The sequence below is a fragment of the Oryzias latipes genome, chromosome 17, assembly GCF_053564925.1.
Source record: "Oryzias latipes strain Hd-rR chromosome 17, Olatipes_Hd-rR_3.1".
Taxonomy (NCBI): domain Eukaryota; kingdom Metazoa; phylum Chordata; class Actinopteri; order Beloniformes; family Adrianichthyidae; genus Oryzias; species Oryzias latipes.
Genome location: NC_136253.1, coordinates 31,566,083 through 31,623,963, shown reverse-complemented (window position 1 = coordinate 31,623,963; position 57,881 = coordinate 31,566,083). Strand labels below are relative to the sequence as shown.

The window sequence follows — 57,881 nt, the reverse complement described above, 5'->3', positions numbered from 1 at the left end:
GTAAATAACAATAAAACGAGAACAAAAATTGGTAGAATGTGTGTTTGGTGGAGTAACTAAAGCTTCTTAACAATAAGTCCTATACATTTGGAAACCTAATTGCCTGAAGTGACCTCATTTAACCTGTTGCACAAACAACAGTAGCAACATTATTTTCTTATAAAACTTTTGATAACATTTGAAAAAACAAGATAACATTTACTAAAGTAATTTAAGTGTTTAGACAAAAACAGAATGGAGATTATGAACAGCATTAAAAACAAACCCATTGGTAAAGATGTTTAAAAAGTAGGATAAAAATACACTTAAAGCTACTCTAGAGCATTTCCTCAGCACACATAAATAAAAACAAGAAAAGGTTCATTATAACTGGTTTATTTCAAGCAATCAAAACTAACAAACAACAAAAAAAGACCAAGAAATATACACAGGCCAACATATATCAAACTCATGATAACTATCATAAATTGGAAAAATGGGAAAGTGTACATTAAAAAAAGTAATATGTAGAAATAAATGTACCCTTAGCAAAAAGTAGACTATTTAAGTGTAGCCTACTACAAGTTTAAGTCTATTCATTTAAAGTATTCATTTAGTGAACTTCTAATACTACATGGTCCATAGTAGGTTCACTGTACTTATACTCAGGTTTACTTGATAATACTTTTTGCTAATGTTATACATAAGCAAATACACCTCCATGTATAAATTCACTAACAAAAACTTAGTGCCTGTAAATGTTTTTATGAGTGTCCTTCTGTCTTTTTTTATTGTAAACAGTAACTTAGTGTCTCCTGTAAACTTTTTATTGTAAATACTGATGTGTGAAGATGTCAGGTGTCTAGGTAACCTATATTGCTCCGTCATTCTGTTTTTGTACTGTTGCTGTTAACTCAGGTCGTCATTGTAAATGAGAAAAATGAAAATAAAGATTTAACATTTCCACTTAAACATACATTGAATCCATAACATGTTAATAAGCTTGTTAAATGGAGTTTAATGTGTGACTTTTACTAAATAAACTTTTTATTGGGAAAAAAAGTTTGAGTTCTGTTACATTGTGTGAATTGTCAATGTTACCAAAAACAAAAGAGATATGACAGAAAAGCTGTTTTTTATTTTTATTTTTTTATTTCAGAACGCCATCACCTTGCAGTTTGCAGATGGAAGTTTGGTTGGACGCATGCGCACATTCGACGGGATTTACCCAACATGGCGGCGCAGTTCTTCTGATACGTTTCGTTGTAGTCGGTGGCTAACTCCTAACCAGCCTTAGTAGCTAAAACAGACCCCTTTAATGACGAGCGACTCCATATTTCTCGCATATATATTTCGCAGGTTACGATATTATTGCTTCATCGACGGTTTTTGTTGTGAAAATGAGTTACACAACGAAGGTGGTTCAAGTGACCAATGTGTCGCCGAGCACCACGTCGGAGCAGATGAGGACGCTGTTTGGGTTTTTGGGAACCATCGAAGAATTAAAATTATTTCCACCAGAGTGAGTTTGACCAAGTGTTTTCTAAATCTTAGCGTTCATCTCAATGCTGGGACGGACCTGTGGTTTAGTAAACAGTCCGCTTCTTTGCTGAAGGTTAGGCCATGCTAGCTAGCTAGCTAGCTAGCTAGACATGCTGTTAGCACTAGTAGCTCACGTAGCTAACCTGCTCAGAATTTTTTAAGAGTACACTTCCTGAGTAACTAGACGTGAAGAAAATGTAAAAATAATTGTATTTATTGAAAAAGAACCAACACACCCCACATTTAGAAAAATAATGTTGTTTTAACACTTAATTCATTGAGGAATCTCCAGACTTTTCTATTAAATAAAGAATATTTATTAATGTTTTCAATAGTTTTGGAATTGTATTGCATATTTTTCATGATCAAGTCCCAGATTTACCCCCCAGTTTTAGGCAAAGGGATTGTGCTTTTTGCCATATGTTTGTATGTGATTGATGTTGAATTTTTAATATGTGGGGAAAGTAAACATTTACGGTTATAATAGTTCTGGTGGTAGTTGTTCTTCATTTAAAGTGAGTAAAGTTGCAATGTTTCTCTGTCTCCACAGTGATTCTCCGATGCCGGTGACCTCCCGGGTGTGTTTTGTGAAGTTCCAGGAGCCGGAGTCGGTGGGGGTGTCTCAACATCTGACTAACACTGTGTTTGTGGACCGAGCCTTGATAGTGGTCCCGTTTGCAGAAGGTTTGTTTCATATTCTTATGCATTGTTCTTTTCATGATTGAATGGCACATGTTCCATGTTAACCACATAGTAATGTCTCATGAAACTGTTAGTTATCCTAAAAAATGCAAAGCATACTTTAAAAAAAAACAAACTGTGGTAGATAACCGTTATTTTGTTTTTTAGTAATTTGCTTCACCATAACAATGCTTTTTTTATGCCAATATGGAGGCTAACAATGGGTGAAATGCACAGTTTACCAAAAGGCACTTAATGCATGAGAAGCGTAACGTTCCAACAGCGGATGCTGCAGACACTTCAGTGTTCAGAGGAAAAAAGGAGAGAGAAAAAAAACACATCAATGTTGCATATTATTTTCTCCCCCCTCATTGGACTACCCACTGTTAAACCTTTCTCTGTTATTTGTGTGTATGTGTGTACGTGTGTGTGTGATTTTTGTAGTGAAGAAGGGAAAAGCAGCCCCCTCGTTGATGGGTGAAAGTGGTCCTCTGCCCGCCAACAGGGAATTGTATACATTTTCATGAGCCAACAAGCATTCAAGCCCCCCACTCTTCTCTTTTGTCCAATATTCTCTCTCTGCCTGATCTTTTCTCTTTCTCTCGTCAATTTTCACGTGGATAGTATATTCTAAAAAAAAAAAGAAAAAGGTTAAATATAAAAGAATATTTCCTGAACTTTAAGTCAAAATGTGAGCAATGCTCGGGCATCTTTTATTTAAGGACCCACTCCGATCATCTCTTGATCAATTTTCAAAGCGTTCCCACTGGTCTCATGCCGATATCAAACGTGTCGTTTTCTAGGACATCGTTTCTGCAGAGCGGCAGGAGTTCATTAAAGATTTGCCTTTGAGTTGTGGATGGGATCGTTGCCTTGTGTCTCGCCCAGTGTACATCACAAATGTTTTTTTTTTTACATTTATATTTTTTTTATCTGCTCCTGATTCACAATTTGATAGAGAAATACGATTTTGGGCTGACGTTTCTTAATGAATGCCATAAGAAAAACACAATTTCCATCAGAGTGGGTCTTTAAACTTTAAGGATTGTTGCTTTTGAAGTTTATTCTTTTTTTGTCATGTTCATAAAAACAACTAGATATTCCAGTTTTTTTCTTTTTAAATGACAATTTAAAAATGATTATAATTCAGTTTCTTTTTTGTCCACTGTATAATCTTCATACAACTAGATGTGTAACCTACAACTGCAAACAGGACCGTTCAGGTGTGCTGTTTCTTTATTCTGATCAAACCGAGGCATTTCAGGAAGCTACCGATGCTTTTCAGATAAAATGTGTAACACGATTTTCTATTTTCACTCTCTTTTAAGGATACGGATTAAATTTTAAAACGCAATTTCAGTGTTGTGATCAAATGCTGTTCTTCATTCTATTTTCATTTTGGTTTGAACCTGACGTTTTGTCTATTGGATGGGTAATATCATAAATACACAGATTATACCTCATCTTGTCATACATTGTTTAAAGTAGCCAGCCGACATGACGATGTTGGTAACTATTCTCTTTAACAGTGGTCTTCTTTTGTTGTTGTGTTTTACAGTTCTTTTTCCTGGCTCAGCCAGTCCTGTATACCAGGCCCTGCTGAAAATACCATCCATCAGTTTTGTGTCCTGCAGCAATTTCTCTCTCCAGTGGGCTCTTGTTTTTAAATGTTTTCCCTGTTGTGTCCCTTCTTTTTTTTGTAGGTCTTCTTATTTTGTGTTTTTGTTGCACTGGGTATTAAATGAGAGTGAGATAATTATGAGGTGCCATAAAAAAAAAACTAAAAAAAACAGAGGTATTTGTGTTTTAGTCACAGATTTGTATGTTTTTATAATTGTTCATTTAAACTGGTTGCAAAACTAAAAGAACACGCCATTCTCTGGCCAGTCTTACTGGTGCAGTGTGAGGTAAGGATGTAAAGATGTTGCTATGCAGCAGGCACACTTCCTGCCCTGCCTTTTTATGACTGTGTTCACACGATCCACTTGAACCCTTTTGAAATGTGTTTTTGGTAAGTAGACACTGATGGCTTGTTTGGTTTTCCTGCCAAATCCCTAAAATTCTCTGTGTTGTTTGTATCTCGATTTTTCTCTGTGTGCTTTTAGTAGCGAAGCCGCCAGCGTGAGTCGCTTGTTTCAGTAAGCATCTAAATGAAAATTGAGGGCTCACCCAACTGGAGAAGCAGCTGTGCTTGCTAACGTTTGGTTCATGACTTTAAAAACACATTCAGGTGATACATTTTTGGCAGTGTTCATTGGAGTAGTGTGATTTATTCCAACTTTAGCTGTTATCACTGCAGAGATTATTTTGAATTAAGGGAACTCATCTGTAAGGTGATGAACCTAATTTGAAGAATTACAGTGAGAAGATTTTTTTTTTTATTTTTTTGTCTTTTCCAGAGCATCTTGTATGTATGTCGCGTCTAGACATTGGCTCCTAACGCTTCCTTTGTATTTTCCTGTAGGATCAATCCCAGATGAGGCTAAAGCTTTGTCCTTGTTGGCTCCAGCAAATGCTGTTGCAGGAATTCTGCCAGGAGGTGGCCTCCTTCCAACGCCAAACCCCCTGACTAATCCAGCTGTAAGACCAAAACTCACCGCTGCTTTATTACTCTGACACAGAAATAGGACATTCCCAGGAGCAGAAGTTTAAAACTCCCAGGAGTTGATCATTTCTTCATTCCACTGATCTAGACTTTCATGAAATATTTCAGTGATTTGAGGGTTTCTAAACGTTTGCAGGGCAGTTTTAAAGGGTATAAACATTGGTTATATTGTCCAACTTGAATGGACTTAGCTAAAAATAAAACTAGTAAAATAATTTTACATTAAATTTGACTTAATGGATCCAATTTTGTCTTACATAACGCTAATTACTTTCCAAGTTTGTTACGACAGTTTTCTTAACTTCAGAAGAGACGGTTTCTAACCAAATGTATGTCTTCACTTCAGCTCGGAGCAAACCCCTTTGGTGGTCCAAACATAGATCCACTGGCAGCTTTTGGATTCCCGGGACCCAACATGAATCCTCAGGTGTGACGAAAAAACTCTTTTATTTATTGACTGCATAGCAGTCTGCAGGCTTTTATTTAGCTGAATTCCTTCCTTTCAGGCTGCTGATCAGCTGTTAAAGATGATGACTGATCCAAAGTAAGTCCATGCAGAGACGAATTACCATCCAGAGGTTATGAGGTGTTATGACAATAAAATAATTATATATGTTTTTCAGACTGAACCCCTTGGCTGCTGGTTTGAACCTGAGCGCCAGCCTGAAGGCTGACGCCTCCAATAAAGAGATCGAGGAGGCCATGAAGAGAGTCCGAGAGGCCCAGTCACTCATTTCTGCTGCCATTGAACCTGGGCGTAAGTGCATCTATAGAGATGTAGTCCAGTTCTTTAGTTACAATGCAAAGCAAAGTTTTATTTAAAAAAATGTTTTTTATTTTGTTAATCAACTTAAATATAACGTTTAAGCTTTGAATCCTGTAAAAAAGAAGTCATACACCAAAAGAGATTTAATTTTCTGCTTGTATTTGAACTTCCTACTCAGAATGGATTAATACTTTCTAAAAGTTGTATTTTTTTACACACTTAAAAGAACATTTAGGTCTGAAAACATGTTACAAATGTACTGAATTAGGGCTGCAGCATATGAGGAAATCTCTCGATTTGAGATATTAGAGATCAATATTGCTATGACGATATAACTTGCAATGCATGAACAAATAGCAAAAAAACATGCAATGGTTTAATTAAAAATATAGTCAACATAACTTATATTATATTCCAAATGACCCTAGTCTACATAGAGCATCTAAAACAAAAAGGCTCCATCTGATTGGTCAACAACATAAAGGGGTCTATCTGATTGGTCAAATGCATAAAGGTATTTATTTGATTCGTTAAATCATTCAAGCTGCCATAAGATTGTTTTAGCAAATTTAAGGTTACCATTTATCGCAATTTTTGCCGTCTTTTGCGATCTGCGTTTTGCCCAGATTGATGTCGTTGTAACGATACATTTGCGATTTATTGTGCAGGCTTATGCTGAACCTTTATTAAGCTCTGTCTTTTCCTTTCAGACAAAGAGAGCAAAAAGAAGCATTCTCGCTCCAGGTCCAGATCCAGGCGAAGAAGGTCAAGATCGCGTTCAAGACACAGGTAAACAGAACCGCCTGGACCACATTTCCATTCGGCATGTTCCGTTTCCCAATGGGTTTTCAATGTGAACCCAGTCGCAGGCGAACCCGGAGCAGGTCCAGGCGCAGATCCAACTCCAGAAGCAGGAGGCGCTCCAAAAGCCCACGCAAGAGGGGCACCCACTCCAGGGACAGAGGCAGGAGATCTCGAAGCAGAACCAGGTGGGTCGTTTGTGCGGCAGCTTTTCTCTTTGTTTTGTTTTCAATCTGATTCCTTACGTTCACATTTTTCAGCAGAGATAGAAAGAAAGAAGAGGTGGTGAGGAGAAGATCCAAGACTCCACCAAAAAGCTACAGCACAGCTCGGAGGTCACGCAGTGCGAGCCGGTGAGTGCAGCTTATGTCACGTCAACAAAAGGTTTGATGATGTGAGTGTGGACTCTGAGGATGGATGTTTTTTCCCCTCATTGTTGTCTGGATGCATTTTTACTTAATTTATCTGTAATTCTAAGTTTCCAAAGAGATCTATATATTCAAAAAGAATCCTGAAAGTGTTATTTCAAAATGTAGAGGTGTTTTAACAATCGCTCATAAATTGAAGACCCACTCCAATGGAAATTGGTGTTTTTTTGTGTTTTTAACGTGTTCTTGTGGCATTTTTCTGGTAGGGTAGGACATATGTAAAGAAAATTGAGCTCAAAATTGCATTTCTGAGTGTTTCCTTATTCAAATTGTTATTTATTCAAAATTCACTTTGAAGTTACGTCGTAGAGAATACTTTGGGTCCACGTACGTCTTTGTTTTCCTCGTCTGAGCTGGAATCTGGATCAAAACTGTATGGCTGGATGTCTCCAATATTGCTCGCTGATTTTATTGCACCAGTAATGTTAGGTTGGTTTTGAGGGGCTGTAAGCAAGCAGGATTACATTTAAACTGAGAGGCTCTCCGTAACAGGAAGGAGAACTGGGGGAGAGGGTTGCTTCGGGGCAATAGTCTCACCCACAATCCAGAGGGGAATTTCTAATGAACTAATGCCGCACTGCAGAACTATGTCCTAGAAAACGACAGGATTTTTGATTTTGGCTAAAAACAGCATAATCATAACAAAAAGACCACTGGGAACGCTTTGAAAATGAATAAAATGATGATTGGAGTGGGTCTGTAACTGTGACAAATGTCTACGGCGGAGCTAAAATTCCAGTGGTAGCGGATTCAAATCCCGGCATGTTTTACTTTTGGTGCTGAGTAAACAAACTTGACTCCGCATCCACTTCAGAGAAACCTAATTGTATGCTAAACAGGAGACACAGGAAAAGCCGCAGCATCAGCCGATCTCCTAAGAAATCCCCAAAACGCAGAGTCTCTCCGTCTCCATCTCCTCGAAGGTCAGTGTATCATTTCTAACACCTGCGATCAGAAACAACCAACTTTCTGTCTGGAGTCACGTTTGTCTCCTTTTCCCCGCAGACATAAAAAGGAAAAGAAAAGGGACAAAGAGAGAGACCGCAGGAGTGATAAAGAGCGCGTCCGTGAAGAACGAGAGCGCTCCACCAGCAAGAAGAAGAAGAGTAAAGACAAAGAGCGCGAGCGTGAGCGGAAATCAGACGGAGAGAAAGATGTCAAGGTTGGTTGTCTTCAGGCTGCAAAGCTGGTAACAGGGTTCGTACACTATTTGGTAGCAATGGGTTTCCAAAAACAAAGACATTTCAGTCAGACTGTTGTAGTCGGTGCCGCTAAATCAAACAAAGACGTCTGCCGTTAAAGTTGCAGCCGCCGTATCGACGGCCGTTTCTGTTGGTGTGGAGGAAACTGCAGTAACGTGTGGAAAGCGAACTGCATTCCATTAAAATCAAACAAGCACAGGTGATCTTTGTTCTAATTGTTTACAGGATTTTCATTTTAATATTTAAGAACTCTGATTCTTGAGTCGGGACAAAAGACCCAATCAAAAAAATGTTTAGATTTTTCATGAAATTTATAGTTTTATACATTTTTAACCCTCAATATGAAATAAATGTTAAAGACTTGTTTTTCAATGCTGGTGACTATTGTGACCTTATGTCGAGGGAAAAATGAGAGGGCGCCTAACCTCTAGTCATACATTTGAGCAAATGTATCTTATTATCTCGGCTAAAATGTAACACCAGTTTTCACAATTCCTTTAGATGTAACTTAGTGGGTTACATGAATGATTTGTGTCCATATGTTGATGTGATCGTCACCATGTCTGTTCTGCCTGCTGACTTCATCCACAAACGTTACAGAGAAAAACGTTGGACGTAGTTCTGTTCACCACCACCACGAACTCTTTGTTTTTGTCTGAGGCGATGCAGGAAACGATGTTTCTCAGTACCTCGCCATAAATAATCTCAGAAGCATTGCAAGAACTCATTACAGTAATGTTTAAACAAACTCCACATAAATCGCTAACTTCATTTCTCTTTCTCTTAGGGTGACCAAGCATGTTCACTGTTGTAGTCCTAAAAACTATTAAAGCGAATTCTGAAATAAATTAAAGCACAAATCTGAAGGAATTATAGTAAAGTTGACCACGTCCACAACGTGAGCGTCCAGCAGGTCAACCACAACTGCTGCGTTGTGCCCGATATTGTCGTCAGGATTTAATCACAAACAAAATAAACAAACAGTTCTTACCGATTAATAAACGTTTTGCTCTGTAATGTAGATAAAGTGAGAAGAACAAAACGAGCACATAGACTAAAGTGATCTCGTCTTTGACACGGACACTTTGAGGCTTTTCAACTTTAAATTGCAGCTCATCTTGTAGTTTTCACAAGCAAATTAGCTTACAGACTGTTTGGCATTTTTAAAAACATCAAAAAGATTTGAATAAAGATCACCCGTCCTTTTATTTTTTCATTGAATGCAATATACTTCCACAAAACCGCCATCTTTACCTGTTTTCAGAAGTTCTCTGACCGACTGACTTCTGCAGCGTTCGGCAGCTGCGGCTGTTTCTCAGCAGCTCCGCTTCTCTCATGCTGCTGATGTCAAGAACTTAGAGCAAAGTCTGCAAATATTCGTTTTAGGGCCACTTGAAAAGCCGCTCGTTAAAGCTAGTTCCCGGCATTTCACGATGGCATTTGAGAGCGCCATGCGCTGAACTGACGACTCAAACTGCTTTACGGCAGGGTGAGGTTCAACTTCTGCCACAATTTTAATTCTAATGTCACGCTAAACTATTGTATTTTTTGCAGCCGAAATATTCAAACGTTTTCCCAAAACGTTCCTTTTTCACAAACCTCGCTCAAGAAATTGCATTTTCAGTTTCCAAACCTTTCCCAGGTATTTCATGACCGTACGAACCCTGTGGTTAGGTGGTCCAGACTGTGGTTCCCGGATGTCACATGGCTGCTTGTTTCCACAGATCACCAGAGATTATGACGAGGAAGAACAAGGGTATGACAGTGAGAAGGAGAGGGCGGACAGAAAAGGCTCAGATGACTCTGGTTTGTCTCCTCATTCAGCAGATGGTAACAGCACAGGGCGTCACGTGAAGCAGGCCAAAGTTAACGGCGCCGACGACCACCACGAAGAAGACATGGATGTCAGTGACTGACGTGCTGCATCCCACACGCTCCCTCCATTTTGACTGTACATACGCTACGTTGTTTTTTTTGTGGGGATGAACCTAAAATGTGAAGTGTTTCAAAAGTATTGTATCGTACTCTTTTGCGAACATAAAATGCAGAAACGTTCATCTAAAAACTTTTCGGTTATAGAATTTAGTTGTCCGACCAACAGATTAGCAAAGACTGGAACTAGCATTGCTTTGTACGATTGAAATGATCCCAATTTAGTCACTTCCTGTATTGTATCTTCATTTTTGTTAAGTGCTGTAACACTCAAGCCTTGTTCCCCTCCCTGAAGGAACCGTTACATCTTGCAGTGTTTTATCATAACTTTCTTTTATATAATAAAGCCTGTTTGAAGAGGTAAGACCTATTCGTCTTTTTTAATTTTAACCCTTGTGCTATCTTAGATGACCCCACCCTTTCTTTGAAGTGTTCTCCCTACCATGATAAAGGTGGAAAAAGGTGGAAAGATTTCATGTAATCCATGGATACCAGTGAAGATCACAAATCATTGAAGAAAAAAGGTTCAGAGCACTGTCTAGTGGGTCTAGATGACCCAACTCCCAATGTTAAAGTGCCTAGGATAGCACAAGGGTTACGAGTGTTTTAAAGTCCCTCAAGGTCAAAAAATAAAAAAGGAGCTTCAAGTCGATCTAATGTGAGCAATTGATGCAAAAAAGCGGAAAACTGCTTGGATTTTTGCAGTCAGTTGGAACATGATGCTGGTGCTTTATTTAAAGTAGATCAAGACGTTTTAGATATGAAAGTTAAAGGCAGAAATGAGGCGTCAATCATTGTTGACCAAGAGGCTGCAGTGTAAATGCAATAACTTAAGTTTACTTTGATTTTTTTTTTGTGTGTGTGTTGAAAAAATAAAATAAAACGCAAGAGTCTACATCACAAGCACAGAAAAGCTGGATCAAAGTTATAGTGTTACATTTTTTCTCCGTAAATATCTCACTCTGCAAATGTCAAAGGTTCAAGGTAAACAAGCGTGTGATCCGACAAAGCCACAGCATGCCACAGCTATCAGGAAAGTATTCAACCACAAACGATTCGACCTGATATCCCTTCTGACAAACATCCAGAGAACTACCACAGCACAGAAACCCACTCGCACAGAAAACACGACTCGTACCGTCACAGCACGTGGAGGAAGCCGAGAGGTAACGTGAGCGGACCTGAAAACACGGGAGGCCGCCCTAAGCGCTCGCATCAGAACGGAGGGCTTTGGATGCTAAACCCTCCCTGCTGGTTAGAAACATTCTTTAGGTTCTGGAAATATATTGCTACACAGTGTTACTCCTTCTTAGTTCATATACATCTGCAGTCTAAGGTTACAGCTAAATCTGGGATGTCAAATAAAGATGCAACATCAATTATTTACATGAGTGTGTCAGTGCAGATTCAGGAACAGGGATTCAGTCCTTGCAATTCAGGAGGAGGGTGGGCGTGGCTATGAGGTGGATGAGGTCTGTCATTTGACAACTTTCACAGTAGAGAAGAGCATCGCTCAGCAGAAAATCCCCTGCTGACGCTCATTTATTCATCCAGAAACGGCGGTCTTTCATGTTTTCTTTCATCGACTGGCTTCAGATACATCAGCAGAATAAATGATCAATGAAAGACGGGTTTTTTTCCCCCTTCTTAAACGGGTAAAGGATAAGAATATTAAGATCATTCAAGGGTGTTCAGTTTTCCCTCAATCCTTCTGAGCTTCTTGAGGGTTCACTTCAGTTCCCCGGACAGGTCAGAGGTCAGGGAAGTGGGTGGGATCTTCCTTGTACTCTGCTGGGATGATGAAAATGGAGTCTTCGAACTCATCGTAGCGGAATTCCTGAAAGGTGACCGTCGCCGTGATGGTGGGGAAGACGGGGATGTCTGAAAAGAAAGACATTAAAAAAAAAAAAGGACGATTTAGTGAAGATTTTTTCACGCGACGCTCTCAGGAACTCGACACGTACCGAGTTTGACGGGAAACCCCGGAGGAAGCTTCATCTGAACGAACTCTCTGAGTTTGTTGAAGTGCTTGAAAGGGGCGACGACTTCCAACACATTTAGTAACCTGGAGACAAACGGGGAAAGGAATCTGCTGCTGGATTTACGCGGTAATAAACAGGATCTCACTATGGTTAACCCTGCTTTACCGACACCGAACCCCAGAAAGCCGTCTAAGGTTCAGACTTTCTTTGTTTTTGACACCTATCTGGAAATAAAGCTTCACAAAACGCTCCACATCTTTCATCTTCAAGCATTGCTTCGATAAACAGACAACTTTTCTGTCATTTATTTATGACTTTTATCTTGTAAAGTTTGTTTGGAAACTGGCCATAAAACTCAGTCATACTTTAGAAACCCAAGAGAAAGTCAAATAAATGAAGGAATTGTTAAAACAGTTTTCTCACATGAAACTGGAATTCTGAGTCAGAGAGAATTTCAAACCGGCAGAACTGGTCAGACATCATCAGAATGATTCCTCTAACTCCAGCATCGGCTGGCTTTTTGCACAATTTAGACTTTCAGCCGAACAAAATGCATTTAACAAAATGCAAAAACGGAATCATGACATTAAAAAGCCATTAGCTATAGTAAAGAATGGAGTTTTAATGTGCTCTCCATTAAGATTCACTTAGTAAGAAAATGAAAGAATTCACTGGAAAAACCTGTTTTTGCATCATCTGCTCATTTTAAGATGCATATATCTTTAAAAAAAAAGCCTTATTTGTTTATCTCCTATAAACTCTCAAGAGGATTTGAAAACAAACTTTTTTACTGAAATAAAATCACCAGATTCTTTCTGATGCTGCATTTTGCTGAACTGTAGGGAGCAGAGTTTGGTCTGCTGTGGATCTCACACTTTGAATAGCAGGAAAACGGAGAATAACTCAACTTTTTCCATAGGAACCAGATCCAAAACATGCACTGGTTTTTCTTTTTTTTGTCATTGTTGTTGTTGTTATGTGTGTTTGTGTGTGTGTGTGTGTGTGTGTGTGTGTGGGGGGGGGGGGGGGGGTTGCTGGGGCATTCCTTTGGAAGCACCCCGTTTCTCTCGGAAAAAGAGGAGCTTAATCTCAATGGGATAAACTGAAATATTGAGGATTTAATGCAAAGATAATTTGACTAATAATAAAGAAATAATAAAGCTTCCTTTCTATAATACACATTTGACAATATTTCATCTTTGGGATAAAATTGTTGGAAATTAACATTTTTTTAACAGTTTTCAACTGTAGGGAAAAGTTTAATTTAAAAACATCCTGTGCTTTTAAAGTTCATTTACTGTTAAACGGATATATTTTTTAAATCATTAATAGGCTCATTTCATCTTCATATTTTGTATTTTTGTAGTTGTCCTGCAGCTTTACGGAGACATTTGTAATGTTTCTCAAAGTTACAGTGACCATCGCAATATCTCGGTTCATCTTCCGTCGTCTCTGTGATTTATTTGAGGCAAATTTGTGAGCTTTTTAATTCAAATCCTTTACGGTGGATTTTTTCTGCATCCTGATTGGCTGCAGACGTGGCCACTCAATCTCTGCATGGCGTCTCCCTGGAGAGAATGTGTTCAGTTTGCCAAATAGACGTAAATATTAGATCGCGAGTTTTTTCTTAAAACTAAGTGTAAAAACTGTAAATAAAGAGGAATAGTCAGATTTCACCTATTTATTGCAGGTTCCTATTAAAACGTCATTCCTGCAGTAAACGAGGTTCCACTAACTGTGAGAGATAAAATGTAAAAAAGAATCCAGGTCAGCAAAACGTGTAATAATCTGTCTCAGAGACACTTAAAGAAATAAGTCCGTATTTTTAACATACCAGGCATAATCTATAATAACTCCCATATATTATTAAGTGATTTTTTTTTTATTAAAAGTGTATGTGTGCAGGATCAAACACACACTACCTTTGCAGTGATTTAAGGCGGAAGGAAGTGCTTACGATTCAATGCCTAAAGGAAAATCCTGACTCATGGCTACGGTGGCTTTGAAGTTCTTCTTGCTCTCCTTACACACAAGTTCCCGACCCAGATGAGGAGGCCTTCAGATGGGAGAACACATGCACACACGCGCACACACACACACACGACATAAAGAGGGAGATTACACCCAAAGCACTTACAGAAATTACCTTGTAGATCTCATGAAAAAACAGGTCAATTATGTGGAGCTAATGCAATCACAGAAAAACACAAGCGCCTCACTTTCCGTGCTCTGCCGTTATGTACTCTTCCCAAGAAATGGTGTTGGGGGTTGGAGCTGTGAGGGACTTCCTCCTCACAGGCTGACGATAGAAGCAAAACAAGATTCAGCGCCATGAGCAACAACATGGTCTGTCGCAGGGAAACAGAAGAAGCACCTCAAAGTTCTGTTCACTGATGCCGCCTCCTTTACTCAAACTCTCCATGATGGCTTTGTTCCTCAATATGTCCTCCTCGCTTAAATGTTCTCGTCGCTTTCTGGACTCCAGCACCAGGCCGTTCACTGAATAGAAGTCAGCCAGGAAGTTTCCCACCCTCTCCTGCGAAAACAGACGGTAAAAGCTGGCGTCTAAAATAACACTTGAGGATGAAACTCTAAAATGGTGGTTAAATGAGGAGGGTTTGTTCTCAGAAAAAGAGGATTTCTTTTTATCTTTGCATTTGTGCGTTTTAAAGATGCTAAATCTGCTCAGGGGGGTGTCAGCACCAGCTTTACCGTTTTGTCCTCTCTGAACAGCCAGCCAATCTGACTGCGAGAGAAAGTGATGGACTTGGTTGACAGGGTTGCAGAGTAGACGTCACTGCTCATCAAAATGTCCACCTCCTCCTCAGTTTCCATCTCCGACTCCTTGTGGGAAACAAAAATGTTGGAATCACTCGTGAAAGCCACAGAATGTGCTCTGGTGGGGTTGTGCCATCCACTGACCTCATGGTGTACTCTTTGGTAAACGTTTGCTTTGTTGTCCAAAACCACAAAGGACTGAGAAGGTACAGCATCGCCGTTGAAAATGAAGCTCAGATCTCCACGCTGGCACTTCATGTCATTAAAATCTACGAGGGTGGTGTCAAGTCTAAATCAGGAAAGAGGAGAACCAACTCAGAATGTAAAGTTTGTTACGTCCTACTTTTTAGATCTAAAAGAAGTTCTTGGCCTGGATATCAACTCTTTTCTGAAGTGTCCCACAGGTACGCTGGTCTTTATCTGGTTGGCGTCTAACCTGATATTAATGCCCTGCTTGTAGATTTTACAGGCATCTGATGGCAGCATCCGGGACAGCAGAGGGACTACAACAGACAAGAATTGGATACATTAGTTTGTGGAAGAAAAATAGGACAAAAAACATTGCTAATTACAAGAGAACTTACAATCTTTATTGCTAGTTTTGTTCATCTTGTTAACTGATCAAACTGAGTCTTAAAAATGTATATGCAGTATAGTATGAGAACTTAATACTAATGAAATAAAATAAAATATAAACTCACCCCAACTCTGAAAGTCCCAATGAAGCTCCAGATAAAAGTCACCAAGCTGGAAAAAAAGTGATAAAAATGCTAAATGTATTTTGTTTAATGTCAGCAGTCAGATTTCTGTGATGCAGGTTAATACATGAAGCTCCAGCCAGAACAGAAACACTCACCTCTCTGAGAGCTTTCAGTAATTTTGGCCGCTTATCTTCCACACTCTCCCTGGACTGCTGCTTTAACTTCCTCAGCACTGCAGTAACTGGAAATGGCAACAAAAATGACTTAGCGCAGAATCAAACTTTCAGCCCCATCATGAGTGTTTAAAATAAACGGGAACGACTGATTGACAAAGATCCTACTGAAAGAACAATACAAACAAAATCAAGGTCATGGAAATTCATACAGAAATTCTCTTGTTAAATTTAGGTTTTAGTGTAGAATTTTTACCAAATTAAAACTTCACTGTTCACAATTTTTCTGTGGTCTAAACACAAACAAATTATTTACCACTATGTCATCATAGGTAATCACCTAAGAAAAGATGAAATCATTTGTAACCCTTGTGCTATCCTAGGCACTTTAATGTTGGGAGTTGGGTCATCTAGACCCACTACAGTGCGCTGAACCTTTTTTCTTCAATGATTTGTGATCTTCACTGGTGTCCATGGATTACATGAAATCTTCCACCTTTATCCACCTTTGTCATGGTAGGGAGAACACGTCAATGGAAGGGTGGGGTCATCTAAGATAGCACAAGGGTTAATCAAATCAAATGTAATATATTGGCACAAAGTCCGGCAATGACTGAATCAGCAGATGGGAATAACTGGTTCAAAAGTCCCATCTCTCTATATATAAATAAGAAAGAGCTAACCAGTGACCCTTCAATGATAGACCAGATGAACCAAGTCAGCACTTCTGAGTATATCCCAGTAATCTCAGAAATGCTGCAATGAGGATGGATGTGGCTAAGAGGGGCAGTGCTGACAAGGCTCCAGGATGTAATAGTTTCACACACATACAAACAGCAACTGAGCTGCTGACACAAGGCGCCCAGGCGATGACAGATGACAAGATTGCAGAGTTTTGAGAACTGCTAGGAGAAGAAAACAAAGGTGTGCTTTCTAGAGCAAACCTTGCTTTAACTGAACGGTACCTGCTGTTGATGCTATTTAGGTTAAAGTCCAAACACCCTGCTGTGTCAGTGGAGTTTGACTTTCAGTGTCCTTGCTGAACATTTGAATGTAGTCAGCTCCTTTTCCACCTGCTTCTCTAAGCTGTGACCTCCTCAAAGCTCCCGAGTCCCTCTCCCTGACCAGTCTGTCATGACATGCAAAGATAACCGAAGCGCAGGGTACCAGAGGTCACGCTCATTGATTTACTACACTAGAGACCCTGAGAAATGAAAAAAGAGGGAGCTTTTTCTTTAAAAACTGACTTTTTTTATTAAGTTGGTTCAAAAATGGGGCTGCACTGAATTTAAAGAAGTCCTATTCTGATGTGGAGCAGTAAAGATCTTATAAGCTAAGCTCTTTTTAATATCATAAGCTGTGGCAGATGCTGATATCCAGATCATCTGGATGGCGAGTTCGTGGAAAATCCCGACCTTCAGCTTTCGAGTTGAACCCACACGGCAGCTGCTAGTTGATCAGTCATAGAAATGTCCTCTGAACACTAATAGTTTTACCTTTGACTCAAGCAGTAGGTTCAACATTTACAGGCTGTTTCCTTCTAAAAGAGTTTGTCAGCAAAATAGAACATTTTAGAACATATGATTTAACTTTCAACAACTAAAATGCTAAAAAATGTAGAAAAATGTAACATTTTCCAAACAAAACATAACAGAAAAAACAAATCGGGCTGAATCTGTTAAATAATTATACAGATAGAATAGAAGGAGGACTTGGTTTGTTCTGATTGCTTACTCATCTGCCTGTCACCATAGCTGATAGCTTCCGCCAGAGGACTCCATCCCTGTGCGTTCTTTACTTTCACAGGTGCATTATGGGCCAGGAGAAGGAGAGCACACTCTGAAAGATTACAAATAAAGGAAACCAGTGAGTAAAGTTGAACTGACACAGTAGGGGGAGGTGTTTTTAAAGAACCATATTTTTACTTGGGACATTTACAAGGTTTTTTAGGCAATACAAAGCCATTTTTAGGGTGCTATAAATGCATTTTTACTATGGAAGAAGTTATTTTCCTATTGTCAGAATATGCGTTTGATTCAAAAAATCAAATTGATGCATACCATTATATAATCGTTTCAAATTAAATGTAGTCAATTAAAATCCATGTTGGATGGAGGCACTGTAGGTTTGTTTTACTAGAACGTAAAAATGACCAAGTGCATCACAGCACATGTGATGGCAGCAAAAAATGATCAAGCCATCATTCCAGTCCAATGTGTGGAAACACTTTGAACTTTGCAAAGACATGTGACCACAACATTATGCCACATTTTTGGTTATAGATGTTCTCGGTCGATTTGGTGTCAATGAATCGGATCAAACTGGATCCTTCAAACTGAAACAATATCAATAAATTGTAACCCCAGCCACAAATTATGAAATCAATCAAATCATTGTTAAAATGAGTTGTTACACCACTATAAATAATTAACTAGATTTTTTTTTATAACATAATCCTCTGGAATTAGATTGACAGATTACCAGGGTAAAGGGAAAAGGCTCCAAATAATTTCTGCTATTGTTATTCAAGCTTACCTTTATGTCCCATCATCACAGCCAGGTGAAGAGGTGTGTTTCCTGAAAAGACAGACAATTTTCCCTTTTTTAATAGACACAAAAGATTGCATTTAAAAACAAAACTAAGGATAAACATGAATAGGAATTAAGTATATTAAAACCTACCATGCACATCCTTCTGAATGATGCTGTGTGTCCTAATGAGGGAGGAGAGTCGACGCACGTCTCCTTTGAACACGCACTCGTGCACAGGAAACTGCAATTCCTCGTTGGTCAGGATAATAGGATTCTTGTTTTTATCAACGCATGCGTTGTCGTTGATGTTGTTTGCATTGAGATGCTGATGCTGCTTCAGCAACGAGCTTTCGATGGATTTCTGGAGAGCCTTATTTATCTTGAAATTGTTGCTGGTACCTTTAGGGTTGGTTTCGTTAGAGGTTTCGTCATAAATGTCCCTTATCTCTTCATTTTTGTTAAGCTTGCTGTTGTGGTCTTTCCGCACTGACCGTAGTTTTTCACCTGTCATGATGATGATGAAGAACGGGGGATTGCTAGCCTTGAACTCGACGGTGTATCGGTGACGTTAATTTGTCCGCAAAGCAGCATTAGCGAATTAAATAAAAAGTGAAATCAAATAAACCGCCAATACTTTCAAGTTAACTATATATTTTTGTCATTTAAAATTATTTCTAAACGTTAGACGGTGGCTTTCCGGTTAGCTTGCTAAGTCACAATAAAAAAAATACTGTATGATTATGATGGGTGCGGCTATGATACTGAAATTGATGCTGAACATAAAAGAACACTGTAAATAAACAAAAACAACGCAGAAAGCTACATCGTTTTTCCTTGTATCATCTTTTGTACTTACTTTTGAAAAATTACGGCGGCTGCGAATTATGAGCGTTTGCAGGAATAAACGGACGGCTACAGCTCATGCTAGGTTCTCTCGTATCGCGAGATTTCACGGTAGTTCAAACGAACGACGGTGCTACGTCATTTTAATGAGACGGGCTGTTGCTGATTAGCTAGTAGCTCGCTGGCTAACAACAAACTCTTATGATGGCGACTTCAAAAAAGGGGAAAAAGGTGGTAAATCAAGAAGAACTCCGGCGGTTGATGAGGGAGAAACAAAGACAAACCGCTGACAAGAAGCGCGTGGAGTCTCCGTTCGCCAAATACAACAGTCTGGGACATCTGAGCTGCACGCTCTGTAGTGTGCAGGTGAAGTCCGATCTACTGTGGCCGGCTCATGTCCTCGGTAAACAACACAAGGATAACGTTGCAGAGCTAAAAGGAGCAAAAACGACACCAGCGCCGAGTCAAACACCGAAGAGAAAAGCCCCTGACACCGAAGCAGTTACCGCAAAAAAGGCGAAGCCCGCGTCGGTTGCAAGTCAGTCTACATCCGATGCTTCTGAGAAACCTCTCACCACCCAACAGTCTGCGGGTCTGAGTCTGCTAGCCGGTGTTTATGACGACGAGGATGCCAACGCTGAGTCTGAGGCACCTGCTCAGGGAGCGGACGGAGGCCTTCCAGCCGACTTCTTTGACAGTTCCATCCCATCCACACCCGCCATCTCTCACTCCGGATCCGTCCTGAAAGCCGAAACGAAGGAAAAGCCCCCCGAGAAGAAAGAAAACACATCGGAGGTGCTGCCCGAGGGCTTCTTCGACGACCCAGTAAGGGATGCCAAAGTGCGCAATGTGGATGCTCCCAAGGATCATATGGACAAAGAGTGGGAAGAATTCCAGAAAGAAATTCGCCAAGTGAACACAAAATCCGAGGCCATCGTTGCGGAGGACGATGAAGAGGGGCGTCTGGAGCGCCAGATAGACGAGATCGACGAGCAAATCGAGTGTTACAAAAGGGTGGAACTGCTGCGGGACAAGAGAGATGCTGTGAAAAGCAAAGCTCTGCCCAAAAAAGACAAACCAAAAGAAATACAGGAAGACGTAGACGATGAGGATGATGAAGAGGAATTGTTGGGACTTTTGACCCAGGACTGGAGGGCCAAAGGGGCTCTTGCTTGAGTTTCATAAATGCATCACTTCTTGTGTCCAACTCAACTCAAAACAATTATTTTGTACAAAAAATGCTGTCAACTCAAGAGATTTATAACTAACTTTCCTTTTTGTCCGGTCTAGAATGGGTTTTGAAAACTGCAAATCACAAGTAAAATGGATTATTCAAAGGAGAACAGCGTTTTCTCTGTCTTTTGTCAAAACTATTGCGACCAAAAACAAACCTTAAACATTCTTTTATTGGTGCTCAAACACAAAACATTCATAAAATCTCCCATGTACAGTAGCAGCATGAACTCGTCAGTTATCACGGAAAAAACATTACACACTTTAAAATTTCCAAATGTTTCATGTCACACAAGAAGCAACATGCAAAGTAAAATACAAATGATTAAACTTTCAATTTAACTCATTTTACAAGGGAATATACATTTTTACAAAGCTCAAAAGGAACCAGGATAGTTTTGTATTCAAACGCCTAACAGGTGATGGTCAGTGCTTCTTATACTACCTGTTACTGCAAGTTAGGTGTGCTTTCTGCCTAAACTACATTTTTATTGCTTAATCTGCCTCACACGGATGCACCTCAAAGATTCAAAGCGAGTATAGCCCTTCAAATATGAAACAGGAAAAAGTACAAAGAGAAGGACGCAGACTAAATACTTGATCCCAGTTGTAACTTAGGAAAATATGCATGTCACATCTTAAGAAAGAGCATAAAAGTTCATATTTAAGATCAACAAGGAAAAGGTATAAAAACACCAGAGGTCTGACAAAAACTGTGTTTCTAGTAGTCATTTGTAAACATTCAAAATACAGATCTAAAGATTCAGGTTAGCAGGACCGCATAGTTGTGTGAATAGGTGAGGAGCATCTCCATAAACTGGCAGTTATGTTCTATCCTACTATAGAAAAACACTAAATCATTACATCCAGATGACAAAAACAGGAGTACATGGATAAAAGTCGGACACTGAAGGTGGAAAAATGGACTCCAGGCATCTCTAAAAATAAGCAGAATTCGATTAAACAAGAAGCAGACATGACTTCCTAACACTACAGTTAAATATTTGGTAATGTTTTGTGGTGGATGAAAAGATAAAATGGAACTTAGGATAGAAGGATTGAGCAGATCAGCACTGCCCCCCCCCCATTCAGCATGACAAAAATCCAATTCACAAAATAAAATGCAGCAACTTCAGAAAAAAAAACTTGCAGCCCTCCAGACCTGTCTGGGTTTCAATACTGTTCACTGCTGATAGAATGTGTGCTTAAAAACCCACGGCCACTCTCAGCTCTGTCAGGGAATACATCTTGTCCCCGTTGCTGTCGAAGCACTCCATGGTGCGTTCGCTGGGAGCCGACGTCTGCAACACTTCCTTCAGGTCGTTGTAGGTAAGACCGGGAGAATGAGGCTCTGCAGCGGCTCGCTCAAACAGGTCTTCTAAATCTATGAACAAAACAACAAAACTTTATGTGAAATGCAACACTTATTGGATTACCACCTTAGGGCTGAGGTGGTCTAGGAAGTACTTTATTTAAACCTGTAAGATGGGGTAGTTTTACCTTTCAGAGAACTGACACCTCGCAGGGACACCCTCCTTGAACATTTTACCCCCGCATTCCTCTTGTGCCGGGGTACAGTTAAAAAGCGAGGCCGTCTGCTCGTCGTCAGCAGTGGTGAAGCGGACTCTATTGAATGAAAAAAGAAAAAACATTACAGTGAATCAGTGAAAATACAGTTTACGGTTAGTAGAAACTGATCAGTATTACTGTACCAGGAGATGCTGTGGTTGTAGGAGCATCCTTTAGCATCCTGTTGTCTGAAGGTTGGCTAAATTCTGGTGAAGTTTCTGTTCCATTATTCTGCACCTAAGAAAAAAAAAACAGTAAAATTTTAGGTATTTGGAATAAACAAAATAAAAATAGACAAGCATTACACACAATAGCTTAACTCTAACTGTTGGACTTTAGCATAAAGGTGTTTTACACCCAGAATGATATTGAGTTTGTGGGAGAACCTGATGGCAGTTTGTGCCAATTGAGCAGCAAAAGCTTTAAAAACAACCCGTATTTTGGTTTTAATAAACAGAAAACCCTGTAAATGAATTAATATGATATAGAACAATCAATTTATCAAGGTGAAAACAAAATATCGGTACGAAATAGGGCTGCACGATATGAGGAAAACTTGCAATTTACTATATTAATGATCAATATTACAATGACGATGTAACTTGGGATACATAAACAAATCGCAAAACTACCAAAAACATCATTTCCATTTTACTGCAACAGTTTAATTTAAATAAGAGTCAACATAAATTAAATTATAATCCACATGACCCTCGTCTACATAGGAGGCAAACATCTAACATAAAATGGCTCCATCTGATTGGTCAAATGCATAAAGGCATTTATTTGATTAGTTAAATACTTCAAGCAACCATAAGATTGTTTTAGAACATTTAAGATAACCATTTATCGCAATTTTCACTGACTTTTACAAAATGCTTATTGCACAGCTTGATATTGCGATAACGATAAGTTTACGATTTATGGTGCAGGCCTAGTACAAAAGTAAAACGAGGCCATCTTTAGGTACAGATGTCCTGATCCGATCATGTGATCAAAAATCTGGCCTGAATTTGATCACATATTTTCAGACTCAATTGGAATCAGATGTTGTATCTCGATCAGGTCGGCGCATAACGGCAGCCCACAAACAAGCTACAATCCAAACTCTACAAAAGTTTAGTGGCTCATTTAAAAAAACAAAACAAATGAAACTCTTGGTAACCCATTGGAACCTGTCTAATATATCAAAACAAGCACTACAAAAAATTCCTAGGAAGTTCCTAGTTCAAAGCTAAAACTTAACAAATAGCTCAACAAATCTTCATGCCAAAACATGATAAAAACGTTTTTATGGAGTGCAGTAACAACATGCACATTTTTCTTTGTTTATTAGTCTTCTGTCAAAGAAACCATGTTCGGGGTAACAAGAGTATCAAACGTTGACATACTGAATGCGATCCATAAGCTAAGCAGCACATTTGCATCCCTTGAGAAGGAAATCTGTAAAAGCTCTGTGGATATTGTAATCCTCGTGGAAACTATGGTAGACTTAGATCATCAGGCTAAAAATGTTGTCAATATGTTATAATGTGCTTCATCTTTCACAGATTTATTTCAGTTCAATGTACATGCTTTTTTTTTTTTAACTGCATCCTGTTCGGTCCTAATTGGCTGTAGACAAGTGTCAGTCAATCTCACTCATGCTGTACAGAATGCGTTCAGTTTCCAAATTTACATAAATCTGCACATCTTTAGTTTATTCTATAATACTAGACTTCGTTTGAACTTTGAGAGTTTACGCAAGCAAGAGAGAAGAGTCCCAAAATATCAGACACAAGTGTATAAAGTGTGTAGTGAGGAGTTTTACAGCCTTAAATTTTGATTATGATCATTGTTAAAAAAAATCAAGTTGACTACTTCACGAATTTGACCCGTCGCAGGTTATTTTTAGAATGCAACTCCTGCGATAAAAGAGGGATCACTGTACATTCTGATCTAAGCACAGGAGACACAGCCAGGAGATTCTTCGCTCCCACAGATCTGCCTCCCCAGAAAGTGAAGGGATCTCTTTGAGGAGAGTCTCCTACATTTGCTAAAGCTTATCTTTGGTCGTCCTGCTTTAGGGCTTGGATTTAACCTCAGGTCTGTTTAGTTTGGTAACTGGGGACTGTTTAAAAATAATATTAACAGAGAATTGATTAGATTGTTAAAGATGTGATATCTGATGTTTTTACTTGTTTCCTTTCTCTTTAAAGATCCTTAAAAAACTGGTCGCAATAAATTAACTCAATAAAAACTTTGCATTGTGGATTTTGGTCCCATCCTTTCAGGCACAGAGATTTAACCAAAAAGGGCTTCCAGCTTCTTGAAGCTACATTTTGCTAAAATGTGTCCAAACTAATGGATAAAGACCACCTTTTTGACTTTTAATGTTGAAGCCCTGAAACATTTAACGTGATCCCGTGACTGGGTCAAGTCTTTGCCTATTTAAGTGCTTTTAGTCAGTCGCCTCCATCTCTATCATCACTTAAAATGTACGTATTCCTCTGAAACCAATCATTTTACAACGGACTCACGCTGCGTTCGGACCCGTTCTCCAGAAAGGCCACTCTCTGATGAAGTTCTGCCACAGTAGACAGGAGGAGGTGGATCTGCTCATCGGTCCAAGTGTGGCGCTTCTCCTCTGTCTTATTAACTTCAGTCATGACTTTTCTAAGATCCGTTATGTCCTATGCAAACACAGAAAAACATCGACTTGCAGTACAGCTTTAGGCACAGGTGCAAACAAACTACATTCATTTTAATACTTGGGTTGTGAACAGAAAATAGTGTTTAGAGCTATCAAGTATTCCAAAATGTCAGAAGACACATTTAAAATTCCTAAATTGACTACAAAAAATGTTACATAAAGTGTAAATTACATGGCAACCTCCTTTCACTTTCTTTTTTACTTCAGCAATTTGATTTAAAAAACAAAAACAAAGGACTTGCAAATATAGGTTAACACACTATCCTTGCCTCTGTAATAACCACAAACACTGCCTTTTGGTATGATCCATGCCACAGATCAACTAGCCGTCAGAATTCTCATGTATGTAATTACATTAACTTCAGGTTTTAATGAAACAAATGCATAAACGCCCCGCTACAGAAAAAGCAACAATCATCTTGATTGCTTTAAAGAAGTAAATGCACTCCTCTATGTTTTCTGTAGACAGTCATCCATGTATGCAGGCATCAATAATAAATAAGCAAAGCAGCATCTGGCGCTTTTTTTCCATGAGCCTCATTTTTATGCATAAAGAACGCCGCATGTGATTTTTCAGATTTGCTCGGTAACATTAACAGCTTAACAGGTTTGTTTTAAACATTTTGAACCATATTGTCAATTGACAACAGAAATGGAATAGTAAAATAGACATAAAAAAGCTTGTAGTACCAGAAACATTGTGTTAAAACCAGCCTGCATTTTGAATTTCTATTGGAATGTCGGCTAATTGTGTCTCCCAGCAGTCCTGGACTGTAACCACCAGGGAGTTCTAGATTTTCTTCTTTCTTAGTGCGCCTTTGAGCAAAATGTCGGCGCTGCCTCGACCTCGAAACTTCACCAAAATCTGCTTACACCTAGTACCCAGTAAAAGTGAATTTGCACAGAGAACGAGCTCATCCCTCGAATGATGACATCACAGCCACCAAAGCCAATAAAAAAAATGTAAAAAAAACAATGAACAGGGTCAAAATTTCTCATGGGGCTCAAAAATTTCTTTTTTCTTTTTCAAAATCCATACATGTCAGGGATATCCAAAGGAAATTATTATGGGCAGGTCCCAGGATCCACGGCTCGAGCCATTTAGTGGCAAAATGTTAAATTTCACAATTTGCTAATTTTTTCCCCCAATATGAAAAAAAAAAAAAAAGTTTTGTTTAAGCAAACTTCATGAAATTTCACACACATGCTTCCAGGTTAAATCAACGATAATAACCAAAGTTCTGTTAACCTTTAGCCTCAGGAAGAGGCTGCCAACACCTTTAGTATCAGCCAAAACTGACTGAAAACTCCTCCTGGGGTTTTGAAGCTATCGCCTCCTAACTCCTCCAGCATTATTGGCAAGCTGCTTGTGAAAAAAGATTTTGAACAGCGTAAGTGGCGAGCTTGAAAAAGGTGCCGTTCATTTCTTGCTCGCACACCATGATATTGTAAATAAACTGAACGAAACAATAGAAAACATGATAGGACTATATTAAGAATCTCTGCAAAAACCTTTCTCCAAGGAAAATCCATAAGTTCACTTTTGCCAAATCTTCTAAAAATTGCACAGATCCCCCCCCCCCCCCTCAGGCAGCCGAAACGTAAAATGGTTGCTATGGAGATAAAACCATCAGCTAGTGTGTGTGTCCCATACAATGCCTCTCGTGGTTTTGACTGACATTACTTCTTGAACTGCTGCATTAAGCTTCATTATCAATGTAACAAAATCCAACAAAGAGGCAAAAAAACCCAAAAAATTGGAACGGTATAAAATGCTTTCATAACGTTTTTGTAACTGGGCATGCACACTGTGTCACATCCAGTTCTTCCATAGCACTTGGTGGAAGCATGGCTTTCAAAGCCTTGAATTATTAACAAAGAAACAAAGCTAATTCTAGGCAAAGCAGGAAGGAAGTAAAGCAATTATGTATGAATCAGAAGGCCTGTAATTCAAGCTCTGGTCTCAGTTTTCTTTAGTTCTCAGTACTTTACGCTAATGTTTCAATCAGTGGGTGGATGAAAACTTCTGGACATCAAGCGTGGATGTTATTAATGTGTAATATGAGATTTAGGGAGCTTTGGGGTAACTGCTAGTCGAGCAAAGTTGCTAGAAATCAATCTGATAAAAAATTGTGACTTAAAGGTACCACAGTCTTCTCCATGGTGTCCTCATTCTTCTGACTTTCAAGAGCAGTCTGCATAGTCTTCACATCATGTTGCACACTGGTTAGTGTGCTGCCAATTGTTGCAACACTCTGGAACACAAAAGATTCAGGGAAATAAGTTACAGGAATCAATACCAATCTCCTTTTTTCCCCTTAGGTAATGTTGGATTTACCTTCTGAAGCTCTTCCACGGTTGTGGGAAGGCTGATTAAATCAGCAGCTGATTTCAGGTTGGCCTTCAAATGGGAAACAGCAGAGTCCAGCACACTGATCTGTGTGGGGAAAACTTGAATGAACCTCTGAGATTCAACTTCAATTGCTGTTTTTTAAAAAATACCTTATGCATCAAAAGGAATTGGTTACATGCAAATGACAAAAACAGCAATAGTAAAGGCTAAATTAAACATCCAACATTCTAACTCAGGTGATACAATACTGTAAAAAGATGAAAGCTTCTTATAAATCTCCATTATCTTAATTATCTGTCTACATGGAATAGACAGAAAGTGTTTAGTTTCTGAATAACAGGAGGTCACTGCAATTCAAATTTGCAAAGAAGTTTTTGATCTCATTAAATTATAGATCTAAAGCAAAGACACTGAACCACAGCAACCGTTCGTTACAGGAATGATTCAGTTGATCGTCTGCGTTTGTGCAACGAAAGACGCCAAACCTTTGACTGGAGAAAACGACCAACCTTTCGGTTCATTTCTGTTAGGTTAGACCACAGCTTGTTTAACCCGTTGTCTCCATTCTCAATGTTTTCCAGCTTTTTCTCCTTGTTCTTCAGGTCCTCGTTTAATTTTAGGATTTCACTTGATGACAGTTTCTGGGTGGATTCCACTGCAAAACAAAGAAAGTAAAAGAATAGAATGTGAAAAGTTTTGCTAAACCTTTTCCGATTCTTTTGCTGAAATTTTAAACAAACCTAAAGGACTTGTATTTCGGGTAGATGTATACCTCTAGATTTACAGTAAACACTTCTCTAAAAGGTCAAAATCTGAGCATCTGAGAATGACTTTGCAACAGTTAATCCTAAACCTTCAATTGACCAATTTGTTTGGAGGATGCTTTTATTTCATGGCGTCTGGAAAAACCAGACCTTAATGATCTTATAAATTCAGCTGATAGATGTGTTTTGCCTTTACTGACCTAAATCAAGAATTTAGGCCAAAAACTAAACCCAATGACTTAACTGGGACGTGCAGAAGGCTAGTTACGAATAGCTTGTTTTACAGGTTGTTCCAGTATTACTCTGAACACACAAAAGTTAACAGCAAATACCTGCATACGTTTTGCTCTGTAATGCTAATATTTAACCTTAGGCTGTCTTTATTTTTATGTAAATATCCTCGCATTTTTCACATTAAAGAAATAGCTTCACAAAAAAACGCTGGAACAGTCGACTCCTTTTGACTCTTTACAAATTTGACCGCACCTCAAGTTTCTGTGCATTTAGAACAATAAACAAAAGAATAACAATAAAAGACAGACAGATGTGGTGAGAGGTTTTATTTGAGATGAGCTGGCTGTAACCGGGAGGGGAATCACCCAAAACAGCTGTTTCAGAGGAACATCAAGGATTGTTTTACAACTTTATAGGTTTTAAAACAGAAATTTGACGAGCATAGAACAACATTATGCAGCTCCTTTAGATCTTAAGAGCAGCCATGTTAGAAGCTTTTATAATTTATCTTTTGGTGTGGTAAACTTACTGCTGTGCAGCTTCTCTTTCATGGAGTCCAGATCTTCTTTCAAAGCAATCTGCATCCATATGAGTCCAGCACAGGCCATGACACAAGCAGCAAGGATGATAAACAGAAACAAAGGGTAGCACACGTTGCAGCACTGACTGTAATTTCTCCTGTAAAGAGAAAGAACACAGAAACATGACATGAAACAAGTGAAAAACCTAATAATTAATTCATTAACTCCTCTACAAAAGCTAATTAAAGGCTGCCATGCATACACAACATTATAATGAAAATAAAAAGATATTTCAGGGTAAAAACAAAACAAAAAAAAGAACAACATGAACTATTTACTAATAAAAGTAGTTATATAGTAGTTTAAAATGTTATATTGCCCTATGGATGCAAATTCCCAGATTCTGAACACTTAAATAATATTAATAATTAAACCAACTGTTTCTTTGAAATCATGATAATGAAATATTTCATGTGAATATAATCTCTGTATTGGTGTGTGTGTGTGTGTGTGTGTGTGTATATATATATATATATATATATATATATATATATATATATATATATATATATATATATATATATATATATATATATATATATATGCAGACGTATAATTGCTTTCATAACAGCAATGTAGTAATTACAATTTTGGAAATTGTATGGTTTATATATAATAATAATAATAAAATAATAACTGCAGGTTTACTATATATATATATATATATATATATATATATATATATATATATATATATATATATATATATATATATATATATATATATATATATATTAGCAAAAATACTTTACAATGAATGTAAAGTGCAAAATGCCAATTTTGCAAAGTTATTATTTACTATTGCTTTTGTTTTTTTAAACATTGTGTTTCATACAACGATCATAGTGTCCAACAATGAAATGTCAGAATGTGATAAAGTCACTTACTTTCCAAAGTTAGCTCCGCTGTTCAGATGATTGAAGTCGTCTTCTGAACTCGAATCGGACTCTGAACCCGGTGGTTCGGTACGAAGAAGTCTGTGACCGGACCCCTTTTTGGTCTTTTTTCTCTTACTGTCCCCGAGTCCGATCAAGGCATTCAGCTCCTTCCTCTTCTTCATCTTTTTCTGAGGGGTCAGCGAACCTGCCGGACCCGATTTGAACCCAACTAAGTCCAATGTGTGTTCCAGTTTGGTGGCTGTTGTCGTTCACGGACCAGCTAAGCTACCTTGGATTGGCTAGCTTGAATTTTACGGAAATGAACCAATAAAGGTAAATACATCAGATCTGAAATTTCACTACTTTACCGATGTATACCCAAAACGGCTTTCAATATCATGCAATTTTGTCTACAGTATAATAAAGTCCTACAATTTATTTTAAAGTGAACTTTTATCCGGACTGCTTCTAATGATGCTAACGTTTGCTAGTGGCTGCTGAGCCCTCAAATCGTCTCTACTTGAGTTGAATTTTTAAACAAAAGTCCCTAATTCTTTTTGGGGAAAAAACTTAAGATACAGATAAAGAGTAATTTAAAAAGTCCTCACAATAAACTCTCGCAAATCATGTAGTAATGTTTTCAGGGATTATCTTGACGCTTGTTTTGTTGTGGCGGAGTCCGAGTAACTTCACAGCTGATTGGACCGATGAGAATGATGTCACTTCCTGCCAAAGCTTTTAGCAAAATAAAAGAAGCCCAAATATTTCGTTGATTTTACTAACTTTAAAAAACTAAAAAAAACAAAAAAAAAAAAGCAAAAATAAAGCTATTTATTTATTTATTTAGAATTAAATATCTGATTTCAATTTTTGATCATTTTTCAAGTTATTTAGCTAATGCACCACTAGGTAATTGGTTCGATTATTTTTTTGAAATTGTTTTAGCTTTTTTTTTTAACTCACATATGCATTTTCTCAGGAATTGTAAACCTGCTATTATTATTTTAGAGAATATATCAACAATGTAATTTCTGAGTTACAGTAATTACTAAATTGCTGTTACGAAAGCAAATATACTTCTGCAAATGAAGAAATCATTACTTTTTATTAAGATAATCATTAGAATAAACACATTAACACCAAAAGCCATCCAACTTTTAGATGTTAATTTAAAATTAACAAAAAACTACATATATGCCATCAGTAAATAATTTTCCTCTCTGATTTCCAATCCTGTACTTTTTTTTCTTTTTCTTTTCTTTTTTTTCTCTCCAAAATTTCCAAAGGTTAAGTTTGGGCATGATCCCAATTATAAAAAAAACAACAACAAAAAACTAAGATTGTCAATGTTACTATTACTTGAATTACAGATGTGTGGTATTAGGACACAGCAACCATCTCTTTTTAAAAATGTGCTAGTTTTTTTTAATTGTTTCGCATTGTTTGAAGAATAAAGATTTAGGATTTTTAGGCATAGAAAACATTTTTGTAATTTGGTGTTTAGCGTCTGTGCCAACATTGCTTGCTAGTTTTGAAAGGATGCACAAAAGTATCCATAAGTTCTTGATTTATAACTTCTTTTAATCAAAGGAATATAGTATAAAATCCATCAAACCGTCCATCCATCCATCCATCCATCCATCCATCCATCCATCCATCCATCCATCCATCCATCCATCCATCCATCCATCCATCCATCCATCCATCCATCCATCCATCCATCCATCCATCCATCCATCCATCTAGCAGAGATGTCCAAACGTTCCTCTTCACAAAAATGTGTTGAGTTTGAGCTCCTCCTGGATGGTTGAGCTCTTCATCTGATCTCTAAGGGTGCGATCAACTACCCTGCATAAGAAACTTATTTCAGACGTCTGCAAATGGGATCTGGTTCCTTCGGCCATGATACAAAGCTTGTGACCAAAGATGAGAGCAGGAATGTTGGCCAGTAAATTGAGAGCTTTGCCATTCGCCTCAGCTCCATTTTCACTACAACAGATCAATACAGCGACCGCATTACTGCTGCCGCTGCACCTATCTAATTGTCAATCTCATGCTCTATCCTTCCCTCACTTATGGAAAAGACTAGAACTTCTCTACATGGGGCAAGAGTCCTACATCTATGTCTATGTGGAGAAATCCACCTTTTTGGTTTAAGAACCATTACCTCCACCCTGGAGGTCCAGTATACAGTGCACTGAAGGTCTAACAGAAAATCATCTGCAAAAGCAGAGATGAAAAATTTAAAATTTTCTTCGGCACATGAAAATTCTGTCCACAAAATGTATAAACAGAAACGATGCCAAAGCACATCCCTGCCAGAGTCCACTGTAAAAACATACAGACTTTATGGTCTGCATTAGGGGGACAAGAAAGACATTTTTCTTTTCTTCTCTCCAAATTCACAAAACAAATTTGGACTGGATGGACAAATTTCCATTAAGTGTAAGGTATGGCTGGGACAAAAACAGTAATGCAAATAATCAGAGGATTAACTATTAGCCAAATTCTCACCAGGATAAATCTAAATTTTATTTATTTATTTTGCTCTGATAGGAATACAAATTTTTATTTACCCTACAGTCGTTTAAACATTAAAGACCCACTCCGATTATCTTTTGATAAATCACATTATTTTTATAGCACACCTTGACATAAAATACAAATATACACATAGGTTAAAATAATTCAAAGTTAATAACACAGCAGACTAAAAGTAGTAACAATAAAAGGCAAACATGAAATAGTAGACAACACTGTAGCTAATACCTCAAGGGAGGCACTGTATATATCAAAATATAAATATATACCCTTTAATAAAAGGGTAAAAATATGCAAATGATAAACCATAAAATACATAAATGCTAAGTTAAAAAACATTCCCAGTGGTCCTGCAATTATGCTCTTTTTAGCCAAAATAACAAAACCTGTGTTGTGGTTTAGAACATAATTTCTGCAGAGCAGCAGGAGTTTACACGCATTCCTGCTAGCTTACTACCCCTCACACCCCCAACCTCCTGACACCAGTGGAACAAAAATGACGAGCAAAATTGGAGCTGCCCATTTGTACAGTTTTGAGCCAGATGCTAGCTAAGAAAAATTCAATTTCAATTCAATTTCAATTTTCAATTTTATTTGTATAGCCCAAATCTCGATTGGCTTCATAAAAAAATAAACATACACAAAACAAAGATGGCAATGGGTCTAATTGTCTGCAAGTGGACGGATCAAAATGGAGTGGATAGCGTATTTTTTCGTCACATACGCTCTTTTCTAAATGTCAGTTTTTCATCTGCTCCTGATTCACAACAATTTGAGTAACTTGGAGAAAAATGACACAAGAACATGTTAAAAACACAAAAAACACAACTTTCATTGCGGTATATGTCTTCGATGAAACTGCATCTTTACTTTTAAGAAGCACTCCTTTCCCATGATTTGTCCTTTTGCAATCATTGCACTCTCCTTTTTGTAGTTAAATGCAATGCACACATTGAATATAACTTTACCTGTTGCCACTGTAATGATTCATAGATGCCCTTTAGCTTGAATTAAATGCATTTTATGGAAATAATGTGTTTAATTTTTGAATTTGAACTTGGATTATAATTTACTTAAAGCGATTGGAACCATGTATAAATGCTATGCTCCATTGCATGACCCTGCCACCCACTAAAATTTCAATATTATAGAATTAAAATGGTGTTTGTAAATAATAAAAAGGAAATTATTATGTTTTAAAAGCAGAGCTTGTGGCAGAGCTTCTGTATTTTAATAAAACCCATAAAAAGGTTGAGGAGTCCACATTTTAGATGTGTCGCTGCACGGATTGGCTCAAAACTGGCACAATTTCGGAAAAAAAAGAGACTGTTTGAATTTTTTTAATAGAGTCCTTTAACAATGCAACAACAGACATTCATTTTGTTTCTCCTGCAGCATAACATTCCAGTTATTTCAACACATTCTGTAAAAGAGCCTTCACTTTTTGTAGCAGTTGTCAAGTTCAGCATGAAGCCTGCCATAAATCCAGTCGACCTGGAAGGTTATTAGCTGACCCAGCAAAACACGCTAGCTGAGCAGAGGCAGGGTAGCTGCAGACTGGCATTTAGCTCCATTTCACTAAAAGCAAACTCCCACTGGCCTGCTTTTGGCTCTGAAATATGTTCTTTTATTTGCCTGGCACCCCGTAAACCGCAGCACAATCCTAATAATAATAGCGTGGAATAAAAACCCTTCACTTGGCAAATTCACAGACACACACAAAAGACCAGTGATGCTCCTCAACTTCTCAGTATGAGTTTGATTATTGAGTTGCAAAATATGAGGCCAACTGCTGGTGCCTTATTACCCTCAGAAAAGAAATTCTCAAGGCAGGACTTGTGAGTTCTAAAAAAAAAAGAAATAGTCAGAAACCACCCGCATAAATACAAAGCTGGCGTTTTTATAGTTTAGCCAAACTAATGTGACTGGCCTATTTTGAATGCAAAAAAAAAACACTATTCCGAGTACCTTTGCAGGATAGAAGGCAAAGCTAAATTCAATCTGCAGCTCACCTCAGTTTAGAACACCTGGTGAGCCAACAAGCATCACGCTGGGGGCCTGCGTGGAGCCGCGCCAGTACAAGGCTGCGAATCAAAGCTTTATAAGTGTTTCATCTCTTCACTGGGGTCTCTGTTTTTTTCTAAGACAGAGCGGTTGACACTTCAGCTTCTGGTTCCTCACATCTAGCACGACGTAGGTAGCATCGGGCGTTGGAAGCCCACATCTCTGAATCCTGCCTAGCATTTATTCTGCACTTTGTTCACAGCAGGGCTGATTCCATTCACACCAGGAGGGATTTCTGCAGCCACGGGCAGGAAACAGCCTTTAGTGATGACAAAGATCATAAATAGTGGTGGCACGAAAGAGCAAACTGAAAAGAACTGATGGCTAATTGAAGGCCTTCGTCTGACATAGTGCAATATGTGAATGCAGATAATCATCAGTTCAAAGCAGGGCTGCTATCAGAATACCAATTTCTCCCAACAGCCTTTTTTTTTAATATTCATTGAGATCCATCCATCTATTATGTTGTATGACTCAGCTTTGTAGGACTGCATGAAATTTTAATTACGGAGCCTTTTCTGGCTCACATAAAACAAGAGTCTTGTGGTATTCAAAGCTTTGACACATGTCAACTGAGCGATGTTACTGAGCGATATCCCACCGTGAAACAAACAACTTGCACTAAAGCAGGAGCTTTTTTCTTTTCTTTTTTAAAAATAAACTTGAATTTATACCAACTGTAGAGCTGCTCTTAGCACTGGTAATAATTTTTCTTAATCACCCTCTGATGGCAGAGCCTCACATTTATGAGTGCTCTGTGTGACATTTTGCCTGTGAAAGGCTCCAGACGTCTGAGCCGGGTGTGGAAAAAGCTCTCATCCGGCTGCATATGCATTAATAACCATCCGTAGCTTGCAATACGTCTTCTAATGAAAACCTATTTAACCGACACAGTGTTTCAATCACCAACTTGAACACAATCTGGTTGCAGAAAATGTCTGTCTCTGTGTGTAAAAAAATAAGTTTCAGTAACATCAATGCAGCACGTTTACTTTCAAACCCTAAATAAACACCACTTTAATATGCATATTCGATTCATGAATATTTAATGTAGCAGAGACATATTTAAAGTTATAAGCCCAGTTTTCAGGAATGGTGATGGCTCAGTGCACAGTGTCCCAGTTAGTGCTCTTTTCCCCATCTGTAATGAACGCTCAGAGAAGTCCTTTGTGTCCTGTATGCTTTTAATTACTAAATCCAAATCTGAAGCATGCTCAGGGCAAAAAAAAAAAAAAGAAATGCAATAAACCTGCAGATAAAAAAACAAACAAACAGCCAGAGTTGAGGCATGAGAATAAAGAGAACAGAAATAAAAGCTTGTCAAAGCTGAGGGAGATTGTTTTGTGGTGTTCAGGTGACACCAGGCCACATGTCTGCTGTCACTCATTTATCAAGGCTGTCAGAATTGTACAAAGGAGAATCAGCAGGGGGCAATGTTCTCACATCAAAGTTCACCATGCCAGCAGAATCAAGGCAACATATGAGTCAAGGACAGCCGAGCTGAGAATCGCTGGCTGAGCTCTGGATAATTAAAGGGATGCAAATATTGTTCATATCCATCACAATAGTAATCACTGATCCCAGTTTTTGCTGAAATACGAACAGCAGGGTCTTCTGCAAACACTTTGCAGTCATAAAAGACCTGAACATTTAGATATTTAACATTGGGACAGACTGCCATGCATGCAGTCAGAGGTGTTCAATTATAAAAATGCCTTTTAGATCATATGGTAATAAAATATTATCGTGATTGTAACACTCAGAGTTGCGTTTTCAGTGCAAAGACAGAGAACGAGATGGCAATATGATGACTGCTTCCATTGTATTTGTCTCTGCACAGTCAGTTAAATGCCTTAAATGTGAAAGAAAATGTATCTGACAGGGACACTATGATTCAACAAATAATCCTTTCTCTTCAGCCAGAACTCACACTGTGGCAACACTTAATTGCTAAGGCGGCCACAGGGATAGAGAGAAAGTCTGATATCATCTGGAATGGATAAAAGAGAATAGATTAATATATGAAGCAAATTAAAGATGTGATAGAGGGGGAAAAAAAGCACATAGGGAGCGGAGGCTTTTGATTTAATTTTGTTGAAAGTTCAAACCAAATGCATAGCAAATCAAAAAAGAAAAAAAAGAAAAAAGCTCACCCTTCATGGTTCCACGTGAATCATGGATCCTACATAAACAAGTGGATGTAAATCGGCATGGAGGGCGATGCGACGCTTTGCTGTTGTTTTGGTCTCCAAATTTGTTGTGTGGTGATGCTTCTGAAATTTACCATGTAAAGGATTGGTTTCATGTACAGACAGGATGCTAAAGTAACTCTTTTCAGTGTATTAGAACAGGATTACTTTAATCCATGTCTGTGAAATATGCTCTTCATTTTTCTTGTAATGTTTCCAGTACAGTAGTATGATTTTATTTTGTTTTTCTTTTTTTTTTCTTTTTTAGAGTTTTAAGCTAGGAAAACAAGAAAAACTGTTGCAAGCTCAGGTTATCCATTTCTACTTGCTTTTTTATATATATAAATGTCTGTTAGTGAGTTTACTTACCTGAGCAAAGAAGGGGTAGATTTAGAGTAAATAATAACAGGAAAATAACAGACAAAAAGTCGACCAGTGAAAGAGAAGAGCTGATCTGTAAAGGAAAATATTGAAAATCAAAATATGAGCAAAAGTGGTGTACAAAAAGAAAGCAATTCATCCAAGTTTTGAAGACTTGATTAAAACTGTTTACATGGGGGATTAAACCATGACAGAGTGGCAATTGGTTTTACTGATGGCAGAGCATCCAGAGCCTACAGAGAAAAGAAGTAAAATGCAAATTTGTCTGTACTTTTTTCTGAAACAAGAACAGGATTTTGCAGCTTTTTTTGCACCTGTTTCCCTTCAAAAATCTTGCAGGGTCCATGCTATGAACAACCAGAGGTAAACAGAAATATGGCCGGGGTTTAAATTTCTCCCACACTGCAGCTATTTTATTAAGTACATCCAGCTTGTAGCAGACCAGACCCCCTGTACTGCAACTCATCTGTGACAGAGGCTGATGGGTTTCATGCCATAAAACACAGCTATAAATTAGCCGGAGCTGCTGTTACACTGAAAAAAGTTAAGAAATGTTTTATTTTCTCTCATTTTATTGCTGTTTTTTTCATACATATTTCCACATTACCTTTTTTTTTTTATCCGAACCTTTCTGCCATAGAAGTCCACAGACTGCACATTTAATGGTTTACATGTGTGTTAAACTCCAAAGTGGTTACAGATTTTTTTTTAAGTGGAAGGAGTTATTTTTTTCCTTAAAGATAGGGAGTGAAATGTGACATCCTTTGCCACACACTATAATTTGTGACCGGTATTGGCAGGCAGTCGTGTGAACTAGATTTTGTCTGTGAGGGTAAACGTAAAAAAGGTTTACTGCCAGTGTCCTACTAAGGAGTCCTTTCTTTATGTAAAAGTAAAAAAAAAGACTTTGTAAGCAACAAAAAGGTGCATTTATATTTATTATGCAAAGTTGAGCATGCAGGATAATTTTTCATAAAGGCAGCCTTTAATGAATTAATGGTAATCTGACATGAAACACAAAGACTGCTGTGCAAATCTCAAACAGATTACAGATTTCTTGGTATTGTTATTCAACGTTGTTTTTTTTATTTAAATATTGCAAACATAAATATACTATCGTATATTTATATATATTTAAATAATAAATATATGCTAAATTTAAGGATTTATTGTCTTCCTACATTACACTATGCTCGGTAAAAGCCAACTGAACGTTTATTTTATTCATTGTAACTTGCTTATTAACAAATGAAAATAAAAAATAAAGAATTCGTAGTTTTTATTTATTTATGAATCTAAATTAAATCAAAAACAACCCAAGAATGTGACCCAAAAATCGAAGTTTGAACAGATTTTTCGGGAAAGGGAAGCGTTACATCTCTAATATGTAATATGTAAAGGATTCATTTTCTGCCCTTACAACTAAAAAAACAAAGATTAAAGAGGTTCACTAAACAAAACAACTTGATGAACTTGATGAAGAGTTTATGCTCACACAGGAAGTATAAAGTGTAACTGGAGGGCCATCCCTTACTTCTGTCATTTTGATCTATAAAGAAAATGATGCTAAATATACCATAACTATTTAGACAAACAGAGAGTGACAGCAGAGCCTAATTTCTCTGAGGTTTAATCATTCCACTCACAACAACAAACAGACAGCTTTTGGTTGTATGAATCGAAACACTTATAAATAAATGAAAAAAACTGATTATAATTTAAGGCTAATTTTAAAAGCATTGGGCTGTAATGATGATATAGAACAAATTCATAATTCATACAACAATTACAGATTGGCCAAACAGTGCAATGCTGAAAATGTACAAGAACACCAATAAATATCTTACAATTTTGTAAAACGTAATCAGTTACTTTTCTATTGCATTATTCCTAGCACTAGTTAATTAGTGCACAGGCATAATTTTACTTTTCAAAACGTTTATGACATAATTCATTAGTCGTATATGGCTTAATTCATTTCTAATGAATGGCCACATTTACAAATGTATGCATTTCCCACTTTCAACAGCAGCTGTGCGATGTTTTAGCTTTAAAATAAATCCTGCAGAAATCATCTATTGGTTTCATTGCTGGCTAGATCCTCTTAGTCACTGGCTGCTTCATTCACAAAGGCTTTGCACATGGTGGTTTGAACTGACAGAAACATCTGCTCAGTGTTAACAAGCCTGCACCTGAATGGAGAAACTGACTGTTACCATGCGCCGAGCTAATAGCCTAATCACATCCAAACACGTGGTTGGGGGTAATTGCAGCATGTTGCATTCTTTGCTTATCATTTGTATCTCAGCCCAGTCTGGAATTACACAAATTAAATGTACATTACTCTAATTGATTTGAAACTTTGATGGCCAGATTCCTGAGAAAAAGCCAGTGTTTTAAAATGATGTCTGGAAAATGGTTAACTGGAATCTTTTCGGGTTTGTCATCGGGTGAAAAGTTGTGCAAACTAGTTCTCAGTTCTTGACTGTCCCACATCCAGATGAGAAATCGTATCTCTCACTCAGACCCAAAGCTTTATTTAGGATAAGCCATCAAATAAATGTGCATGTTTTTGTAGCAGAGAGAGAGGAAGCAAAAAAGCTCTCAGAACATCCAAAGCTGACTCAGAAAGTCAGTTTGAACAGGGATGAACACTGAATGCAGCCAAGAAACATGTAAAAATTAGGTTTGGAGTGGACTCATCACTAATTGGGTGTTAATATGGGGGGAGGTTATTTTGGGTGCTCTCATCTTTATTTTCTTTTAAGGTGATTTGCAGGTGATTATGGACATTATTTTGTTTATAAAGGTATTTATTTGGTTTATGTTGGAGATGTGAATTATGTAAAAGATTTTGTTTATCAATTTCTTTATTTTTTTCAATTATAGTCACAATAAATTGGTTAAAAATATTTGTTTAATTGGTTCCCTGGCCCCCTTTGTGTATGTGGTATGGACTTGTCCGGAGCTTTAAAGCTTCCCAGGGTTAACCAGGAGGTGGATTCGTTTGATTACTTTATTTTGGTTGGGTCTAAATTATTCTTTTGGTAGACAAAAGCTTATTTGTTCTTTAAAAAAAAAAAAAAAAAGGTGAAAGGACAAAAAGGAATAAAACAGCTTCCAAGCAAAACCAACTTTGTCCTGCTGACTGATTGTGGACCCTCACAGGGTTTATTTTGGCTTTTGTGTGTTTCACATGCCTTTTTAATGTTATAAACTGTCTAAGCTAAAGTAAAAAATAAATAAAAAATCACGTGGGCTTTTGGGCTTGTTCCCTGCTTCATGCTGATGATCAAGCTCGATTAGCTGGAGGTGGAAGATGGGTTTCCTGATAACTGTGCTATTTTTTGGTTGTTATCAATCCACAACATCTGCACTTCCTGCCTGCCTCCTAATATAACGTCTCTTGTTTTAATTGATGAATTAATTAATCTGTTAATCGATGTGCGTTTGGTGTCTCCTGTCTTGATAATCAGGGGAAAAGGAAGAGGAAAGAGGAAAAAGCACACCGGGGGTGTCTGTTTACCAGACAGCCAAGGCGTGATGCTTGGCGAGGACAGTAACAGCAGCCGCCTGCTGGAAAGTCTTGTCTGTCTGCTTTGTCATCCAAACCACACTCATGTTCCTCTGATTTACATGTGCTGTATTTAATTTCTGACTTCCACATGTAGTATGGATCTTTCCCAACTGTGAAGCAGCAAAATAGCCTTTCTCCATTCATTTCAAGATGTAAATTCGGAATCTGTGCCAAAGTGCAATTTTGCCTCTCCACGCTGCATGCTAAATTAAATGTGCCTCATACATATGTTGAGGTGCAGGCAGCAGAGTTTAGCCTCTTAGGCTTGACTATATTCATCTACTGTCAAGCTGAAGTCGATCTGCAATTCTCTTTGTAGCAGATTCTCTCCCGGCATCTACAATCCAGACGCACAAGGGAGAAACCTTGACGAAGCACATGAGAAGGAAAACAGCACATTTGAGGAGGACTAAAACCTTCAAAGCATTCACTGTTAGCCAGATATTTCTGTGATTCAGATGGTGGAGACGAGCAGCACATAGAAAAATAAATAGAAAAAAGGTATTCTGTATTTTTGGCAGCATGTTTTGTTTGTGTTTTTATAGATCTTGAGGCTCCTGGAGCTCCCAAAATGAATTGCGAGCTTGCAGCTGCCAGACGACAAGCAGAAATACTACCCACCTTTGATGAGGTGAAAGGGAGAAACAAATTTTTAAAAGGAGAAAGGAAATAAGAGGATTATAGCTGATAATGTGTGCGCAACCTCCCACCAGGAGAGGAGTGTACTGTTGCAGAATACCTGTGGTTCATGTAGGGGCTAGTTACAATAGAGTTATACATTCACCAGACAAAAGAGGACGGCTTTGACTGTTCGTTGGAGGCAGCGCTACAGGGATGTGAGCTCAAATCAAATAGAATTCAACCAAATCTCACGTGCTTTCATGTTTGTCAAGCCCATCTAACGGGGAAAATAAATGCTCTCACTGAAAGGATTTTAAGTATCCTTACTAGCTGTTTTATTATCTTAAATTAAGCCGAAGACAACGGTAGCAGATTTGATCTGGAAAATATTTATGGGGGAATTTAATGGTGCTAATGAATAATCCAAGCGTGAAAAAAAAAAGATCAAAAGAGCTGTTGTTATAAAATGAGACTTTGTGAAGTTGTAAATTACTGGCCGGTGTTGCTCACATGTGCAAATGGTTTATATTCAGCTTGATGTTGGAGAAATTTCAAGAAAGAAATAAATGTTTTTTCCTCCGGGTTAAATTCCTTGTCTTGTAAATTTAGTGAAGTGTGTCTTTATTTACCTTAAAGGAACCAGACAGATGTCAGGGAAAAATGCCAATAACAAAACTATTCCCGTATTTGCCCCATTAGCAAATCCAGGTAATAAAAAGGTTTGATGGAGGAAGACTTTCTCAGAGTTGGAGGAAAAAAATTACCCTCTTTCTTTATTGACTTTAGCTCCATCACTGCCAGGAGTGTGAAGGATTTGGCATTTGTGTCATCTGCAAGCATTATTGAGGCATAAATAAAGGGAATGAGGGTAAAGTGATTATATATCTGTTGTTCTAACCAAAAGGTTCCAACGATCTCCCAAACCGAGCCTCTCTCTACAGTTTCTTATAAGTCATATCAGATGTTAGGGCTTTATCGACGCCTGAAACAGTCTGTTAGCCTCAGTAGCCACACTGTCGGATTTATCTGCTGCTAAACAGATGATATGTTCAGCTCAAAGTCACATCGATTCCTTCTCTTCACAACTCTTTTCCGTTTAATGAAAAACTCCCCTTTTAGGAAATGATTGTTAATACGAAAGGTCATATCTCTCTTGAAAAGGTTAGATTATGTGGCATTTCACTTGAGATTAAATCAATACATCCACCGAGCCTGTATTATTACAGCTAAGCTACTAAAATGTCTTCTCCAGTGTGCTAGAGGAAACTTCGATTAACATGGACAACGTCTGAACACAAACATCAGAGTGCCGCGTGAGTGCAGACAGAGCTGAAAATCCTTTTTTTCTCTCTCTTTTCTTTGGTGGGAGGGCGGGGCATTTGCGCCGTCCACTGCATGTTTCCTAAATTACACTGTGCAACCATTTCCACAGGGAGGAAAAAAGTAGGCCTGCAGCATAGCTAATTTGTCTGTAATACCAGCAGAAACAGAATCTCCTGCCAAGCAGCACCTCAACTCGTTTCTGTCTGACATCCTGTGCTGCTGCAACTGGAAACTCTGCTTATCATCTACTGATACTTCAGAAAGCCAAAACAAGCTGCACTCCTATTTCACCGGTCATTTAATCACAATAAAAGTTAACACATAAAACACGGCTGCTCTTTATTACTTTCGTATGACTTCAGAGATTTCAACGAGCCGTGAATTTTTGTTTCCACGCAAAGCTGATTACGTTTTTTATACAACATGAAGGTTCAATAAACCAAATTAAAAGCAACTGTAATATTCTGTGTCGACTTCCATTCAGCAGCACTGCCAAAAGAAGTAGCCGAAATATAGGAAAAGGCAACAAATCTTGAGAAAAAATCACTAGAATGTAGCAAAATTATCTGTCCATGCAGCAAGTCATTTTTACTTAACTAGAAGTCTTATATTAAGATATTAAGTCTAGAAACAAGGAGTTCTACGCAAGCATTAAAAAAGGGCAGATTAGCTAAAAAAAAAAAAGTTTCTTTAGATTTGAATCACTTCAAATTGAATGTTTTTGCTAGTTCCAAGCGTGTTTATGTGTCTAACTGCAGTTCATTGTGATTAGTAACAAAAAAAACTAGTGTAATAAGTGGAAAATACTCATTTTAGAAAAAAGTATAAACAGAATGAGAATAAGAAGTTGGCCCATTTTATTAAATCCTCGTAAAATCTAAAACCAGCTCATATTCTCAGAACATAAATATACATTTTTGTTTCCAAAATAATAACAATGAATGCCATTCTAACTTGTCAACATTTACTGAAGATCCTTAAAACTGAACATAAAATTACAGTCAAATTTAAGTTATTTGAGTCTTAAATCAAGTCTTTCTGTTGTCAAAAGCATGAAACCAAAAGGTTTTTCCCCGTTTTCTTATATCTAGGTCCGAGCTCCTAATGAGACAAAACTCTCAACTGTGGTGATTTTCAGAAAAGGTTTGAACGGTGTAGAGCAAATGGAAGGGAACTTATCTTTTTACCAGGTTTGAAATTTTTGCAAAATAATTTTTTCTTGTGCAGTGCATGATGACAAAAAAAACAACAACCTGTCATTAAAAAATCACAAATAAAATGCAACAAAAATAGCAGGATAATTTGTGATTTAAAACAAAAATAATGAAATTGTCAGATTTTTTTTAACTCAAGTAGTGGATGATTAATGAAAACTGATTTTGAACACACACTTATACATGTAAGAAAGTGCCAGGATAATAATAGGGTTTAAATAAAACATAAATCCTGAAATGTTCACATCATTTTTTAAACTCATCGCTCATTTTGAATGTTGTTTTCTCTTAAAATGTGAGTTTTTTTCTAAATAGTTTACTTAGAACAAGGGTCTGCAACATTTAACTCTAAAAGGTTTTCTTCAGCCAAAAAATTAGCGAGAGCCACACAGTCCCACCTCGCTGTTTAGAAAATACAGGTCTTTCTATTATAACCCGTTAAACTATTTTAAAGTAAAATTCATACTTCTTCTAAACTTTAGTCCCTTTCAGGATTTCAGGGCTGCAGGGGCCTATCCCGGACGCTCGTGGGTGAAGGCAGGAGACATCCTGGACAGGTCGGCAGTCTGTCACAGGGCCACAATCACACACAAATTCACACTCACATTCACAGCTAGTGACAATTTAGGGTAACCAATTAACCCATGAAGCACGTTTTTGGACGGTGGGAGGAAGCCGGAGTCCCCCAGAGAAAACCCATGCATGCACGGGGAGAACATGCAAACTCCACACAGGAAGGTCCCCCATTGATGTCCTGCTCCAGGTCCCCCAGCTGGGACTTGAACCATGGGCCTTCTTGCTGTGAGGCTTTTGAGTAACCACTGGTTAGTTAAAAGCCACCACTGGATGTTAGATAAAAGCCAATAAAATACAGATGTTAAATATTTACAATAATTGATATCATAACAGTTTCACATTTCTATTATATCATTTTTGAGAGCACGTATTTCTTTCAAAATAAAATACCTCCTGTGTCAAATTAGATCCTACCACAGTAGATTTACTTGCATTTACACTTTAAGAAATTTTCATCTAAACAGCAACAAGACATAAGATAAGAATAAAAGTTTAAACCTATTGTAATAATAAACCACACTGACAATAGATCAAACCTTTTACCATCATTTTACTTAGTTATCTGACATGAATGCCCAATGGACGAATGTTAAAACTCTCTGTGCCTCTTGATTTTGTGGACTATCAGCAATGGAAAGTTAAAACATTTAAAAATAAGGGACAGAACTAACTAACAATCCTAGTATTTGTTCAGATAGCCTGCATTTTCTTGAGCCACCATGAAGGGATAGAAGAGGTACCAAATTCCAGCTGCATACTGAATCTCCACAGAGACATCCCGCCTTTAAAAAGAAATGCAGGTAAATGTTTAACAATCTTTTGCGAAGATCATCCAACTGGATGACTATTCTGTCAAACGGACCTGCTAACTTGCTAGTCAAATATTTCCTGACCAAGTTTACAAGTAACTTCAATGTTTGCTTCACAGCTACTATCAATGAGAAGAGGTGGTCTGAGTTTTTTCCAGAGCCAAGATGCGTTTCGGTAATGTGAGTTTTAAGTTCTTCAAAGTGGAGATTTTGTTTCACAGAGCTAATAAACTGCACCTCAGTTGTGTGCAGAGTTATTAAAGGAATTTCAAAGTGCTGTTTCATAAAATGTACATGCTTTTAATGTGCTAACCAACTTACGGTATGTGGAAATAGTTACAAACCTGAAGTCCCTCTGATTGCATCTCTTGGAAATTTGAAGAAATGTTTACCAGTTTTGACAATAGGACAAATATTCTTAGTGATCGTAATAATCTGGTGTTTTAGCGTGACCAGACGCTTTGAGACCTTCATCAGATGTTTGTTTTGAATCATCGCTACTTTTTCCTCTCTTTTTGGGTTTCATTTCACTGTCAGAAAGACAACCACACATAGTTGCTTTTAGATCATGATAAATTGGGGGTAAAGTTTAAGAAATAAACGGAAAAAAATATGATTAAAGGAAGACACTTCAAATAAAGCGAACAACCAATTAAAAAATACACATTTTTAAATCAATTTGCTGGAATTTTCCTTTCATAAAAAGGATTATTCTAATGAAAGTTATGCTTAAGTTGTCATTGAGAAGATGTGTGTCAGTGCTTCAAAGCCTTTATTGCTGTTCAGCTCTTCAGATTTCAAGATTTGCTCCTTTTTTTTCCTTTATAGTCTCATAAAAAGATTTTTGCTTTAATTTTGCCGTATGTGTTTGCATCAAACCAATCAAAGGAATTTTTGAACGCAATAAAAATCCTTATTAAAGGGGAATAAAATACCCAGGATAAAAGAAATTGAAGCTCCCTCTGACGGAGTCTGCTTCTAAATTAGTGGCAGATGCTGGATTAAACGTCCATTTATCTGTTTTGTATCCAGAAATGGCAACTCCCCTGTTTTTCCACTTTTTGGGAAAAAGTTTTTTTTGCCCTCCAGTGACTCCAGGCCTAGAAGTCGGACGCATTTACCACACAGGTGCTGGTCAGAGTGTTGGCTCTGCATTGCTATTTCGAATTGATTGCAGGGTGGAAGATGTTGGCAAGGACTAAATTCAGGAAAGCTTTCACATGGGAGATCAGAGGATTTAAAACCTTTTTTAAATATTTCTTCCTTCTGACTGCTTTCTGTCGCTCAGGGTTACAAGTAGCTCCTCTGCTTGTGTGAGTGAAGCACAGAGATCACACTAATACAAAATGACAGCGAAGCCACAGGAATGTCAGTCTGCTCGTCTCAATGTCAACATTTTAACTTTTGCAAATTTTTAACTGTGTAGTAATTTTACCTTTCTCCTTTTAAGTAATCAAAAAGGGTTTACATTTAGCTTGACCTTTGGCACATGAAGCTCAACCAAACAAAGAAGCCTAAAAACACACCGCTGTGCCTTTTTACTTTGTACTTTTACTAAAATATCTATCAAAAGTAAAGCCGTCCAAATATAGACGAAGTAAACCTTTGACCTATCGCTGTTAAAACAGCGTAACATCACTTTTTACAAGCTTCAAACCTGATGTTTTATATTATTGACTTCAGCTTTTGAAAAAGACAGAATATAAAATGTAACATGCACAAAAATTATGCAAATGCAGAACAAAATCGTAATTAGAGTTGACTTATAGCAAATTTTGTAAAAAAAACTTGAAAAAAAAAACATGTGACTTCATAATAACATGAAGAACCATGTAAATAGAAAACTGATTTTTTGTAAGCAGAATTTAGTGATAAACTAGATTCAATTCCATTAAATAGACTCAAGGTTTAATGGACTGATATATAACCAATGATCATTTACCTTAATTGTCATTTGACCAAGAGTAATGATGAGTTATCACCTGGTCCATGACCTTTTTCCTGTAGTTATAAAAGCACTTTAGGAATACAGTAGATGCGACCCGCAGTACGCCTGCCTCATGGCAGAGGGCGCTGGCGATCCCAGAGAATGTGACAGTGTGGCTAAAGAATAATTTAATTAGAGGTGGCAAGTGAACTGCAGCTGTCCAGTTATTCTTTAATGATGTTTAGCATAATTTCCTAAATGGGGGATTCATGTCCAAACTCAGAGACACGTCACTTATAAAAAGCAGCGCATGGAATTCATGTGTAAGTAAAAGTAAGTAAATGATAACAATTTTGGTGATTTTTTTTTTCTACGATGCAGTCTGTAAACGGAAGAAAAATGTTGAAACGAAATTTTAAACAGCACGCTTTAACTGTTTCCAGTCGAATGGTGAATATGCTTAGGGTTCATATGCGTGTAACTCATGAGGTCAGTGCCTCACCTGCCGTGAACCTCACCGCACGTCACTGATCTACATATGGATGCATCGGAATGGAGCGGAGCAGGGAGCTTGTGTCACGCCCAGCGTATTTTCTATTCTCTCTTTTTCAAACTGCATTTTTCCTTCTGCTCTTAATTCACATTTGGTTTGTTTAAAGAAATACTCAGAAATGCAAATTTTGAGTTTAAATTTCTACATTTATGTCGTACATCATGAGAAAAATCTTACAAGAACATGTTAAAACACTATTTTCTTTGGAGTAGGTCTATAAAGTATACAGCTGAAATTAAATATTACCATCATCATCAAACTTTGAATACTTTATTGATATTTCAGTAGCTTAATTCTTAACGATAATCAGAGGTTTCTTCAGCTGTCAAAGAAATAATTTCCCTTTATTCTGACAGGAAAATCTTTTGACATTCATCCCTGAGGAAGTGAGATTCCAACGTTTTGAAAAACCATGCTGCTTTAGTATTCACACCGCTTCCTGCTGGCACCTCGCTGCATGCTACAATGATAATGACACAACATTTGTGTAGCAGCTCCCATTGTCCCTCCCATCATTTTAAACACTTGGATAAATTATATCTGTGAGCAGTGCAGTCTGCATCTGGATGCTCAGCAAGAATTTATACAGCACAACTTGATATCATTTGCAAGTCGAGGGGCGGACTTCATCTACTGAGAGCTGGAGAATCAGCAGAACTCAACAAAATGGAGCAGAGACGGATAATAATGTCAGGCATTTTTTTTTGGTTTAGATAACTCAGGGATTTTGATTAACTGCTTCGAGTGCAGCCGCTTGTGTTAAAGTTGTTGACAGAGCTTGTCTGTTAAAATACTTCTTGCATTACTGGGTAACCTTTTGTGTCCTCTGTATAACGTATGCAAACACTGCCGTGGGTGGTCAATTTATTAAACGTACTTTATTACCTACCTTGTATACAAATATGGAATGAAATACCCTGCTATTAAAATCTGTACAATATTTCTAATTTGAGCAAAATATCTTTTTTGTTTTGCTTTTATCTCAACAAAGCTTTAGAAAATGCTGGGAAATGAAAATCTGGTTTATAAAAGCAGTCCAGTTAGGTCACCATTTAGCAATGTGCTTCCCAAATGACAAAACCACAATTAAAGTTTTTTTTTATTATTCATGTTTTCCAACAGACCAAAATCCATTCATTGGCAAATTCACAGACGAAAATCACTGAATTTTCACATAAAATATACCAAATAAATATAATAAAATAGTAATGAAATAAAACAGAGAACTTTTATTATTTCAAAATTCCACATACCTTTGATATTTTAAAAAACAGGAAAGGGCAGGCATCAGCAGAATAAAACGTCGCCTGTCATCTCCTTTTTAAATGTTTTACTCAGACTTAATTAAATCACCCAAACTAAACAATAACAATGACAACTTGTATAACTTTCAACCTTGTAAAGCCAACTTTCAAAGAAGGGAAACAAATTTGAAATTTTTGGAATTAAGATGTTTTTTAACACTTCAAAAAATCCACAAAAACAGGTTTAGCAATATCCTGTATAATTGAGATATATCAGCAATGAAATATTTGGTTTATTTAGTAAGGTTTTGCTCACAATGTCAGTTTAGAATGCAAAAATATTGCCATGAGTGCTCGCGCGGGGGGGGGGGGGGGGGGGGCATTTTATTTACCCCCTGTTAAAACTTTTTACATTTATTATTAACAATTTTTGCGTTCTTTCAATACAACAACTGGTCATTTATAAACAAATAACAATAGATGAGTTTTTCTTATCAATTTTTCAGTTGGCAAATCTGTTTGGTGAAGGTGAGAAATGAGCAGGAAAGGCCCTTCTACTGCCCCTAGTGGAATGATGATGAACGACAGAAAACAAGTCATGTTCAATAGGTCTGTAAGGAAAGTTGAGACAGGGGTCTCAAAAATGCGTGGATCAACTATAGAATGGTTTCTTAGGGTTAAGACTGAACATCCAGTTGAAATAAATGACAAGAGAACTGAATGAGGCTTATTTGGTGCAGGTTAGTTTTCGCTTTTAGTCCACATACAAAGGGAGTTCCAATTCCTGCATGGTCAAGCAAAGGGTGATCGATATTTCTGCTCTATTGGACTAATCTTGTTATTTGGATCTATTGTGTGTGTGTGCGTGTGTGTGTGTGGTTCAGCTAAACACAAACTTTTTTGTTTTTTGACACAAACGTAACCATTGCATGTCAGTTTGTTGGCTTGTAGAAGAACTTGGTCACATTTATGTGCGGTAGAGTCTGAAAACTACCCGGTAAAAATATCTTCAAGTGTCCAGTAAAACTTGCCAGAATTCTTTTTTTACTATTTTCTGAACTACTTTGCATTTTTTTGTCACAAAAACAAAACCATAAAAATAACCGATATTAACATCTGACTGATAATAGTTAAATTGGCTACACTGAAATATTATGGTTCAAAAACAGACCATTTAATAACCTATAATTAAATCACTCATGCCAAATATCTGGTTTAAATACAGCCAATTTGACCTATATTATTTCCATAAAAGAAAAAAAACACATTTCTTAATTTTTCTTTTGCTGTACATCAGTTTTTGTTGCTTTCTGTGATTTTATTTGTTCTTTGCAGAGCAGGGAAACTGTGAAGCTGCACCTTGGATGAAGTTGCGACTTCACTTTCCTCTATGGGCCATTTGATTTAGTCTTCCTGAGGGTTCTTGGCTGTGAAAAATCCAACGGTTGATACATTATAGAGAAAACTACGGTGGCCCTGAAGACCAAATCACATAAACAAATCACTCGATGCAAAAACAAATTAAAGATAAAAAAAAAATCATTAAAAAAGCAAATAAAAAAAAACAACATTGCATTTTAGAAACTATAATTCAGAAACCAAATCATAATTTCAAATTAACAAAAACTATTCCAACAATAAAGAAACAAAAAAAAGGGAAACGTTTCGGAAAAACAAAAGTAAAAAAAAAAGACAAATAAGAACCTGAAAAAGGTAGAGGGATTATGGGAGATCCCTGATTGGATGAAGACCCTTGTTCACCTTTTCAGCAGGAAGTTATAAAGATCTTCAGACAGAAGACATTTCTTTAATTTTCTGGCCACTGCAAAAGTTTGGTGATTGATCAATCAACTCTTTACCGCAGTTTAGTCAAAACATCCTCCTGTTTGCCCTCTTCTTCAAAACTCATCATCTAGTCATTGATGTCCTGTAATACCTAACTTTATTTGTTGTGTTTTCTGAGATTTCATGTAGATTTGTGGAGGTTTTTATTTTTTATAGTTTAAATTTCTGGAATTTTGATCTGATTTTTAAAATGTAATGTTTTTATTTTTGTTTTTTTATTTTACTTTTTAACATTTTTGTTATGATCTTTAATATGTTATTTCATTGAGCGATTTGTTGATCTGATTATCACTTCAGGACCAAACAGCTATCTCATTCATATAATTGATGGTACTTACTTTGTCAAAAAAAAGAAGAATAATTACAAACCATTTATATGGGTCAAAAACATCCCTTCAAGAGCATTAACACTATGCTCCTGTTCTGTTTTGACTGAAGTTAGAACAAATCCTGTCATCAGATCTGACCGTGAGGATTATCCACAGGCTGAAGAATCGCGTCTGTGTTGATGCTCATAAGCATTTCCATGGAAGAGATTAACCTCTGCTGTTTGATGTGGTCAACTCAAGCAAAGCGCCAGAGTCAATGCAAACCAGCCCTTGATGATGCTCAGACTTGTGTGTGAGGCATGTGAGGCCGACATATGAAACATGCAATGTTTGAGCCCTCCTAACAGCTTCCAGCCACAGATGATGTCACTTTCTGCCCTGCAGAGGAGTAATCACTCTTCATCGAGCCCGAAGGGCCCCTCAGGAGTTATCAGTCCATGATAGTTGTCTGTATCGTAGCTGATTCAATCTGCAACACCATTTAAGGCCCCGTGTGCGCATAAAACAAACATAATTAATCATATCTGTCGTTAGAAGTGGAGAAAATCCTTTGTGAGTCTTGGTTGCCACGTTCAAGTTGCACAGCATTAATATCAGAGCAGACGAAGAAGTGCAAGAAGTACAATTAAACACACACACATGACAGGGGGAGACACACACTGGCATGCACACACACCCGGAGGCTCAGACTCACATACAGCTCAGTGTGCCACTTCCTCATCTCCTGCTGCTCTGTCCTTAAACCTCTTCACCCTCCTTGCAGGGAGTAGACACTGTGCTCTTTTCTCTTTGTCATGGTAATAACACTAAGCCTAACTGTCCCCCATTTTGCCTGTCAACTTGCATTTATTTTGTTTTCCCTTTTCTTTTCTTTCATCGGCATGTACTGTCAGGTTTCTAAGGGTATGTTTAAGTCTTTCCCAGCATCATTTACAGTCCCTGGAACCAATTAAATTTTCCGGGCTGACTATTGAGTTTAAAAAGAAGGACGGAGAGGGAAAAGAGACAAATAAATAATAATAATAAAAAAAGATATTTTCATCATGCTGAGAGTCTTACACCTTTACCTACCTATTCTCAACATCCCACCCAGGAGATTTTCTTTCTTAAGACCCCTTTCTCTCTCAAAGTCTCCACTCTGTGGCTTTTTATTCTTTTCACGATGTCTCCTCTGATAGTGTGAATAAGGGTCTGGTTGTAGGCGACACCGCGGTACTGCTGTGCGACACATTATCTAGTGTAGTCTGCCTTTGCAGCAACAGAATGCTTGCTACAGTATATTGTCTGAGCTTTCACCTCGCCCCTGGTTTCCCCTGTGCTCTGGCTTAAGGCTTATCCTCAGGACTCTGCAGAGCTGCTGGGCCAATGAACACAAACAACTTCCCTTTTGTGTGCCATGAGAACCTCTTTATGCCACTCCTAGAAAACTCTCCATCTTTGTATTTATTCTCCTGTAACTGGATATTTTCATATCCCAGGGATTCCAAAAAGCTGTACTCACAACTTGTTATAGTTTAAGTCTAACGCAGTGTGCAGCAGGCATTTAAGATGAATTGTGGATGAGGTATTCAACCAGAAAGTGCATGTTTGGAGCGTTTCGTCAGGTTTTTCTGTTCTGCATTCTGGCAGCTGTTCCACTTTTTGTGTAGGACTCCCCGCAGTGCAGCACGAAGAAAAGAAACTTCAAGATATCGCTCCTGAAAAATGTTTCCTCAAACACATTTTTGACATTGTGAGGCCACAATTTCGTTGTGCAAGTTACTTTTTTTGTTGTAGAAAACTTTATTTTACCTTGTTTGGAGAGAATCTATGTTATTAGAGAGCGGCAATTGTAGTTGTTGTTTCCACATTAATGAAAACCTGCTGTTCTTATTTATAAGGTTCAACATGAAGCTCGGGCGCTTTTTATCTGAAAGAATGAATTAAGAAGTCGGGATGAAACTGACACTTATCTTCTGTTATAGTAGGGATTCATAGTCACTATAAAGATGCTGGACATGACACACTCTCACACGCACCATCAACCAGACAAACGCTAAAAAAATGTCAGTTTTACACCGTGTCAGAAACCTGTCAGCTTGGCAGCAGTTGCTCATCCGCTGACACATTTTATTGTGACAAAATAAAGGCTTAGAAAAATGGGGTTTGGCTGCGTGTTGACAATAATGCTTTCCTGGAAGTAAAAGCTAGTTGCGAACTTTAAAAAAACAGATAAAAGAAAGTTGCCAAAACAACTCAGGGGGGGGAAAAAGCTGAGGGCAAAGCAGTTAAACTGCACTTCTATTTGCTTTGCCTGTTTAGTCATTACACTTTCATTAGTATTTTCTAAAAACGGTTTCCTTTAAAGAAGGCTTTTCCTCCATGCCCATGATGTTGGCTTACTTTCATTGCAACAGAAAAGCAGGATCAATTTTTCTCCACATTTTCTTTTGGGCTGCACTTTTTTTCCCCCACCGCTTATTGAAATTACCAGATGTTCCATTTGACAATCCGATTCTCAGAACTCGCCAAACAAATCACACATCTTTGTTTAAAAAAAAAAAAAGCTCAACCAAAGCTGGAAAGCTGAATTATCTGTGGAGTCAACTTGAGGAGGAGGTGTACTTTGAGTAAGCAGTGGGTACAACCAGGAGAGGCATGGAGGTGTGCAGCCAACTGCTCCGGTAATATATCAGCTGCAGTTTTCCATTAGCTCCAGCTGCCACTTAATCAGGCGATTCATTTAAGTCCATCTGTCTTCTTTATGAGACCCCAGTGATGTTACAGTTTAATAGTTACAAATGTTAAACTGCAATTTGCCACACGTACAGTAAGGTGGGTGTTTTGTTTGAGTGTCATAGATCGCACGGGTTTCATGAAGTGGAAACAACATGTGTAATTAACAGATTACACAAACTGCATTTGTAAATCATATTGGGCTTATTTTTAATCCCAATATATATATATATTTATATATATATATATATATATATATATATATATATATATATATAGGCTATATATATATAAATCTAATGAATGTTAGATTCCTATTCCTACTGTACCTAATGTTGTGTTTGACATGAATAAGAAATTTGTGGTAAAGTTTTCTTTTTTTATATATATATATATAATTTTATTTCCATTAAACAAAATGTGAAAAATCTTGCACACCTTTTTTCTTTACTATACAAGGGCCATGAGGAAAGGAAAAAAAGCTTGGAAATTTCTGACTTAAATCTCAAAATTCTGACTTTTTTCCCCTCAGAATTCTAACTTTAATCTCAGAAATAGGAACTACGGAGGCCTGTGAGCTACTTTCTTCAGTTAGCTTCAGCAGCACTATGGAGTCATACATGCTGGAGTGGAACTAATGAAAATGTATTCTTTACGTTTATCGTTGCATGCTTCAGGTTTTCTAGAGGGAGCCAGTGTGTTAGGAGAAGAACATGTGATTAAGGTGATTAAAAAAGAGATTTATTTAATTGGAATTTGTAAATAAAAGGGCTACAGACTGTGCCAGCATTTCATAACTTTGACTCAGTTCTTCTCTTAGTCCCTGGTATTTTTCCAGTCTCTCCAGATCCTTCTTCCTGATGTTCCCATCGCTTGACACTGCCACATCTATCACAACGGCTTTCCTCTGTTCTTTATCCACCACTACAATGTCTGGTTGGTTCGCCATTACCATCCTATCAGTCTGGATCTGGAAGTCCCACAGGATCTTTGCCCTCTCATTCTCTACCACCTTCAGAGGTGTTTCCCATTTTGACCTTGGGGTTTCCAGTCCATGTTCTGCACACATGTTCCTGTATATTATTCCAGCCACTGGATTGTGGCGCTCCATGTATGCTTTCCCTGCCAACATCTTACACCCTGCAGTTATGTGCTGGATTGTTTCAGGCCCCACTTTGCACAGCCTACACCTTGGGTCTTGTCTGGTGTGGAAGATCTGAGCCTCTATTGCTCTGGTGCTCAGGGCTTGTTTATGCTTTTCTGCAAAATAGCATATATGTATATTTGTGGTACATCAAAGTATTCATTGTAGAATAACCCAGTCACTGGCAATTTTGTGTTTTATTTGTAAGTTTAGGTACCTGGAATTAAGCAACATAGTCCATTGATTGTATTTCTGAAGCAGTTTTTTATCGGGATGACTCAGATCCAGGACCAGAAGATAAGCCAGCGTGAGAACTACAAGTATTCAATAACAAAAAAGGTGGGAAAAACCCATAACATAACATAACATAACAGAACTCAAACCCAGAATACAAAATAACCAAGATGAGCTAGAGTAGAACTAAACATAAGCTACACTCCGACACAGAGATTAGAAACAGAACCACTTAAATACAGCTCAAACACTTAATCTAAGTTGCAGGCAGCCGTGTGCCACTCCATGGAGAACCACCAGAGAGAGGGCGGAGTCCTCCAGGAGAGCCACAGCCAACCTGCACAGAGAAACACAAGAATGAGGAAGACAAAAACAGGACTGACACCGAGTCAGTTTAAAAACTATACATTTTTAAGATTTGCAATTTGGATTCCTAAACGTATTGTTTTAGATTGTACCATATCTTGACTCCTTGAATTGAAACACAGCATCCCTTTAAACCCAATAACCTAGTAATAGGATAGAATAGGATAGCGTTGTTGTCGTTGTACTTGTTCAACAACATTTTAGGAGCAACTCCTTTGTGCAAATGATGCAAAAAAAAACAACAACTAACAAACAAGATATGTACAATAAGTAAAAAGATGTCTGAAAAGCAACAAGATATGTAAAACAGTAAGATCAAATATGACTTGGAATAAAATATATCAAAAAGTGTCCAATAAAAAAATGTCAAAATCAGCTACAGTTTTTTGTGGAAACCTGATTTTATCAAATAAAATAATCATTTAACAACCCAAAATGAAGGTGTTTTCCTATCTGCTCTTTAAAAAAAATAGTCACTGGAATAAGGAAAACCCTAACCCTACTTACAAATACATTTCCTTTTTGTGCCAGATTTATTTTTGATGTGGAAATTGTTGCATAAATGCATATATTTTTGGACCATTTAAAAAAAAAGTTTATAAATGTATATTCATAACAACTATGAATGGTTTGGTCTAATTTCTGTACCAACCATTGCAGAGGAATGCCCGTCACTTTTCCAGTTAGAGAGAGGAGCCGGATCCCACAACCCGCGACAGTCTGGGATAAGACAGAACACAATGGTGCCTCCAGTCATCACCATGGTAATCTGTGAAATGATAACAATTGATAAAGTCACCTTACATCTCAAGGTCTTTGGCCTGTGCTAATTTCCTTTCCTTCAGTTTTACTCCAGAGGAATGTGCACGTCAAATACTTAAAAGGATAAAAACCCTGACAGCTTAATTTGTACAAACAACCTCTGTTACAACCTTCATTAGATTTAAAAATAAAGGATTTTCAGTGACAGACTTGCCTTTTGACAGAGTGAGTAATCAAGTTTTACTTCAAATTAAAGGAAAATCAATGAGGAAAGAGCTATTTTGTTTTAAAAGCATAAGTGTTGTTTGCAGAAAACATACTGTACGTGCACACGTGCACAACATTGTAAATTGCTGAAAAGGTGTTTGGCCATCTGCAGCCTTTAAAGTTTTTGATTTTCTCCTGCTGTTCCACCGAGAAGGGGAGTCTAGTCCCAGAGCCATATTGAAATTCCAGTCCCGCATTCAAACTTGTCGTCAGGTTTCAGCTAAAAAGCGTCCCTATGTAATTTTCCTAATCACACTTTTAAAGCTGTGGAGCTGTCAGAGACACTCTTGCAGGATAATGCACACATTGGCTAGAAATAGGCTTGTTCAAGGGAACACAATGTGTCAGAATTGTCACTCCCTGAACAAAATGCCTTCTATTGCCGCACTGTGGCACCTGTGACAACCTTTTTTGCAGACAGGCTATGATTAAATTCTCAAAGAAAAGAGTACATGGGAAATATTACTGCTAATTTGTCTAGTATTTTTTTAAATTTATTATATCTCATCATGTTTAATTATTGTTTTCAATTGTGTTTTTGTATCAGAACAAAAGGCCTTAAAATTGATTTTACCATTGAAAAAATATTTTTTATACTATATAATAATTATAAACTATAAAAACAGACATATAATAATTTGTATTATGCATAAAAGTGCAAAAAAGCATAAATTAACCCAGTAACTCATCAAAGAATTCACTGAAAATTCAATTTTTTTCCAATCAATATGGTTCTTCAACCCTTGAAAGGAAATCCACAAAAGAAATTTTGCTTTACCATTTTTTAATGATATTTAGATATTATCAATTATAATATGTTTGGTGATTTAGTAAGTTTTTGTTCACTACAATGTTAGTTTAAGATGCAGAAATATTGACACCAGTGTTCAAGAAAAAGCAACTTATTAATGCCCCTGTCATGATTTGCATGGCAGGGGCATCCAGTTTCAATGTTCAGTCAATGTGTTGATGTAATCAGAGGTCCTGCAGCATGATTTGAGCGTGGTGCGTCGGTCCAGCAGCAGCGTAATTTGAAAGTTACGGCACGATTTGGGCGTCACGGTGCATCCACAATGAAGAAATCTGAACTCGCCTTGCTCGATGATGAAATGGTGGGGTGATTCCTAAACCAACAGGAGGAAAATCTGATTTTCCTCCTCCTGAACTTCATGATAGTTTTGTTATTTCCATCAAGAAAATTTAATTTTCTAATTTTGTTCTTATTTTTAGTTTTTCTTTCCTCTGACTAATGCGTGACGTCAAACTGGGTCACAGAGACATGGAAGTACTGTTGAAATCATTCAGATGCACCTACTGCAGTAGACGGTGAACCCCACCGTACTGGGAGAGTCTCTAAACAATGTAATGAACCCAGACATGGAGACATGATTACCGATAATCATAATAGTAAAATAAATAAACCTGGTCTGTCAACATCATCCGTATCTTTCATGCATTGTAAATGAGATATACACAGTCATTGCTCCATGTAGCGCTCAAACTTAAAACATTTCTTCCACACCAATCTGAGGCTTCAAGTTTTTGATAGCATTTTTGACGGGGTTGAGTAGCGAATTTGCTGCTGTGTGTCCAAATAGAGGAGTTCGACGCAAATTTGACTCGTGTTAGGTGTAAACGCAGCTTTGCAGCAGGTAAATCTTCCTCACCATAAGGTTTAAAATTTGCTAAACTTTAGAATTGTAGAGATTTAAAAGAAGCAGCCATTTTGAAAAAAAAAAAAAAGCGGCAAAAGCCCTTCTACTGCTTCTGGTGGATTGATAATGTACTACAGGGCAGAAGACATGGACCAAGTTCTATACAATGGGTTTTAAAGGAAAGCCTATCTCATGCTAATGAAATATGCACCTCAGAAATGTCTGTATCAAATATGGTGCATAAGTTTACTAAAGGAATGTAAATTTGCTGAAAAAAAAAAATATACGATGGGGAA

At 37.6% G+C, this 57,881-nt stretch overlaps 4 protein-coding genes across 16 annotated transcripts; 2 read left to right on the top strand and 2 right to left on the bottom strand.

Moving 5' to 3' along the window:
- Positions 1-1,163: 1,163 nt before the first annotated feature.
- On the top strand, positions 1,164-10,300 carry LOC101171612 (serine/arginine-rich splicing factor 11). Of its 13 annotated transcripts, none has more exons than XM_011486964.4 (13): positions 1,173-1,501; positions 2,072-2,205; positions 4,667-4,782; positions 5,154-5,234; positions 5,314-5,351; positions 5,431-5,564; positions 6,284-6,362; positions 6,437-6,562; positions 6,638-6,727; positions 7,642-7,725; positions 7,808-7,964; positions 9,729-9,760; positions 9,832-10,300. In XM_011486964.4, exons 1-13 carry the CDS (start codon positions 1,380-1,382, stop codon positions 9,836-9,838), a joined length of 1,200 nt encoding a protein of 399 aa, XP_011485266.3. In that variant the 5' UTR covers positions 1,173-1,379; the 3' UTR covers positions 9,839-10,300. The 13 variants fall into 13 exon arrangements, with proteins under 13 accessions (XP_011485265.3, XP_011485266.3, XP_020566799.2 ...); XM_020711140.3 differs by having other exon boundaries at positions 9,829-10,300; XM_020711141.3 differs by having other exon boundaries at positions 1,174-1,501; positions 6,635-6,727.
- A 327-nt stretch (positions 10,301-10,627) lies between these two features.
- Positions 10,628-18,613, bottom strand: LOC101171363 (ankyrin repeat domain-containing protein 13C-like). The gene is made up of 13 exons (XM_004079383.5): positions 18,253-18,613; positions 18,106-18,147; positions 17,305-17,409; positions 15,553-15,638; positions 15,398-15,443; positions 15,133-15,199; positions 14,841-14,985; positions 14,631-14,762; positions 14,293-14,454; positions 14,138-14,217; positions 13,876-13,974; positions 11,901-12,001; positions 10,628-11,817 (listed from the first exon to the last, which is right to left on the bottom strand). The coding sequence occupies exons 1-13, from the start codon at positions 18,611-18,613 to the stop codon at positions 11,687-11,689; spliced, it is 1,557 nt and encodes a 518-aa protein (XP_004079431.1). The 3' UTR covers positions 10,628-11,686.
- A 533-nt stretch (positions 18,614-19,146) lies between these two features.
- znf830 (zinc finger protein 830) lies at positions 19,147-20,288 on the top strand. The gene has a single exon (XM_004079382.4). It carries the CDS (start codon positions 19,147-19,149, stop codon positions 20,119-20,121), a length of 975 nt encoding a protein of 324 aa, XP_004079430.1. The 3' UTR covers positions 20,122-20,288.
- A 45-nt stretch (positions 20,289-20,333) lies between these two features.
- On the bottom strand, positions 20,334-29,967 carry efcab14 (EF-hand calcium binding domain 14). The gene is made up of 9 exons (XM_004079478.5): positions 29,259-29,967; positions 28,320-28,468; positions 27,302-27,447; positions 26,778-26,876; positions 26,587-26,694; positions 24,267-24,419; positions 21,891-21,984; positions 21,679-21,804; positions 20,334-21,562 (listed from the first exon to the last, which is right to left on the bottom strand). The coding sequence occupies exons 1-9, from the start codon at positions 29,429-29,431 to the stop codon at positions 21,384-21,386; spliced, it is 1,227 nt and encodes a 408-aa protein (XP_004079526.1). The 5' UTR covers positions 29,432-29,967; the 3' UTR covers positions 20,334-21,383.
- Between the last annotated feature and the right edge of the window lie 27,914 nt (positions 29,968-57,881).

Coding starts and splice junctions, on each gene's coding strand:
- LOC101171612 (XM_011486962.4), top strand. CDS start 1,380: ATGAGTTACACAACGAAGGTGGTTCAAGTGACCAATGTGTCGCCGAGC. Junction 5,565..6,283: donor TGCTGCCATTGAACCTGGGC/GTAAGTGCATCT, acceptor TTTTCCTTTCAG/ACAAAGAGAGCAAAAAGAAG. Junction 6,363..6,436: donor AGATCGCGTTCAAGACACAG/GTAAACAGAACC, acceptor ATGTGAACCCAG/TCGCAGGCGAACCCGGAGCA.
- LOC101171363 (XM_004079383.5), bottom strand. CDS start 18,613: ATGACAGGTGAAAAACTACGGTCAGTGCGGAAAGACCACAACAGCAAG. Junction 15,444..15,552: donor TACTGAAAGCTCTCAGAGAG/GTGAGTGTTTCT, acceptor CTTTTTTTCCAG/CTTGGTGACTTTTATCTGGA. Junction 14,763..14,840: donor ACCAAAGAGTACACCATGAG/GTCAGTGGATGG, acceptor GTTTCCCACAAG/GAGTCGGAGATGGAAACTGA.
- znf830 (XM_004079382.4), top strand. CDS start 19,147: ATGATGGCGACTTCAAAAAAGGGGAAAAAGGTGGTAAATCAAGAAGAA.
- efcab14 (XM_004079478.5), bottom strand. CDS start 29,431: ATGAAGAAGAGGAAGGAGCTGAATGCCTTGATCGGACTCGGGGACAGT. Junction 27,448..28,319: donor GAAAGAGAAGCTGCACAGCA/GTAAGTTTACCA, acceptor TTTGTTTTGCAG/TGGAATCCACCCAGAAACTG. Junction 26,877..27,301: donor TAACAGAAATGAACCGAAAG/GTTGGTCGTTTT, acceptor TTCCCCACACAG/ATCAGTGTGCTGGACTCTGC.